The 72,089-nt window shown below is 42.7% G+C and overlaps 1 protein-coding gene, 1 long non-coding RNA gene and 1 pseudogene across 8 annotated transcripts; 1 reads left to right on the top strand and 2 right to left on the bottom strand.

Annotated features, from left to right (window-relative positions):
• Positions 1-1,798: 1,798 nt before the first annotated feature.
• LOC144613217 (18S ribosomal RNA) lies at positions 1,799-2,251 on the bottom strand (annotated as a pseudogene).
• An 11,705-nt stretch (positions 2,252-13,956) lies between these two features.
• MGAT1 (alpha-1,3-mannosyl-glycoprotein 2-beta-N-acetylglucosaminyltransferase) lies at positions 13,957-34,286 on the bottom strand. Of its 6 annotated transcripts, none has more exons than XM_060636502.3 (3): positions 34,167-34,286; positions 32,597-33,028; positions 13,957-16,577 (listed from the first exon to the last, which is right to left on the bottom strand). In XM_060636502.3, the coding sequence occupies exon 3, from the start codon at positions 16,452-16,454 to the stop codon at positions 15,111-15,113; it is 1,344 nt and encodes a 447-aa protein (XP_060492485.1). In that variant the 5' UTR covers positions 16,455-16,577; positions 32,597-33,028; positions 34,167-34,286; the 3' UTR covers positions 13,957-15,110. The 6 variants fall into 6 exon arrangements, with proteins under 6 accessions (XP_060492485.1, XP_060492483.1, XP_060492481.1 ...); XM_060636500.2 differs by having other exon boundaries at positions 34,164-34,280; XM_060636498.2 differs by lacking the exon at positions 34,167-34,286 and adding an exon at positions 33,898-34,009.
• Positions 34,287-34,468: 182 nt separating this feature from the next.
• On the top strand, positions 34,469-60,794 carry LOC132681734 (uncharacterized). 2 transcript variants are annotated; one of them, XR_009611221.2, is made up of 3 exons: positions 34,469-34,691; positions 51,140-51,305; positions 60,630-60,794. It is a non-coding gene; the product is annotated as an uncharacterized LOC132681734 (long non-coding RNA). The 2 variants fall into 2 exon arrangements; XR_009611220.2 differs by having other exon boundaries at positions 34,469-34,726.
• Positions 60,795-72,089: the final 11,295 nt, after the last annotated feature.

Genomic DNA, 72,089 nt, shown 5'->3' with positions numbered 1-72,089 from the left:
AGGCAGCCCTCATAGAATAGCAAGGGTGGCCTGCTTGCCCTGCACTACAGTTATCCTGCACCTTCCACTTGGCTTTCAGCTGGGAGTCAAAACCTCATGTCTTAAAGGCCCCCACACCACACAGACCCTTCTCTCTTTATCTTTGTATTTTTCCAGGTTCAGCCTCTCAAACCTGCTGATGAAAGGCTGGCACCTGCTGGGTCTTTTGTCTATAGAGAGGCAATAACCACTCTTCCAAAAGTACTCTGGGAGGGGGTCTGGTCTCTCCCAGTGCACTACAGAGATCTCTACCCCAAGCTATGCACTCCAGGAAACAACTCCCTCCTCCCCAGAACAGTGTGCCAAGGCTCATCTCCGGAGAAAGTTGCACACTTTCAAACCCTCCAAGTTTCAGGTCCAAAGGATGTTTGCCAAAAAGAACTGGCACTCTCCATACTTCTCATTCCCCAGTCTGTGGTCCAGAGAGGTTTTCCTCTTGTGCTAACTCAGTGCCACATTTTCACAACCCTTCTCTCTTTCACTCCATGTCTTTCCACTCCCCTGTGTCTTTTCCCTCCCCTCTGTGGCTATGATGTTTTATCTCCCCCAATTCACATATATGCACCTTGATCCTGACAGGCTATCTCCCTCCATTTCTGGAGATCCTTCTGCTGCTCTGCAGATCGATTTCCTGGGTATTCCAAGTGATCTGACTGCAATACACCCATGCTTAAGGGAGAAGGAAATTCCAGGTCTCCCTACTTCTCTGCGATCTTAACTCCCTCCAATCTATTTTCTTTCTAGGGACCTGCTCCATCTGTCCTGAAGCTATCTAGAACCCTACTTTAAATCGCCTCATTAACATAAACTCAGGTGTGATTGAAAGGGGCTCATTTTGAATAACAAAAGACATTCCTATCACTCAGGAAATTCCAAGGGTTTTAGGAGATTTGTGCCTGGAGACAAAAAGACCAAATGTATTTTTGTCTTATAACACAGAGAGTTAAGTTTCCCATCCCTCAAGGTATTGGCTCCTATTCTAAGCTTCTGTGAAGCCTCAACTGTTGCCAAATCTTACTTGAGGACTGAGCATGAAAGAATGGAGTAGAAAAGGAGGATTTCTGTACTTTTCTAGAGCATCGGGAGCTCCTTTTCTCATCCATGAGCCAGAACTAAAGCGTTTCTCTTGGAACAGGTCTGTACCCAGTGTCTACTTTCTTAATTGATGGCTGCTTTTAAGGTGACTATGGTTGGTGTTTATGCTTACTCTCTAAAAAAGGTTGTATCCTAGTTCTAAAAAGGTGTACCTTTTTAGATTATATTTTAAATTTACATGAGAATTTTGAGGTTTTTAGGTAAGTTTAAAGTTGAACTAAAATTCTGTTCTGGGTAACCAGCTATCACCAGGCTCATTAGGCTTTTCACCTCTACCTACAAATCTTCTCAATATTTTGCAACATAGATGAGTTCATCCTGTAAAGATTGTTCATAAGTAGCTCATCTGGTTTGGGGCAGGGGGCAGCTAGCTTAAGTTCTCCTTGTTAGGTTGTTCTAGCTAATTCATTACACAAAAGGGACCATGGGTAATCTTTGCTGTGTAGGGCTTTTAATTTTTCTTTCATCTTTCCCTTATGATACTTTATAGAGCCAAGTTAAATTTCTATCTCTTATACTTTTAAGATTTAACTAAATGTTTTGATTTATTATCCTATATTAGTTGAATTTATAGTTGTTTGGGCTAGTTTTGGCTCAAGATGGTCAGTTTGATATGAAATCTTCTGTCAGCTAGATGCTTTATTTAAGCTACATCTTGTTTATCCAAGCACAGTTTCCTGTATGCTTACCTTGTTACGACTTGTCTCCTCTTGTGGTTTTTATAGTTTGAATAGGTTGTCTTTGAGTTTTGTCACTTGAGGAGGGTGATGGGCAGTGTGTGTGTGCTTCATGGCCCAATTCAATTGAGATCTCTATTCTCAATTTACTACTAAATCCTCCTTTAGTTCTTAGTTTCATAAGGACTTTCGTGGAAAATATTCTAATGTAGAATATGTAGCGCATTACTCCCACCTCATAAGTTACACCTTGACCTAACTTTTTTATGTTAAGATACTTGTGCTTACTTTTCTTCCTTTTTAGGGTTTGCTGAAGATGGCGGTATATACACTGGATTAGCAAGAGGTATTGAGGTTTATTGATTATAGAACAGGCTCCTCTAGGGGGATATAAAGCACCGCCAAGTCCTTTGTGTTTTAAGCTGTTGCTAATAGTTCTCTGGTGGATAAATTTGTTTGGCTAATTATCTAAGTTTAGGGCTAAACATAGTGGGGTATCTAATCCCAGTTTGGGTCTTAGCCATCCTGTGGTCGGAGATATTAAAGTTACTTTCGTGTTGTATTTTTATGTTAGCTGTAGCTTTTTACAGCCTAGTTAACATTTAACTTTAGTGTGGGTTTTCTCTATAACATGCTTTACGTGGTAGGTCTATTAGTTCGGGTTAATCGTATGACCGCGGTGGCTGGCACGAAATTTACCAACACTTGTTTAATATGTCTTAGTCAAACTTTCATTCTTGGCTTAATTTTTATCACTGCTGTATCCCGTGGGGGTGTGGCTAAGCAAGGTGTCATGAGCTACAGCAGTCATGTGCTTGATACCTGCTCCTTTAGATCATTAATGATTTAGAGGGCATTTTCACCAGTGTGGGAGGCTTGCATGTGTGATCCTATTAATATGGATCCTATTAATATGGAAAGGCTAGGACCAAACCTTTGTGTTTATGGAGTCTGGCGACTCATCTGGGCATTTTCAGTGCCTTGCTTTGTGTATTTAAGCTACATTAACAGGGGGTGTTGGGTTAGTTAGTTGGTTGATGGGGTTGGTTGTGGGAGAATATTGCTCAATGGGGACAAATTAGAGCCCAAGGTTGCATATCTATAGAGAGCTGTGGATCGAGGTGTTATACTGGTATTTTATACTATGATTTTGGTGCATTTATAAGTTTTCATACTTAGGCCTTATGTTTGGATGCAGGTTTAGTCTTGTTTTTGGGGTTTGGCAGGGGTTGTAGTACATTAAATTTGGAGGATAACAGAAGGGGGAAAATAATGAACTCAAGGTTAGTTCCAAGTACACTGAACTTTGCTCTTCTTCCCTAATCTGCCTATTTACTTTTTAGTGTTTTCAAGTAGCTGGTAAATGCAATTTGTCCAGGCTTTATAATTGTGTTCAGCTCTCTTAACTCTGTCTGAAAGACAGAATAGAGGCAGCTCATTCCATGTTACCCTGAACTGGAACCACCCTTGAATTTTATATGTATATATATGATTTTTTTTCTGATAAAGTTCTTCATTATTACTATTATCCTCCCAATAGGGGCTTTAATGCACTTTAATTACCCAATAACTCCTTCCCAATCTTATTTATTCTTCTTGAATGTTAGCTTAACTCAATAAGATTATTTAAACACATCAATTAGTAATTTTACATTAAATTTACATTACTTAAATTACCTCATTTATTAATATCTATGCTCACCACTTCTTTTCATTCCATGCCTTCTTTCTGTAATTATATTCCTTCTTGCCAGAGTACTATCCAAGATAAAGCCAGATACAAGTTAAAAGTTTTATTCAATAATAGATTTTGAAATAGGAAGGAGGGTCCTGCATGAACTGATTTCAACTTCACCGAAAGAGAAGGCTGGAAACTATTTAAAGTTCAGGGTGTGTTATGGGAAAGGCGGGGAGAGGTAAAAAGAGCAGTTAGTCCATGTGGGTAATCCACCTGGATTTGTCAATTGGCACTTATCCAGAGGAGAAAGAAGTTCTAGCATGTTCTAGCATGCTTGCTGACTGAGCTCATGAACTCAGAGCTCATGGCAAATCCTACCTATTTATTCTCTAACTATTCTATTAAAAAAATGTATCTGGTAAAAAAAAAAAAAAGTACATTCTGAAAAGATCCTTATCATTTTACTAATATCAAGTATATTTGTATATAATAATGTCTATTAGTGTTTTGTTGATTTAACAAAGCACTCATCTTCAATCAAATTAAGAACTTCTGTTTATCAAAATCACCACTGAGAAGGGAAGCCACAGACTAAGAATATATATGTGCAGTAGGTATAAACAACAAAGATGTTGTATCCAGAATATGTTTAAAAATTTTTTTAACGTTTATTTATTATTGAGAGATAGAGAGAGACAGAGCATGAGCAGGGGAGGGGCAGAGACAGAAAGAGGGAGACACAGAATCCGTAGCAGGCTCCAGGCTCCAAGCTATCAGCACAGAGCCCGATGTGGGGCTCGAACCCACAAACCGCGAGATCATGACCTGAGCTGAAGTCAGACACTTAACCGACTGAGCCACCCAGGCACCTCCAGGATATGTTTGTTTAAACATTTATAAATCAAAAGACAAACACCCCATTTTTTAAAACAGGGCAAAGATTTGAACACTTTCCAAAAGAGGATATCCAAATGGCCAGTGTATGAAAAAGCTTGCATGGCCTTATCCATGTCTGAGTTCTAAATGTTGCAAACACAACTCACTTTTCATGGTTTTGACCTGCAAATTTATTTTTCCATCCTAGACCTCTCCTCTGAGATCTTTACCCATAGATTAGACTTACTTGCTGGATGTTCACATAGGCAACTCAAGATAAAAATTGTGGGGCGCCTGGGTGGCGCAGTCGGTTAAGCGTCCGACTTCAGCCAGGTCACGATCTGCGGTCCGTGAGTTCGAGCCCCGCGTCAGGCTCTGGGCTGATGGCTCGGAGCCTGGAGCCTGTTTCCGATTCTGTGTCTCCCTCTCTCTCTGCCCCTCCCCCGTTCATGCTCTGTCTCTCTCTGTCCCAAAAATAAATAAAAAACGTTGAAAAAAATATTTAAAAAAAAATTGTTCAAAGGTGGGGAACCTGGTTGGTTCAGTTGCTGGAGCATGACACTCTGGATCTCAGTGTTGTGGGCTCAAGTCCCATTAAAAAAAAAATTGTTCAAAGGTGGGGAACCTGGTTGGTTCAGTTGCTGGAGCATGACACTCTGGATCTCAGTGTTGTGGGCTCAAGTCCCATGTTGGGTGTAGAGATTACTTAAAAAAATTTTTTTTTAATGTACAAAGGTTAGTTCATTATCCTCACACAATTCATTTCTCAAATTTTCCCCATAACTCTAAACGGTACTTCCTTCTATTTACCTGCTCCTGCAAGAAATCCAAGAGTAACCTGCTGGTTCATGGTTCACCTTTTATATGCATTCTCCTCTTCATCTTTAATAATAGAGTACTACATCATGTTTTATTTGTGTGTGAATTAGTTTATCTATCTATAATATAATGAACACTGACACAAGAACTACATATTTCTAACAATTTACATATGTGTATTGTACCCTGTCCCGAAATTCTGCACTGTCCTGTCCCCACACCAAATACCAATTTTTATCAACGAAATGTCTATAAAAATTACCTTAAAGTGGTTTTGGTTTTCCCTGATTAATAAAGTAATTAGGGATAACTTCATATATTTACAGTCTAAAAACTTTTCCTCTTTTCAGAATTACATGTGTCATGTCTTTTGCCCTTTTTCGACTGGAAAATATGTTTGAATACTTCTGAATCTGTAAAAGTTCTTTATCCTTTGTTTTAATCCCTGTCAGTAATATATATTACAATGGTTATTTTGTAGCTTGTGACTTGTTTTTTTTTCACTTCTTAAAGGCATATTCAGATGACTACATTTAATTTTAATGAGGGATCTGAGACCTGTCTAGACCGGGCTCATTTTTATTTCCACATATTTGGAATTCAAAAAACTCTGTGTGGACTGGGTCAGGGAAGTTGTTTGGGACCCATTGAAAACTGGTATGACATTGTGGGCAGTAGCAGAGGTCAGATACTTAAGAGGGAAGTTATTTAGCAGAGGGAAGATGACAGCAGGTCCTGGTTAGCTTAAATGGAGAGCACTGTTGAGAGACATCTCTTCTAGACATCACATCTTGGTTCTCTGGATGACCAAAAGAGCAGCGAGCTCAGTACTGTTACACATTCCATAGCAAGAGGTTCTGGAGACATTTGGGAAGGAGCTGTCTGAAGTAGAAAAAATGAGGCAATGAGAAGACTTTTGGCCAAAAAATCTGAGAGCGATGTAGTTGTAGTCCTATCTCTTCATTGGACTTCAGCCCGCTCTAGATTGATGCTTCCAGTTTTTGTGATCTTCAAATGCCTCCTTCCCTCTTTCACTCCACTCACCACACTCCTATCAAAGCCAAACTATCCCTTAAATTTCCCCTGCTAGAAAGAGTATGACAGTAAACCTTGAAATTTACTTTATTCATTTACCTGTAAAATCACTTCAGTTCCTGTCTCACATGGGATGGAGGCAGACAAGGTAATTAAATATGAGCTCAGTGTGATGGCTATTTGGAACTTGAAAAGAAACAGGCTAAATACTGAGTTGGGAAAGAGATGGAGAGAAGTGATATTCTTTTTATAAATCTTATAGAGACCTTGTTATATAAATGTGAATACTTGAATATGCTAATATTCAATGAGACATAAGTTGGTAGATAAAAGAACAAAAAAGTGAAATGAATTTATTCCAGAGGACCCAGGAGGTGCAAAGTATAAACAAGACCTGACTGGGGGCACCTGGATGGCTCAGTCAGTTAAGCGTGTGACTTCTGCGCAGATTATGATCTCACAGTTTGTGAGTTCGAGCCCCATGTGGGGCTCTGCGCTGACAGCTCAGAGCCTGGAGCCTGCTTGGGATTCTGTGTCTCCCCCTCTCTCTGCCCTTCCCCCACTTGTTCTCTCTTTCTCTCTCTCTCTCAAAAATAAACATTTTTTAAAAAGCCATGATTAGAGAAAAAGGGATAAAAAGGATGAACCAAAGAAGAAACAGAAAAAGAATCTAAGAAAAAGAATCTAAGAAAATCATTAGTTTGGTCTGGGAAGACAGGTGTTTGGAACCACACATATCTGTCATCCTGGAGTGGAGAACTGCCATGGACTGGACTGGAGCCTGTGTCCATCATTTTGGGCCTCAATTCAAGGGAGTAATATAGTCAAAACAGGCAAGTCAGACTAGGTTTTCGAGGTGAGGCCTCTCCCAAATCTTGATAAAACCCCCAGGTATGGGGCCATGGGGCTCTGTTCTGCAGTTTCAGAAACTCAACTTTCTTCATTCATCCACAAGTAAGGAGTCTGAGGAGTCAACAACTCAAACCCAGAAGAGACTATGTAAATCAAAATCCCAATACCTGACAATTCACCCAGCTGTCAGTAGAGGGCACCCCTGCCCAAGAAAGACCAAATTCAGAGAAGAAACTTGCTCAACAAACCAAGAATCAAATTAGTTGAGTTATGGGTAAACTTCGTTTTCTTTCCTTTTTCTTTTCCTTTCTTTTCTTTTCTTTTCTTTTCTTTTCTTTTCTTTTCTTTTCTTTTCTTTCTTTTTCTTTTCAGATCTAGAAGAGTTTATTTTGGAGGAGTGTATTATTTTCTATTTATTTTTCTATATTTTACAAGACCTATACTATGAGTATATATTACTTATATGAACAGGAAAAAAAGGTTATTTGAAAATAAAATTCATTCATCAACTTTCTGTCAACTGGTACAGAAAATTATATGTATTTGTCATATGACAAATATTAATTGTCCTATCATCTATATGAGACTTCTTGGTACTTTGTCTTTCAACTTCTCTGGGTTTGAGAATTTTCATAATAAAACTTTGGGGAATATATTGAATATAAAATTGAGAAAAGTTTTGGGAGAAAAAAAGATTCACATCGATTAATTCAAAGATCACTTCTATCTAAATAGTAGAACCAGTCTCTTAGATAATGATACTCTCACTCCTAGTATTGATGAATAAATGCTTTAAAAATCTTATTCTCAAAGCATTTGTTTAAAAATTCCCTTCTGATTACATAAACTCTTCTAACATTTCAATGACAGAACATAGTACCTAAGCATACTGGGTAATATTGTCACTTGACAAATTACCGCAAAACTTAGCATCATAAAACAACCATTTGATTTTTGCTCACTATTTGTGGGTCATCAATTCAGGAAGGGTTGACAGGGTAGTTGTCAATTTGGGTGTCCCATGTAGTTACACTCAGATGCTGGCCAGAGCTGCAGACACCTAAAGGCTCCCAGCTGGGTATGAAAGATAGCTCACTCACATGGCTGTGCCTCTCTGGCAAGGCAGTTTCAGGGTCCATTAGACTTCTTACATAGCAGGTCTACATAGCTTGTGGCTCCAAGCTTGAGCAGTCCAGCAAACCAGGTAGCAACTGCGTCCCTTTTCATGATCTGACCTCACTCCTGCTGCATGGCTTTATGGGGGCCCAGCTGACTGATCCAAGTGTGTTGCTCCTAGTATTTTCCTCTGGGAAGGCATTGAGGGCTTGAGTGAGGCCTGATCACCACTCACCTACTCCATTTGGGGCTGAGGGGCTTCTCTTTTTTTCTAAATAGAAACTTTGAAAAATAAGCAAACACTATCTTCAAGAAGGGGTGTTTGACAGGTTTTGCTGTATTGCTTGTGCCCAGAGAAGGCTGACCCATCTTACATGGTAAGAGAAGTTTTAGGGGTGCCTGGGTGGCTCAGTCAGATAAGCGTCTGATTCTTGGTTTTGGCTCAGATCATGATCTCATAGTTCATGGGATCATGCCCTGCATTGGGCTCTGTGTTGACAGCACGGAGCTTGCTTGGGATTCTCTCTCTCTCTCTCTCTCTCTCTCTCTCTCTCTCTCTCTCCCCCCACCCCTCTCCTACTTGCACTCTAAATAAATAAATAAATAAATAAATAAATAAATAAATAAATAAATAAGTTTTAGCTGAACATATAGCTGCCACTCTGTTTCCTTAGTCTCTCCTGAAATTTGGGGAACAAGAGCAAGATCTTGTGAGTGGGAGATGAGGGAAGGTCTTATACACAGATTCTGGGTTTCATTCTAAAAAAAAAAAAGGAGGCTTGTCTTCTCTTTTCCTCCTTCCTGACTGGAGCCAGAGCACCATCTTTGGGAGCTGGGAATCACATGTTGAAGATAGTAGGATGACAAATGAAAGACAGTCTCTGGTGGGTGTGGACATGCTGTAGTAGCCCAGAAACACCACTTGGATTTTTGAGCAGGTAAGAAATAGACCATCTTATTTAGGCCATGATCATGTTGGGTCTTTTTCCAGCTGCCAGACTAATACCCTATCAGATAAAGGTCCTCTACTTTTAATACAGGTGTACAGTGCATCTCTGGAGACACACAGATCCTTGAGTACATGGCTTAGGCAATGGTCACAAGAATGTAAATCCCTTCTCCTTCCCTTAGAAAGAAAGAGCGATAGGAATAATAACAAAGAATGGGGATCAGTCAGAAGGTACCAGGCCCCTTTTCCTGGAGGGTCTCCCACAACAGTGCAACCAGCAGGCAAAGGGGCCAGGAAGGATGTGAGGTATACACTCTCAAAACACTAAAGAAAATATCTGCTCCTTTGTCAATAAGCATTTCTGGGGTGAAGTGGCCTTTAAGAATTTCAGATGTCATGTGTGACCCTGGGAAAGCCTAGTCCCCTTAAGCACATTGGCCATGCTTCTCACAGAATTCGCTAGGATTAGGGCCCTAGGAGTCTTAAACTCTGATCCTCTCTGGGTCAAGGCTCCTAATGCACTCCTCAAAACCTCCCCATCATCCTGCCCTCTCAAATCCTCTCTGTCACTGTCACAAGTTCATTCTTCCAGGCCTAGGGTGTGCCAGAAGCCCTGAAATTTCCCACATTGTCACTGCCTTTATCCTTAGAGGAATTATAATTTGATTCTGCTGAATAGTTACTTTTTCCAGCAGACTGGTATGTCTGTGTGATCCAGTTCTGGCCAGGGAGCTGTAATCAGGCTGTTGCTGACTTCCAGGAACACTGCATCAAGAATCCACCTTTTGCCCTTCTTTTCTCTTTCTTCCTGCCTAAAATGTAAGCATGATGGCCAGAGCTCCTGCAGTCAGAGTAACACCTAGGAGGGAAGCATCATGCTAAGGAGTGAGACAGAGAGACAGAAGACACGGAAACTACCTTGCAGCCTTACACCACCTAGCTCTCACTTACATAAGGTACTGTGGTTAGACTTTACTGCTGTAAGCAGCTAAATCAAGCTCAATATACTGTCTTATCATTTTAGAATAAAGAGCCAGATTTCAAATGAGCTGAAGGGACAGTGGAAGGGAGTAACAGCCTCAGGACCACCAAGGGCCCTTTGTCTCAACAGCTATGCCTGTATCACTCTGCTTCCTCCAGATGCATACAAAGGGGAACAAAAGGTAGGATCAAAGATGAAACTGGGTAAAAGAGAGCACCAGAGATGGAGATTTCTCTAGGACTTGAACTGTTGCTTTCACACATATTAATCTTCACAATCAACCCAAAGGGAGGCACTAGTGTCCTCACAGGAAGAGGCTCTGGCAGGACAGATGGCTGATCCAGAGTCCAATGTACAGGCAGTGAGCCAGAGCTGGGTTCAGCTTACATCCTTCACATGATAGGACCAAACCACCAAGCCACATCTTCCTGCCTCAAAACAAAAGATGTGGCACTCCTCTCCTTGCCTCTGCTCCAAGTATAAATTCTCTGTGACTTGTCCAGGTTGGACAGAGGGTAGATAGGAGGACAGATGGAGGTTCAAGGGCCCCACTGGAAGCAAACCACTGATCCCTACAGAAATCCTGCCAGGAACCCTGAAATCCATCATTTATAAAGATAATTAAGAAAAAGGGGAAATTATTAAAATTATGGTGAAGGTAAATATTTGACATGGCTATGATATAATATATAGGGTATATATGTGTTTAACTCATATAAAGCTAAATAAATATTTCTGTATTTCTATGGGTTTTATTGATCAATAAATGTTTTATTTATTTATTTATTTACTCACTTACTTATGCAAGAAAGAAACCTGGTATGTATAATGTATAAACAGAGGTGAGGGGGAATGTGGAAGTGTGAATGTTTTTATTATCTGCTTTCTGATTTTTCTGAAATGAACATGTATTGTTTTTGTAATTAGAAAAAAAGTAAACTATACCTTTCATTTTAAAAGGGCATTGTATCTGACATTAAATACTGACCCTTCCAACCCAGCCAGGGCCCCAGCCTCAGACCCTGCTCCCTCTCCTAAGTCCTCTACTGTGCCCTGGTCCCCATGTACCACCTCTAGCCTTTGCCCCTTAGCTCTGGCAGGATTCTGAACACACCTGTGTGGGTCAATTGAAAGCTCAGGGAGAGCATGGTCAGAGACCATCCATTTGTCCACACTGAAGGTGACTCACTCCACAAGTGATGACCCAGATGACCCAGGATGACCCAGGATGACCCAGAAAAGAGAGAAGGCTGTTAAAAGTAAACAATAGATCCCAAATGGAGTCAGTTGTGCTAATCCCATGACACCAAAGAGGGCTTAATACCAAACCTAACTGCAGTTTCAATCTTCCCCATGAATGTAATCTTAACCAGTTTGGAATTTCCTGATCAGCACTGATGAGGTAATCTAAATAATAAGATCCTTTTGTTCCCCAAAGTGAGGTGACTTTGCCCCCCCAATTTTTTTTTTTTTTTTTTTTTTTTTGGTTTATGACTTCCTTGTCCTGCCTTTAAAAACCTTCCCTTTCTATAGCCCTTTAAGAACTTTCTACTTGCTAGACAGGATGCTGCCTGATCATGAATCATTCAATAAGGCCAATTAGATCTTTATAATTTTCTTGAATATCTGTTATTTAACAAGAGCAAAGTCCAAGAGACTGATGGAGGGGAGACTCATGGAGAGAAGGCAGAAACAGTGGTTCTTGGTACCAGGAGCAGGAGGATGGCATGAAATGGAGGAAGGACTATGGGTCACAGGCAGAGGCAGAAGTGCCAAGGCTAAGGCCAGTGGTGGCCTGGCCCAAGCAGCTGCTGGGCCCACATGCACACCGCATCCCTGTAAGGCCTTCTGTAGGCAGCTGAGACCCCAGATGCCACTCGGGCAGACCCTCCACCTGCACAGCCTGCATTGGCCATACCAGTAGGTCACTGGCTGTTTCAGAGAGGGCCTACCTGGCAGGGGAGCTGCAGTGAGCTAGATGAACTTTTTGGAATTACCTTTAAATCTCTGAACTCAAGGTTAATCCTGAAACATTTAATACATGGTACTTTTGTATTTGGTAACATCCCCAGGAAGATCATGGTTCTTTTTTTTTTTTTAAGTGTATTTACTTATTTTGAGAAAGAGAAAGTAGGAGTAGGGGAGGAGCAGAGAGAGGGAGAGAGAGAGAATCCCAAGCAGGCTTTTTGAGGTCAGTGCAGAGCTGGATGTGAGGCTCAAACTCATGAACTGTGAGATCATGACCTAAGCCAAACTCAGACGCTTAACAAGCTGAGCCACCCAGGTGCTCCAGAATCATGGTTCTTAATGGATAGCAGCCCTGCACACATGAACCACACCTGAAGCTGACCAGAAGAGGAACAGGACCAGGGATCCCTGAAAGTTCTCCTTGCTTCAGGAGAAACCTGAGAAATCAGTCTGTATCTTTAAGACTGGCATCTCCTCTGCAATCTCTCCCAGAGGGCTGCCACTGCTCATGCTACCAGCCCAGGCAGATTGTGTGCTGCTTGCCAGGACGTCCAGTACCATCCACCACTCTGGGGCCTGAGGGAGGAGGCCAGAGTACAAAGGAACCTGAGAAGACATTCTTGGAGGAAGGCAGTAAAGGATATAAAAGGAACAGTCTAGTATTAGGTGATACTTAACAGCACAGGCCCTAGTCAAATCCACCACTCCATCCTGACCAGGTGGGTGATTTGGGGCAAGGGAATCTCTATGTGCCCATTTCGTCACCTCTAAAACAGGAGCAGTTCTTACCACCCACAATTGCTTTGAGGATTAAATGAGTTGATATTAATCACAGAGTGCTCAGAACAAGCCACCTGGTGAATAACTGTTTAATACATTTAGTGCTAAGAACATGGAGTTTGGCAGCCAATGTGTTGTGTCAGGCAGGATCCGGTGCTGCACTGGTCCTCTTTTCCTATCTGCAAATCATGGATAATGGGATAATGAGCATCTCCCTCCCAAAACAGAGTTAAGTAATCCATCTAGGAGCACATGGGAAGACAAAACTAGTTCTACAAACATCTGAAAGTTTAAAATGAATGTCTGACCCTGGTTCCCATAGCACACTCCACATTCCTAAGCCCAGGAAAAAGGAGGCCAGAGTTGCTCCCTTTGTGCCCAGGTGACCCCATTCACTCCACAGCTCACATGTGTAAAGCTCCAGAATGGTATCTGTCAGCAAAGCCACCTACTCAGGGTTTTAAATCCACTAATGAATCATTAAAAAAAGTAAAAATAGTGAAGAACAGAAACTCTCAATGTATTACACATAAGTTTTAGGAAATGTTTATCAGTTACATGTATATTGTAGGTGGCAATAAAAGGCATTCTCACTGGGATCATGGTCAGGACTCTGAGTGCCACTGCCAGAGCTTACCTGGTATCAGCTCTGCATCCAGAGCTCAGGGCCAGGGCCAGGAGGATGCCCAGGAAATGCATGACCACCAGGGGGCACCCAGCACACAGCACCCACTCTGTCAGGGACTGCCAGGGTTCCCAGGCCAGGCTTTCAGGCTGACAGCAAGCTCAAGCCCACCACAGGTTCACAGCCCAACTCCAGAGATTAGCAGCAAGAGAACTGTAGCCTCAGACCCTCTCCACCTCCATGCCTGGCCTTTCTTTCACACCCAACCCTCCCAGCTGTCATCTTCCGGTCATCTGCTTTCCTTCCTTTAGCCGATCCATTTCCTCTTGCCCAACCAGCCCTTTCCCTCAGTCCCTATTCTCCCTTCTTTTTCCTCCTTCCTTTTTCCCTTCTTTTTCCTCCTTCCTCTAGCCATCACCTCTCCACCCCCTCCTCCTGTGCTAGGACACAAACACATACACACAGTTTTTCGGACAACTTAGCCTTTATTTTTGAAAATAATTCTGTAGCTTCAACTTTCTTCCATGAACCGAGGTCAGGCCAGAAGCAAAAACACACACATTGCTCTCCAACTTGCCATCCTCATCCTAATCTGAGCAGATAAGGATATGCCCCGGAGACAGCGGAGGGAGGCAGGAGCCATCCTGTCTTGGCTGTTCTACCTCACCCTGGGAAGGCCACCAGAAACCACAACCTTTAGGGAGGAGCCTGTGCACCAAACCCCAGGGGAAAAGGGACACAAGGAGCTAATCTCTCTTCCACAAAGCCAGCATGAACCTCCTAGAGCAAAAGGGAAGGGATCAATTTTTAGAAAGGTCAGGATCCAGGAACAGAGTCTGTTTCTTTGAGGCAGGATGAGGGAGGTATGTCCCAGCACACCAAGGCTTTCCCCCTACCACCTTTCCCCCAACTTCTGCAGACAAACTGAGGAGACGTCTTGCTTTCCCCCTTCAACTTCTCATCTTAGAATCACAAATTGTTAAGCTGCAAGGAAAGAAGAGCAGAAAGGAGGTCAGGGATAAGGAGAAGGGTAGAAGAGAAATAAGAGTAGGTGGCAGTAAACCCTGAAAGCCTAACAGCTCCACCCAGACTCTGATGATGAAACCCCTTTGGTTAGTTTCATTTTGGCCACAGATAAGTCCCCTTTTCAAATAACCCAGCAACCCCTCAAATTGGGGGAAGGTAGGGGTGGGGAGCAGGTATAGGAGGTGAGCTCACACCCTGGCTGGAAGAGCCGGGACAGGGGAAAGAGAGCTGGTCAAGAGAACTAAAGTTGCTCACCTCTCTGCAGATGCTCTAGGAGAAAACCTGGAACATGGAAGTCTATGGCTCCAACATGCCCAAGTCTCTCCCCTACCACACGGTGGTTTCTTGCTTAATACTGCTCAACATATCCCAGGAAGTTTCCCCTGATGTGATCCACCCCCCTTGAGAATGGGAGAATAACCCTCACCTTATCCTCTGTGCTTCTGAATGCCACTCAAAAAAAGAAGAAAAAAAGAAAAAAAAAGATAAATGTACCCAGGAGAGACACACAGAGAGGGCGATGCAGCCTAAGGACACGGTCCCATCTCATCCCATGATATGGCAAGGAAGGAGCCCAGGAGGAACAGGCACCGCTAATTCCAGCTAGGATCATAGCCATCCCAGGTCTGTGGGGGAGCCAGGTGGACACGGCGGCCCCGGAATAGGAAGCTGACAATGCCCCGGTAGCCAGCCCTGGGAACACCAGACTTGAGGTCATCCATGACGCCCAGGGCTTTGGCAAAGGCCTTGAAGCTGTCCCTGCCTGTGTACTGCACCCGCACCTCCCCCAGCTCGTTCTGCTCACTGGTCCTCACTTTCTCCACCTGCAGCAGGGGAGCCCCATAGACACGGGCAAGGAAATCTCGGTCATAGGTCTCCTGCCGCAGATATGAGAGATCCAGCTGGGTGAAGGGCACGAAGTGCTGGTTCAGCTTGATGAACTTGAGGTGCTGGTCAAAGAACTGCCCGTGGCTTACACCCTTGCGGCCAAAGGTCATCGTTCTGGAGATTTCAGGTCGCACACAGGCCCGGCCCTGCCGCTGCTCAGGCCTGCGCATCCAATCATCCCAGAAGGCCCTGGGCCACTTGGGCTCCAGCTCGGCCCAGAGCTCAGCCAACAGCAGCCAGCCCAGGCCAGGAAAGAAGTCTGTGCGGTAGAGCAGCTCTGGCTTGCTCGAGTCCACCATCTGCTCCTTGCCATTGTCATTCCAGGCGGACACACACCAAAGGGAGGGGTCAGCCTTCAGCAGCGGGTAGGTGGCCTGGAAGTACTCGAAGAAGTCTGGCGCCACCTCCAGGTCATCCTCCACCACCACAGCTGCTGAGAACTTGAACCTATGGAAGACCTGGCCCAGTGCCCAGCGGTAGTGCCGTGCAATCTTATAGTAGCCCTGGAACTTGCGGTGGTCGGGGGGCACCGCAATGTTGCTCAGGTCTGGCTGCCGGATATGCGTGACAGCACTGCCATAGGAGGCGATGACCTGGGCTGTCTCCTCGTGCCCGCAGTCCTGGCTGACGATTATGGGGAAGTGCTCAGCCGAGGGCCGGTAGTGCAGCAGCTTGTCCAGGCAGCGCCGGACAGTGCTGCGGTCACAGGCAATGACCAAGATGGGGATCACGGCTGGTGGTGAGGACACAGGCACACGCGGTGGGATGGGTGGGGCAGCAGTGGGCACCCTCCACCTCTGGCTCCACCGAGCATGATGCTCCCTGATCTGCTGCAGCAGCCCCCTCTGCCTTTCCAACTCCACCTGCGCATCCTCGGCCAGGCGGATCACCTCGCGGGTGAGGCTGGCGGGATCATCATCCAGAGAACTGTCAGAGGGCAGCCGGCCAGGCGCTGGGCGTGTCCAGAAGAAAAGAAGCAGCAGGGCATTCCAGGCCACAAAGAGGATGGCGCCCCACAGCACAAGCCCTGCAGACTGCTTCTTCAGCATCCTGGCCCCCGAGGGGGTGGCAGGCAAGGGTGGGGCTCAAGGCTGCCCTTGGCTTGCCTAGTTCACTTCCACAGCTCTAGGGATGCTTTCTCTGGACCTCAGGATTAGGAAGCAGCCATGCACCTGAGAAGACAGAGAAAACCAATCTTCATCACAAAAGCATGGGGCTGTCCTAGGGGGAGGAATGCAGGATGGGAGAGGAGGGAGCCCAGGAGGTGGACTCCAGAGCTCTCTTAGAAAAGAACAGCCCATCTCCAAATCTGGGATGAATGGGGAAGGACAACATACTCTCCTCACTCCAAAAGGAGTCCATGTGTCCTCAGAAAAGCAATGTGGTTTGAAGGGAAAGTAGAAAGTGATGTTGTAAAGGAGGAAGCAAGGGAACCCCACTTTCCCTTCCATACCTGACAGATTTCATTTCCATCTTCCATCCAGAGTTTAGGGGCAGGAGTGGAGGGGAGACCATCTGACTCTCATTCCTCAAATCAAACTGCTCAATGATTATTGATTTAAAAACTCTAATATCACACCTCTGGGCTAAAATCAACACCCTACCTAAAAAGGAAGCACTAGAGACATTCCTACAAAGGTCAGGGGCAAACTAAGCTGCCCACCATGTATATGACTAACATTCTGCTATAGGGATCAGCCAATGTGAATGGGCTACAGAAGAAAAAAGCAGAAGTGGAAAAAGAAACATGACTATCTCTATTTATTGCTACTGTAAGAATATGCCTGGAAAACTGTAGAGAATTAATGATAAAACCACCCCAAACAACTGAATAACTGAGCAAAGTAGCAGGATATAAACATTAACATGCAAAAATAGGCTTCAGATAAACAAAAAATAACTCATTAGAAGAAACAATGGATGAGAAAATCCTATTTACCCTAGCCATGAAAATGATAAATTAAGAATAAACTTAAGAAATATTCAAAACCTACATGAACAAGATGATAGGTCCTGAAAGACACAAGAGGACTTAATATCCCTTGTTCTTAGTTATGACACCTCAACATCATCAAAATCTGAATAAAAATCAATTTTCTGGGAGCTAGACAAAATGACACTAAAGTTCATGGGAAAAAAATAAACATACAAGATCTAGAAAAATAATGAAAATGAGGTGTGAAAAAGAGACTAGCCCTACCAGCCATTAAAATACTACATATTACACAGCTTCTATAATTAAAACTATGTGAAAAATAAACTCAAAATGGATAAAGGACCTGAATGTGAGACAGGAAACCATCAAAACCCTAGAGGAGAAAACAGGAAAAGACCTCTCTGACCTCAGCCGTACCACCCCCAAAGGCAAGGGAATTAAAAGCAAAAATGAACTGTTGGGACCTCATGAAGATAAAAACCTTCTGCACAGCAAAGGAAACAATCAACAAAACTAAAAGGCAACCAACGGAATGGGAAAAGATATCTGCAAATGACATATCGGACAAAGGGCTAGTATCCAAAATCTATAAAGAGCTCACCAAACTCCACACCCAAAAAACAAATAATCCAGTGAAGAAATGGGCAGAAAACATGAATAGACACTTCTCTAAAGAAGACATTCAGATGGCCAACAGGCACATGAAAAGATGCTCAACGTCACTCCTCATCAGGGAAATACAAATCAAAACCACACTCAGATATCACCTCACGCCAGTCAGAGTGGCCAAAATGAACAAATCAGGAGACTATAGATGCTGGCAAGGATGTGGAGAAACAGGAACCCTCTTGCCCTGTGGGTGGGAATGCAAACTGGTGCAGCCGCTCTGGAAAACAGTGTGGAGGTTCCTCAGAAAATTAAAAATAGACCTACCCTATGACCCAGCAGTAGCACTGCTAGGAATTTACCCAAGGGATACAGGAGTACTGATGCATAGGGGCACTTGTACCCCAATGTTTATAGCAGCACTCTCAACAATAGCCAAATTATGGAAAGAGCCTAAATGTTCATCAACTGATGAATGGATAAAGAAACTGTGGTTTATATACACAACGGAGTACTATGTGGCAATGAGAAAGAATGAAATATGGCCCTTTGTAGCAACGTGGACGGAACTGGACAGTGTGATGCTAAGTGAAATAAGCCATACAGAGAAAGACAGATACCATATGTTTTCACTCTTATGTAGATCCTGAGAAACTTAACAGGAACCCATGGGGGAGGGGAAGGGAAAAAAAAAAAGAGAGAGAGGTTAGAGTGGGAGAGAGCCAAAGCATAAGAGACTCTTAAAAACTGAGAACAGGGGCGCCTGGGTGGCTCAGTCGGTTAAGCAGCCGACTTCGGCTCAGGTCATGATCTCGCGGACCGTGAGTTCGAGCCCCGCGTCGGGCTCTGTGCTGCCAGCTCAGAGGCTGGAGCCTGTTTCGGATTCTGTGTCTCCCTCTCTCTGACCCTTCCCCATTCATGCTCCGTCTCTGTCTCAAAAATAAATAAACGTTAAAAAAAAAAAAAAAAAAACTGAGGGCTGATGGGGGATGGGAGGAAGGGGGCGGTGGGAGGAAGGGGGGGGTGGGAGGAAGGGGGGGGTGGGAGGAAGGGGGGGGTGGGAGGAAGGGGGGGGTGGGAGGAGGGGGGTGGGAGGAGGGGGGTGGGAGGAAGGGGGGGTGGGTGATGGGTATTGAAAGGGGCATCTTTTGGGATGAGCACTGGGTGTTGTATGGAAACCAATTTGACAATAAATTTCATATATTTAAAAATAAATAAATAAATAAAACTATGTGATAATAGTAGGTAAATAGATTATCCAAAGGAATACAATTTAAATTACAGAAATAGATCCCAAAACATGTAGAAACCTAATATACGATACAGGTGATATTTAAAATTACTAGGGCAAAAAAATGTCTTATTAAGAGTGTTATAACAACTATATAGCTATTTGGAAAAATAAAATTACATCTGTGCAAAAGAATAACTTCCAAGTGGATTAGAGATCTAAATATAAAAAATATAACTATACAAGTGCTAGAAGAAAATACGGGTCAATTCCTCTATAACCTGGGTAGGGAGAAAGGCTTTCTAAGTATGATTCAAAATCTAGATGCAGTAATAAATAAAACATTTTTGCATGATAAAAACACCATTAGCCAAGTCAAAAGACAAACTGGGGAAGAATATCTGCAATATACACACAAATATACAAATAAAAAGCCAATACCCTAAGAGACAAAGAACTTTTACACTGAGGAGGTAAAAAGCCAAAACTCTGTCTTTAGACAAGGGCAACTCACAAAAAGATACTGAAATGGTCCTTACACATATGAAAAGATATTCAAGTTCACTTATAACAGAAAAATGCAAATTAAACTATATTAAGAATTTCTCACCTATCAGACACAAAAATTCAAACCCTTGTCCTTGTATTAAGAGTGTCAATTGAAAGACACAAGTTCTTAATTTTAATGATAATCAGTTATCAGGGGTTTTTATCTTTTATGGATCATGCCATTGGCATTGTATCTAAGAAATCTTTGCCCAAATCACATATATCTTTCCTTGTTTTCTTTTTTAGGTTTTATAGTTTTAGGTTTTACATTTAGGTTCATTTTGAGTTAATTTTTGTATATAGTATGAGGTATGGAACTAATGTCCTTTCAGAGCATTCTGGCAGTTTGTTAAAATGCTAAACAGAAGACAACCATACCACCAAGTCCACGCTTAGATATATAGTCAAGAGAAATAAAAACACATGTCCATACAAAAATTATCTGGAATGTTTATGCAGCTTTATTCATAATCGCCAAAAACTGGGAGAAACCCAAAGGCAATCAACAGAGGAATATGGATAAACAAATTGTGGTTTACCTGCAAAATGGAATAATATATAGTAATAAAAAGGAATAAACTACTGATACACACAACACATGGATTAATCTCAAAATAACTGTGATATGTGAATGGCCAAAAAAAGAGCACATACACTGATTCCACTTAAATAAATCTCCAGAAAATATAAAATAATCTATAATAGCAGAAAGCCAATCGATGGTTGCCTAGGCATGGAGACAATGAGGACAGTGAGGGGAGGTATCACAAAGGAACAAGAGGAAACTTTGCGGGTATGGATGCAATTTATTCTATGTCAATTATACCTCAATAAAACTTTTTCTTTAAAAAAAAAGGCAATATTGGGTTAAATGACAAAATTGGAATATAGACAAAGTATCAGTGTTGATCAACTGAGAGCCATACTGTGGTCATGGAAAATAATATCCCAATTCTTAGGTAAATTAGATTGAAGTAATTAGGAGAGCCAAGAAAGCAACTTCTCAAATGGTTCAGAACACAAATATCATGTATACAGAGAGAGAGAGAGAGAGAGAGAGAGAGAGAGAGAGAGAGAGAGATCAAATGCAACAAAATGCTAATAGGTGAATCTGAGTAAAGGGATTAAAAGTGCCCTTATACCATTTTAATTATTGCACCTTTTTTGTAAGTTTGAATTTATTTCCAAATAAAGTTTCTTAAAATCGATATGGGGACATGGCCCAAAGTTCTGACTAGCTTTGTCCAATATAGCCCAAGTTAGGCACACCAGTAGGGGCAACTAAAACAATCCCTTTGTCCTGAACTCCCTAATCATTCAATGACATGTATCACACACCTGCTGTCTGCCAGGCTTTGGGAAGGGACTGGGACACACATCTTACAAGAAAAAGGCATGGTCCTACCAACCCTCTCACTCTATCAGAACCCACTATTTGGAAGAATCTACCACACCCTCCAATTCCCAGGTAGCTGCCATAACAATCCACACAACTCTGTCCCTGGCCTTCCCACTTCTGGTCTATACCCTTCACATCCTAAAGCTTCAGGTATGTGCCCTCTTGTGCCCTGCTGCTCTGCCAGCTACCCCTTGCCTCACAGCCACCAAAAAATCTGGGCTTCTCTGCTAGTTACCCTTTGCCTCACAGCCACCAAAATCTCAGATTCCAGATCTCATCTCTGTACTTCTGGGCTCTTGAGCAGGCAGATCCAGTGTTAAAGGACCAAAGTATTGATCCTGAAGGGTCTCTAAAGGAACCTAGATTCTGTCTCCCTTCTGGGGGGACTACCCCAGTCCCTGCCAGCACCAGCACCACATGTTGTCCTCTGAGAAACCATCTACCCCACAACTCCATAGCACCAGTCTCCTCAGAAAACTCAGGTCCATTTCCGTTTTACTGTATCATTAAATTCCCATGTTGTCAGTGCTCATATACAAATCAAGGTTTCCTAGAAAAAGAGAGAGACAACAGATTTCCAGTTTCTTCCTTGCTGCCACAATGTGGTCCATGTTGGAACTTTCCCTCCAATCTTACGGCCAGGATTCCCTATCCCCCAAATAGGGAGGTATTTCTCCTGCCTCCTAACTGACTAGGCAGGAAAAGTCTTTAGATAAAGGGATGGAGGAAGGAAAAGAGACTGAATTCTATCATCTGAAATGTTACCTCAAGGCTGGAGGAGCAGAACCATCTCTGACTTATCCATGAGCCACCTCAGACCAGTAAGCTCTCAGACTGGTGTAAAACCCCAAGGGACACCATCCTCACAACCCTGCAGATGACAAGTAAAAGCCTTCACTCTTCTCCAGACATGGGGAATTAGGTGGCCCACATCCACTTCCAGAGGCCTCTGCTCACCTAACCTTCTAAGCCATGCAGATCAAAGCAATTTTCTCAGTCCCTCAGAGGACTGGATTCTTAGCAAATCTGTAAACATTAAGAGTGGCTGGATAGCCCACAGGAAACCGCTGTTCCAGTCCAGTCCAGGCCTCTACTTTAGCCCTCAGGCCTTAGTTTGCCAGACTATGACCATTTTTTCTAAATTGTAAAACAGAACTTGTTCCTCTTTCCATAAGAGAACACAATACCCCTATTCCCAGACTCCACTGCTTCTCTACACAAACTTACCCAGAGTCCCAGAGCAGTTTCCTACTGCTTCTCCACATATCTCCAGGACAGGATCCTCTGCTCTATATGGAAGTTAATGAATGGTGTGTGCATACACAAGCACATGCACTCCCCAGGAGCTGGCTGTGACTGAGGGGTGATAAAGCACCAAGGGCCAGCCCAGCCTGTAGCCAGCAAGCCCACACACTCATCCAGAAAGTGCCGCTCTCAGTCCTACCATCAGGAGTAACAAGGGCAAGCCAAACAGCTCAGGGCAATGTGTGGTACCACCCCATGTTTCTTCACATCTCTAAAACTCAATCTTCTCACCTCTAATATGGAAATAATAATAATAATAAGATAGGAATCAATCACTGGGTTGCCGTAAGGATTGGGTGAGATAATCTGCGTCAAGTATTTAGAACAGTGCCCAGTTGTGATATAAATGCTAACCACTTATTCCTCTGTTCCCTCTCTAGCTGGCTGGCTCTCTTTGCTCCACTCTACTACATCCTTCTGGGCTACAAACACATAAGCCTGCCTCAGGGCCTTTGCACGTACCTGTATGACTGGTCTGATCTTCCCTCTCTCCTTCACTTGGTGTACTCTGACTCATGTCTCTGCCAGGGAAGGTATCAGACAATATGAAGTCTATCTCCCCTTCACAAACACTGACATCAGTGCAATCTCTTGCTCAAGATCTATAAAGTTCCCTCAGCTACAAGCTATTCAGGATGGGACCAGCTCCCCCACTGCAGCCAAGCAGCTGTGCTAGGATCTTGGACCATCAAGAGATTTGCCGATGACCTAAAAAGTGACTATTGTGTGGATGTCACTCACCCACAATTCCTTAACTGCCATTCCCAAGCCCAAAAAGCACCAAAAAATTGAGTTTTCTACACTCATTTGGCAGTAAAACCTTTGGTGAAATCTGATGTGATCTAATGTAAGACTATTTATAGCATTTATTTATCTCATTTAGTGAGACTATTTATACATTTTGCCACAGAAACCAAAATGTTGGATTATGGTGTGCTGTTCCACATTTTATACTACATCATAAACATACTAGATCATCTTTTTAAAATCCAAAAAAATCCTGAATTCTGAAACATATCCAGCCCAAGCATTTTACAATTATGAAAATGTAAGAGACAGCTACTCATTCACTGCCATAGTTCCATTTCAAGCCCACAAACCTTTAAATTGAACCCTCTTTCCTTATGAAATACTGTTTTAAGCCTGAACTCTTGATATAGTTTCTCAGCTAGTTTACCCATCGCTAATCTCACTTCCCTCTAAGCAACCTTCCCAAAAGCAACAGAGCATCCTTCTTAAAGTGCACACCTCGTCACAACACTAACCTGCCTTAAAAACCATCAGAAGCTACCACTGCCCACAGAAAACTCAAATTCATTATGACATGCAAGGCCTTCACAGAAAATTATCTCAAACATCCTTTTTTCAACCTCACCTCCAATCCCTAACCCTATGAACCCCACACTCTGGCTTCAGCAAGCTACTTACTTCCCCCAAAGAGTACACTTGTATGCGCTGCAGTCTTTGCTCCAGCTGTTCTTCATCTTGAGACATTACCTATGGCCCCAGTGCAAGCACTCAACACATCCATAACATCCCAGGCAGAGCCAGCCAGGCCTTCCCACGACTACACTCACACCACACTCTCTCCACACCTCCTGTTTCTCCCCTCCACACTGTAACAAAATCTGTGGTTGTGCTTACGTGCCTCTCACCTTACTCCTTAGGAAAAAGTCTCTGTGACCTCTAAGCCTATTACAACTCTTGGCACATGTATGAGGTTCAAGTGGCTAGATGGGGGACTGCTTGCATTATTAGCTAGATCAGGGAGAAAGAAGACCAAACCAGCAGCACAAGACTGAAGGATTCCATTTTCCAAAGATGATCACCACATAACCCATCCCACATGCTTTTCTTACAAAGATGTAATGCCATTCCTCCCACTAGAGGTGGGGGAGATGGGGTCTATGTTCCCTCTCTTTGATCTGTGACTATGGAGAAAGTAACCATACATGATTTGCAAAACTAGTCCATGAAAGGCAATAGTTTCCACCTGTTGCTCCTGAGATGCCTGCTGTTTGAATGCAGCCATAATGATTAGAGGAAGCCCAAGCCACATGGACAGGACACCTATAGGTATTCCAGCTCACAACCCAAACTAAGGTTCTAGTAGACAGCAAGCATCTGAAAGGTTTGATCCCAGCCCTGGCCACATCTGACTTCAACTGCATAAAAGACCATGACCAAGAACCACATAGCTAAGATAGGAATAAAATGATTCTGTTGTTTTAAGCTTTAATATTTTGATGTGATTTGAGATACAGCAAAAAGTATCTGAAATAATGAGTAAAAGAGAATCTAAGTAGCTTTGATAAGCACAGCCCAGTGTTCTTCCTGTCCTCTGTGCTCACGCCCCAAGTCCAAGTTGAGGCCTGCCTCAACTCATATTCCTTTCCTTATTAGAAGCTATTGTTGAATAAAAACATTTAATGGCTTAAATCAATAGCAATCATTTATTCTCTCTCATAGTTCCAACAGGTCAGGAATTTGGACAGTGAAGCACAGAGGAGATGACCTGTCTCTACTCCATGATGTCTAGGACCTCAGCTGGAAGACTCAAAAAGCTGGGGCCTGGCTTAAAGGCTTATTCTGTCACATGTCTGCAGGTTGATGTTAGCATGGTTAACTGAAGTGCTGGCTGCAACACCTCCACGTGGCCTCTTCACGTGGCCTGGGTTTCCTCTGAACTTGATGGCTGGGTTCCAAAGATGAGTGTTCCAAGAAAGAGTAAACCAGGTGAGACTATATCCTTTTCATGATCTAGTCTTGGATCACTTCTGCCTACTCATAGGTCAGAAGAATCATGACTGCCTCCCCATTTACTCAAAGGGAAAAAACCACAGATCCCACCACTGGTGGGTGAGAACAAAGTCCAACTGTAACAACAAGTGGAATGGGATATTGATGGGGTGACTATTTTGGGACAAAACAATCTGCCACACCTTCCTTTTCTAAAATAGAACAATAGTCTTTTTAACCCTGACCCAAGTTCCTGAGGTTCTGTTATTAATGACATTTGCCTGCAAGGCACAGAAATCAAAATTAGTTTTGATTTGCTAGAATTTTTACACTCTTTTAGCCAAGTGACACATCTGATCCACACTACCAAGTACAAAGACATCTGCACTGTGGTGCAAGATGAGTGAGCATTTTGGGTGTATAAAACCCTCAGCAGGCTATAAGCAGATCCCACCAATCCCTATGGGTCTCAATTTCTTCCTCTGAAGGACTGCCTAGAAGCTGTGAGATCCCTAACACTCTGATTGCATGGTATTACCTCTGTAGCTAGTCCTCCATCTCTGGCAAAAATATCCCTTAAACAGCAGAACACCGGATAGTCAACTTCTCTTTGTGAGCAATAATGGAGAAGTCATACTTAGATTTAAAAAAGTATGCAAGTTGAAGGAATGTTGACAGGCTTTCCCTTCTATCTTTATCTTGCTTAGTATGTTAAAAAGCACTGCCTAAAAAACCCAAAGGATAGAATACACCACAGATAATGGAGACCAAACTGAATTTCATTATGAGCCCTCTGCTAGACTCTTGCATCATGTATAAGGCTCCATAATTTCACAAGAAATGAAAAGAAGTCAGAGAAGATACACTAAGTAATTCAAGAACTTACAGAATAAGACCTAGGAGGAAGGGATGCGAGTTATTCATCCTGAAAAAGAAAACACTAAAAGTATGATGTTGGTGTAGCAAAAAGCATGATGGCCTGGGAAACCAGGTAACCTTGGGCAGGTCACTTGACCCACTTGTTCCTTGGTTCCCATAATTTGAACAGGGATAGAGTTGATTTGGCTCTTCTCCACTTTCCCTGGTTTCTAATGATGAAAAGGACAGCAACAATCTCCTCAATGTCCCAAACAGGAAATTAGTTTAACTTGTCACATAGGCCATTGAGGTTAAGCATAACTACAATACTAACTCTGAGAGAAGGACACAGAAGCAGGAATCCAGGAGAGCGCAATGGTCTCCAATAATGGGGTCAGACAGGGGTGATTCACAATGAGAGGCAGACTCGGGATGTAAGCATCTAAGAGAAAAGGCTCCGTGGTCTGAAAACTATTACAAACGACAGAAAATAAAGCTGCATCTCTCATTTGGGGACGACCTAAAGCAAAGAGTAATTAAACAGGCCACAGGATCAAGGGTTAACCAAGGTGGAGCCTCACCCTGGGGCTCACTGTTCAGTACAAACACAGATCAGCTGGCCACACAGCCCCTCTGCTCCACAGTTTATAAGATTCGGGGGAGAGGGGGGGAAGGCCTGCACGTCTCAGGAGGCCCCAACTCCACACACGTGAGCTAACAGGAGGAAAAAGTTTTCTTTCCAGTTTACGTATTTTCACATTGTGTCAATTCTTCCTGGAGGCTGAGGAGAAAGAACCCTAGTGGAAGGGACGCTGGGTGGGGATTGGGGAAAGGCCACCTCCCATTGCCGCTCCCCAAACCCTCTGCAGCAATCCCACCCCCTCTGGCCATGCACCCACGTACGCCCTAAGGCCGAGTTTCACAACCGCTTCCCTCCCGGTGGAGCCTGCCCGCCCTCCCTCCAACAGCTGGAGGCCCGGATTCCGAGAGCGGAACGCGGAGTTCGACTTCCCGGCTAGAGAGGGGTGCGCGACCGAAACCCGGGGCGGGCCGGGCCAAGTCCTCTCTGAGGCTCCCGGGCACCAGGGCTGTCGGGGAACACGAAGTGCTCGGAGAGGAGCAGCTTCTCAAGCCGGGACCTGAACTCCTGGAGCGCCCTCTCCACTCCCGCGGGGCCTCCTTCAGTTGGACCTCCATGCCCTCCCTGGGACAAGCCTCAGAGCGGACAGACGCCGACGTTTCAGGCCCCTACTCACCAGGTCCTCCCAACTTCCCGGCCCTGAACCTGGACCGCCCCGGGGCGCGGGGAACAATCCCGGTGCCCCGGCGCGTTCCAGGCGCTCGCGCGGGTGCCGGCGCCTTCCTCCCGGCCGGCCCTTCCTACACGAACCGGACCCGCCCGCCGGGCGAGCAACGTGGCCCTTCCCCGGTAAGGGCGGGACGGGGAGGGCCGAGGGGCGGGACCCGCCGCCCTCACTCGCCAGCGGCCCCTTTTTCCCGGGCCCGCCTCCTCCCTCCGCCCGACTCTTAGCAATCACCCTGGATTTCCTCAGAACTTGATGGCTGAGCATCCCAAGTTTTCCGAGGTTCTGAACTTCAGGAGGCCCTGTGTTGGCATCTGTTACCACAGGGACCTTCCCTTCTCCCAATCGCAATCCCACGGGTCCCCACCCACACCTTCGGACCCCTCCAGTGGAGACGTCTGGAGTCTTCCCCTTCGCAGCCCCAGAGCTTGGAGCCTCATGGAATTGAAGGGGAAAGCCCTGGCTAAGGTAAGGCCAGGCAGCCGGAGGGTGCGTTCACCAAATCCAAGGCCAAGCGTCTGGGGCCAGCTCTCAGCAACCTGCTCAACGCTGGCTTCCGGGAAGGAGGAGTTGGGGGCAATAGGTCACAGGGTGGAGGGCTATGAGAACAAAAACCAGGGTGCCAAAAAGGAAGCCAGAGAGGAAACACCTGCTGCCAAAAGCAGAAGAGGGCCAGCTGTTGTTTCTTTTCTTTTTTTCTTTTTTAAATACTTCCATTTTGTTGTTTTTTTCCTTTCGAGGTGGGGAATGAGAGCTGTTAGTTCTAAGTACAAGAGCAGAGACAGACTTGTTCCTGGGGTAAGAACCATCAGACCTAAGGAGTAAAGGACTTAATCACAGGATTTTGTGGTAGCCCTGTGAAAGGGGGTGAGGGAGCACCCTGGAAGAGCCTTGATGTCTGTATCTGACCCTGGGAAGTGAGGGTGGAGAACTTAGAACTACTGGCTACTCAAGCACATGACTTTTCTGAAAAGGACTGAGTCCAGGGCCAGCCCTACCATGTGACCAGGACACACTCTGCAGGCAACAGGCCCTCCCCCCAACCACTTCCCTCCTGTGTTCCAGAGCACATAGCAGGCAGAAACTTAGCAGTGTGTAGTTACTGACTGATTTTGCTAACTTGTTTCTACATGAAACTAGGAATTACCAGGGTTCTCGAGAAACAAAAAGGCAGGGCATGCCCAAAAGGCACCCCATGCCTGGGGCTGAGGAAATAAACCAACTGCACAGAGGCCTCCTCATGAAGGACCCTCCTAGAAGCTCTGAAGAGTGTACATTAATCATTCTATTCTTCAGATCAAGAGTGTGAATATCAAGGGTAAGTGACAACCAGCTGACAGTTGCAAGACCTAGTGAGGAGCATGGCCATGTTTTAAACCCAGGCATCCCTGCCTCCATAGCTGGCACTCATTCCTTCCTATCATGCTCCCTTGCTCTGAGATGGCTGTGTGTCCAACAAGACAAGTGCACAGTGGGGCAGGAGGGAAGTCCTGGTAGAAGCAATTGGAGACTAGCCTGAAGGAGCAAAGTGAGAAAAGAACTGACACCTCAGAGGCTGGACATGCGTGTATATGCACGTGCGCGCGCACGTGTGTGTGTGTGTGTGTGTGTGTCTAAGGATTCCAGCTGAGCTGATTTCATGGACCATGGTAGGAAATGCAAGCCCACGCTCATGTGCCAGCCAGCAGCCATGGTCTCTGCACTTCTGCCCTCTCTTTGTTTTCCTCATGAAGGGAGTTGGGGAATATGGAAGGCCTACACACTCACACTCCATGTCAAAGTAAGAAGGAAAAGGATAATTCCTAAAACTGTAGAAAGTTGGGAAACACTGGTTTGCAGATCCAAGATATCAGGAGCTAAAATCACCCTCCAGGACAAAGGACACAGTGGGATGCTGAAAGGTAGGGCAGACCAACCAGCCCACGAGATGTCACATTCCCACCTCTAACAATAATCCTTCTCTATCTAAGGCAGCTCAATGGGGAAAAGAATGGGGGACTGTTTGTGCACTATAACTCACACCCAGTGACTACTGTCCTTTGTTGAAATTCCAAGGCTCACAGGAAGATCTTAGGGTAGAAATTCCACAACTGCAAAAGAACTGTCCCAAGCAGAAAGAGCCTGGTTAGTAAATTGGGATGGGCTGAATTCTTGGATGAAAACAAGAGAAAACATTTGGTATGGGAGGCAAGAAGCCAGGGTGGTAAGTGCCAAGTTGACCTGGGAAAAAAGGCCCAGGCTTTTGATGGACATTTCATGAGGAGGTACTATGGAGGAGATAAAGGGCAGAAATAAGGAGATAGGTGCCTGGATTCTGGGAATGAAACTGGGATTCGAATATCTGAAAATGGAAGAAATCCAAAGATCTGGTCACAAGATAAGAGAAAATTAGAAGGGAAAATACTGTATCCTGCCCACCCCTACTACCTCCAAAAGAGGACTGGAGAGATAAAGAGAAGGAAGTGAAAATTATTCCAACTTCCCTCCCAGAAACCATGCCTAAGATATCCTGAAACTTTTTACAATTTGGAAAGAATTCATGCTCTGAACTTAAGACCGATCTTTGCTGGAAACCATCAGAAGAAGTAAAATCAAAGTTTTAAATCAGTGTTGTGTCTGTTTTTCCCTCTCCCCTTCTCACAACATTCCCACTCCCCATGGAGACCTAGAAACACAGCTCATCAAGATCAATGACCAGTCAGCAATGTCTGTGAAATGGAACTTTTGGTTAGCTCTATGCAATTCCTTTTGGAAGACAGAATGGTATAAATAAATTCAGTTAAAACACACACACAACTTTTAGTTAAGTCTGTCATTAAGTCTTAAGGTCCTGGCTAAGTGGCCTGAGCATCCTGGTAACCCTATGAGAAGGCCAATGGCTGTCTCATGACAGGATCAGGCAGAGCACAGGACTAGTGCTTTCAGTGGAAATGACGGGAGAGGAATTCTGGCTCAGTCTAGGGAGGAAATATGTCTTACCAGAGAGGCTGTCTGAAAGGGCACTGAATTCCCCTCCCTGAAAGTTTACAGCAGAATCCAGATGGCCCTTGACAGGTCGGATGCTGTAAAAGCAGCACAGAACTGGGCAGGGGATTACAGGGTCTGCCTCTCCACACTTAGGCAAACCCTTTGTGCTCAGGACTTCTGCAGCTTCCCCTTACATACAACTGGGGAAATAATCCCTGCTCTCTCTTCCTCACAACAATGTGGTGATGGAAAACTGACACAATAGCCTGGACATTTCACATAACATCACTACAAACACAGCACAACTCTGTGGTACTTTAAGTGTTTCGAAGCACTCACAGGCCTTCCAGGTAAGAAGAGGGCTGCAGACGCATCCTGGGACCACATATCCCTTGCAAAGACTGGCATCAGGAATTTGCTGGGCCAAGTTGAAGGAGGTGACATGCCACCCTGAAATCCAGACCTTCTAAAGTAGAAGCTCGGCCTGAAAGGGGCTGCCCCAGAGAAGGAACAGCTCACTACTGGGGGAAGGCAGGCAAGAAAGAAAGGACAGGAAAAAAGAAACTAACTTATAAATACAGGATTTTCAGCTTGCAAATGAACCTAGTTATTGCCTCCAGCCCCCAATGAATGTGAGGTTCAGGTGGTTACACAGCCAGTAAGAGGCAAAGAGATGCTAGAAGCCAAGCTTCCTGCCCCACAACCAGGCCATTATACCCCACTATCTATCAAAATTCCCAACACATCTCCTTTCTGTTTGTTGTCGCTGTGAAAAGCAGGTATCTGGCATAGATAAACTGGAGTTCAAGGTAGGAAAGGGAAGGAGATAAGAAGGTAATTATGAACAGGTTTGCTTTAAGTGGAAACGGAGCCTGCAAAAATATAAAGGACTAAGAGATAACAGTCTGAAAAAACTGTCATCTAAAAGAACAGGAGAGGGGCACCTGAGTGGCTCAATCAGTTAAGTGGCCACTCTTGTTCACCACTCAGGTCATGATCTCACAGTTCATGGGATTGAACCCTACATCAGGGTTCCATGCTGACAGTGTAGAGCCTGCTTGGGATTCTCTTTCTCCCTCTCTCTCTGTCCCTCCCCTGCTGATGCTCTCTCTCACACACACAATAAATAAACTTTAAAGAAAATAATAAAGTGGGAAACAACACCTTCTTTAAAAAAAAAAAAGAGCAAGAGAGAATACCAGGATATGGCAAAGGAAGAAAAGGCCAGTACTTACTCCAAGAAATGGAGCTCAGTCTCCTAAATACACACTTGGCCCTTAGATTTATCTTTCCTCCACCCCTCTTTAATCTGCTACCTCAAAGAGGCACACTTATCATAAGTGTGGAGAACCCTGAGGGCTAGAATCCCTCAATCACCTTTGCCACTTGATGATTCAGGTATTGTTTAAGAGCAACAGGATGAGACATTCAGGGTAGGCTTTTAATTGAGGACATCCAAGGCTTTTACCAGTACACTAATTCAATAAAAGAGCAGAATTCCTAATTCAGAGGGTTTTTTTGTATATAACAATTATGCAAGCATTATCAAGCAATGTCAATGGTACTATTTCATAAGTACATGGCCCTGGATACTTTCCAAAATCTATCATTTCGTTTGCTCCCTGTAACAACCTGTGAGGGACCTGTAAAGTTACTTATCTCCATCTTGCAGGTGAACAGAACACTGGCAGAGCTTAAACCAACATATCTAGGGTTGCACACTAAGAAAGCAAGAGCTAGAACAAAAATCCAACTGATCTCAAACCTGTGTTCTGTCCCTGTTATCTGCATGAGATTTCATGGTCTAAACACCTTATAGGGGGAGAAGGAAGAAAGACAACTTAGGAAGTTATCTAGACCATTTTCTACCCTCCCCCTCAAAGGCAGTTCTATTCAATTAGTTCCCCAATACACAGCAGCCTCCTTCTGCCTGGGTAATCCGTTCTAGTCTTATTTAGCCCTAAATGTGTTGACTCAGTGTTCAAAAGACTCTTATAGATAATCTAACCAAGCCTCTCTTCAGAAGCTGAAATTATTTTCATGTTCTCCTGGGCCTGACTTCACAATTGCCATTGCCTACAACCCCTTACAAGATACTCCTTCTGCCTGGGTGAAGAGAGGCTGGGAACAGCCTCTCTAAGAGAGTGAAAGAGAGGTGAAGCTTCCTCTGTACCCATCAGAGTAAGGGTTCTCATCAGGCACTTCATAAATGGCAGCATCCCCAGACTTGCCCTCACTCAACATTTTCTGCACAAAAGCAGTAAGACACCAAGTGGGAAGTGAGACAAGAACCTTACCTTTCTTCTCTTCTCTCAGCTGCTCCCCTGGAGATCATCAAACCCCCTTCCAGTACTCCATTTCAAAAACTTTGAATCCCAAATCAGATACACCAAACAAAGTGCAGCTTCTCTCCTGTTATCCAGGTCCAAAGTCCATGGCTGAGTGGACTCTGAGGGGGAGGAGTCTGGGGGGGAAGGGGTATGTCCAGGCCCCTCCCCCCCCAATGCAGGGTTCAGTGTCCCTCCCAGGGGTCTGTTACATTCCTTCATTCAGCTGGCTTATTAAGCTCAGAGTCTGGTGTTGGGCAGATCCCAGGTTCTATCCCATCTCTTGCTCAGGGAAGGGAAGTCATCCACTGTGAGGACTGGCCTTTCTGTCTTCTGCTGGGGTTCATGAGAAGAAACAGGCCATAGAACCAGCATGGCCAGAAGGCTGATTTCAGTGTTAACCTGTGGAATATTTAAACATTGTGACACTCTCTAATCTATTATATGCCCAAATGGATTCCTAAGACTTCTTAACTATTCTTTTACTCTGCTCTATCATCAAAATACCAAAAGCACTAACAATGCATGTAGATGGTCTTCTAAGAAATATAGAAAAGAACATCCTCCTCCCAGCTCCTGTCTTGTTATTACCATACACTAATCTCCTACATCTCCCAAGCTTCTTAGAGTGTTCAGTGTTTTCATCGTCCAGCTCTCCCTGAATGAACTAAATCCATTCCAGACCTAGATGCTGGCACCTTCCCCATGCATTCTTTGCTCTTTTCCCTTCACCCTCGCCTCCCCCTCTGCATCCAAAACTGTGCCAGGGATGGAATTCCCAATCTCAGTCAAACTCCTTCCCGAGGCCACTGAGAGCACTCTCCTGGAACAGAGGCCTGAGTCCTGCCAGCAATAGCTGCACAGTGTTCTAATTTTGCAGTCCGGAAGCCCACCCGCGTCGCCCCCTCTCTTCTAAGTTTATTCTAAACACACACACGCGCGCTCACACACACACACACACACACACACACACACACACACACACACACACACCGGTCGCCCCCTCCCTTCTAAATTTATTACTAAACACACACACACACACACACACACACACACACACACACACACACACACACCCTTCCTTCCTGTAGGGGCGTGGCGTTCACATGAACCCCCCCGCCCCCAAAATTTAACTCCTCCCACCCTCCTCCTCGGAACCCAGTGCTCCGCATTCAATGAGGAAGGGAGTGACACAGCGACCCTCTCTAGACTCTGACACCCACCTCTCTGCCGCCCGGACGACCCTCGCCCAATCTGCGCTAAGTTGTTACCTGGATCCCTCCCGCCCGGTCTTAGCAGGAAGCCTCGGCCCTCCCGAGAGCAGAGTCCAGGCCCCAGGTTAGGTCCCGAAAGCTGGCCCAGGCCCCACCCCCTCGACCCCCGGCGGCCAGGCCCTCCCCTCGCGCTCCTTTCCCCCCCTCCCACCATCCGCCGCAGCCACTTCCGCCCGTCCTCCGGAAGTGAGCGAGAGGCAACTGCCACCTCCCCACATCCCGCCTTGTTCTTCCACCACACCCCCCTTGCTCCCGCCTATCACCACCGCCACCACGGGAGCGCGGGATGTTGGTCTGCAGGGTTTGAAGCTGTTCTGCAGTCACTGTGAATAGGACCGGAGACGAGGTGTGAGCAGGACCGAGTCTGGAAGAGAACAGAGATGAGGGCCAAAGTAGCTGCCCTGCAAGAAGGGGCGGGGCAGAGAGTCCGGCGAAGGGATGGGGCGCGCGTCACTTCGAGCCTCGTGGTAAGAAGAGCGCATGCGTCACGACGCCTCGGCCTGTCGCGAGAGTAGAAGCCGGTGGGCCTGGCGGGGTAGGACTTGGGCAGGAAGGGGGTGGGGCAGCTTGGCCCTGGTGCCCTCCTGAGGTCGCCTAGCAACAGCCTGCTTGACCTACGTGCTGGCAAAGGCCAAGGCAGCGCCCCTCTCCGGTCGTCCGTCCTCCCGGTGAGAAACAATTGAGGAAGCACTGAAGCCAGTATTAACCGTTCCAGTGCTGACAGCTCTGTGGCAGTACCAAAGTTTTATTTTGTTCATCGCTTACTTATCCTCGCTACTTCTCTCGCCTAGGTAGGACCTTTCATTGCGTCAAGGGAAAGAAAAGGGTAAGAATACTCTAAAATGAGTGCCCCACGCCTTCACTACAGCCTCCACGCACAGTGTGCGAAGCACTTTACATGGTTTGCCACCCCTTGCACAGCAGACAGGTCAGCCTGAGGTTGCACGACTTAGGATGTGGTAGAGACTGGACTCCCAGGCTGTAACACTACCCAGTACTGCCGCTATCACGTTCCACCGGAGACCTCTCCCCGAAGAAACATTTCCACTCCTGCGATGTACTGCCAAGTTCCAAAATTGCCCTGGTAGCTTCTTTTCTAAATATATTGACCTGACTTGCTCTTGAGTTCAACTTTAATCCAAGAGTAGCTACTAATTTTTGGAGTTCATATGTCATCCCCTTAATGACATGTTCTAGAATCTTGCCAGGACTATGAACGAATTGGCAGCCTGTTTTCCCCTCATTTTTGAAAACACTAACCTAAGCTTCCGTCTTCTGGCATATCTTATGAGATACTATGTTTTATAAGAAGGAATATATATATATATATATATATATATATATATATATATATATATATATTGGTCTTTATTTCATTCCTGGCTCAAAGTTCCTAAAACCCTTGGAATTTCCTAAGTGGTAAGAGCACTAGGAGCATCTTTTGTTCTAATATTTGGCCCACTGACCGTGGTCCTGACATAGGGCTTGTGAAACTTGAAATTTCCTAGGTGATGGGAAAGTCCTTTGTTCAAAAGAAGCCGCTCTGCACTCTCAACAATAGCCAAATTATGGAAAGAGCCTAAATGTCCATCAACTGATGAATGGATAAAGAAATTGTGGTTTATATACACAATGGAATACTACGTGGCAATGAGAAAAAATGAAATATGGCCTTTTGTAGCAACATGGATGGAACTGGAGAGTGTGATGCTAAGTGAAATAAGCCATACAGAGAAAGACAGATACCATATGGTTTCACTCTTATGTGGATCCTGAGAAACATAACAGAAACCCATGGGGGAGGGGAAGGAAAAAAAAAAAAAAAAAAAAAAAAAAAAGAGGTTAGAGTGGGAGAGAGCCAAAGCATTTAGAGACTGTTAAAAACTGAGAACAAACTGAGGGTTGACGGGGGGTGGGAGGGAGGGCAGGGTGGGTGATGGGTATTGAGGAGGGCACCTTTTGGGATGAGCACTGGGTGTTGTATGGAAACCAATTTGACAGTAAATTTCATATATTAAAAAAATAAATAAATAAAAAAAAAAAAAAAAAAAAAAAAAAAAAAAGAAGCCGCTCTGGGTGGGCTCCTAGACAGCTCCTAGATGAGGGTTAGTTACTAGAGGGACAAGACATGATTCTGTGGAGATGGAAAAAGGGCTGAAAATGGGGTTACTGATTGATCATGCGTAAGTGATGAAACTTCCATAGAACTCCCGATAGTCAGGTTCCAAGAGCTTCCAGGTTGGTAAACACATCCATGTACTGGGAGACTGATGCACCCCAACTCCACTAGACAGAACTCCTGTAGTTGGCACCCTCCCACACCCCACCCCGTATATCTCTTCATCTGGATGTTCATCTGCATCCTTCATTATATTGGTGAATGTAAATAAGTGTTTTCCTGAGTTCTGTAAGCTGCTCTAGCAAGTAATTGAATCCAAGGGGAAGAGATCCTGGGAACCTCCGATTTGTAGCTAAGACAGAAGTTGTGGGAAACTTGGGGACCTGCTACTTGTGATTAGTATCTACAGTGTGGTCAGTCTCATGGGACTGATCCCTTAACCTGTGGGATCTGATGTCGCCAGCTGGTATCACAGAAGATTGCTTGGTGGGGGCGGGGAGGGGCAAACCCACTCATTCGGTGTCAGAAGTATCAGGAGTGAAGGGTTCTTTATGAGAAGGAAAGAAGACACATGAAAGAAAAGTCTGACTTGTTTGACTCTAAGCTGAATCCAAGAGGAGCTTTAGCTAATTTTTGGAGTTCATACGCCATCCGTTTAGTGACATATTCTAGAATATTGCCAGGACTGTGGATAGATTTGCAGCCCCGGGTTTTTCCCCCTTTTTGAAAACTGGAACCTAGGCTCCAGTCTTCTGGCTTAGCTTCTATTCCTGTGATTTCTGCAGATTCCCAGCTGTAATTAATTTGCATATTTTCAGTACTGGGAATGTAATAATTGCTGGGTCAGGAGTCTTGAAATGATTTATTGGGAAAGCATCATACTATTAGAAACATTCTCTTTTTTTAACAATGTTTTAAATTTTCTTTATTTTGAGAGGTAGAGAGCAAGCAGGGGTGGGGCAGAGAGAGAGAGGGAGAGAGAGAATCCCAAGCAGGCTCCATGCTGTCAGTAGACAGTCTGATGTGGGGCTGGATCCCATGAACTGTGATATCATGACCTGAGTGGAGACCAAGAGCCAGACTCTTAACCAACTGAGTAACCTAGAAATGTTTTGAAAACAAAATTTATATTGCTACTACATGCAAACGTAATAGGTCCACAAATAAGTTCTTTCCCCAATTTCAAACCTACTCCATCCAGCTGTCTTTCTCATCTGAATTAATGGCAACTGCACTTCATTTACTCAGGCCCAAAGCTCAAGAGCCATCCTCATACCTCTGTCACATCCTCTACCCAATCAGATTTTGTTGGCTGTACATTCAAACTATACCTAGTGTCCAACACCTCATCATCCCCACAGCAACCTCCATCCCTCACCTGATCAACCAGGTCTCTCTGCCATACTCCCTGACCCCCAGTAATCTAATCTTCATACAACAGCCAAAGGGATCCTGGCATTTCTCCACTCAAAACCATACAGTGTCTCCCCAGTTCACTTGGAATAAAAAGCCTGAATCCTTGGCCTACAGAGCCAAACACCAACTAACTGCTGATTATCTCTGACCTGCTCTCCCTTTGCTTACTTAATCTGACTCAGGCCCACTGCCTTCATTGCTTTTCCTTGAACCCATTTCAGGTTCTTTGCACTGGCTGTCCCCTTTGCTTATAAAGCTCTTCTAGATATTTCAGATATTTGCTTAATTCACTTCCTTACCTTTTTCAAACTTTTTCTCCAATGTCACCTCAGTGAGGCCTTCTCTGACCAACCCATTTAACCCTCCTCCTCACTCACAGCAGTGCCAGTTTCTCTTACTCTGCTCAAGTTTTTCCATAGCACTCACTTATCAACTAACATATTTATTATGTTTACTACTTCTTGCCTGTCCACACCTGCTAGAATATAAGTTCCATGAGGGGAGCCATATTTGGCTGTTTGATTCCTTGCTGTATCCCAAGTGCCTATCTCTTAGTAGGTACTCAACAAACATTTGTGGAATAAGTGAACAAATAAATGAACTTGAACAACTATTTTCATGATAGAGTTTTCCCATCCCAGCCTTTCTCACCTGTAGATACATGACATAGTTATGGGCATAGTATACATTATTTTGCATTATTAATTTTTTCCATACCATAGATACTGTCCACATTTCTAGATATTTGTAATTAGAACCATTTTTGCTTTTTAAAGATACTCAGATTTTTGCATGCTTGTTATAACAGTCAAACAGTATAGAGTAGTGTCAAGAAAAAGTTAATTATCTCCCTTCCTCCACTAATCACACCCTGCTAAGAGGACTACTTTTAAATTTAGTGGATATCCTTCCAAATATTTTTCTTAATGTTTTATTTATTTTTGAGAGAGAGAGAGTGAGTAAGAGTGGGGGAAGGGCAGAAAGAGAGGGAGACACAGAATCCAGAGAAGGCTCCAGGCTCCAAGCTGGCAGCACAGAGCCCTACGCGGGTCTCAAACTCATGTACCGCATGTACCTGCGCTGAGGTCAGATGCTTAACCGACTGAGCCACCCAGGCACCCCCAAATATTTTCTATACACACATATAAACATGTAATAGGTACAGATTTTACAGTTCAAAGATAGGTTATGCCTGAATTATAACTGTATTTTCTATAACTCAAGTCACTTTTAATTCTAGGCCTTATTACCTCTGATGGCAAAAAACCTAAGTCTAATTAATTCAAGGTAAATGCTGACACTTTATGATTTGTTTATTTATTAATGTTCAGTTACAGTTTAATCCCAGTGAATTCAGAATTTATTAATGCCTTTTCTATCCTTTTACCCTCACATAATTACCTGTTTTTTAAAAATTATTTTAAAAGAGGGGTGCCTGGGTGACTCAGTTGGTTAAGCATCTGACTTCAGCTCAGGTCATGATGTAGCTGTCCGTGGGTTTGAGCCCAGCATCAGGTTCTGTGCTGACAGCTCAAAAATAAATAAACATTAAAATTGTTATAAAGAAATGGACATGCATTACGGAAAAGCAGTAAACCATAAATAAGCAAAATGGAAAAAAAATCCAGAAGTAATCAAGCCTATATATATATTTATATGTATATATATTTGTTCCATATATATATACATAGTTAGAATCATAATTAGCTTTAATTGCTTAATATTTAATATTTAATTGCTTAACATTTTTCCATGTCAAAAAATATACTTCTATGGCATTTTTAATGACTGCTTGGTATTCTATTATACAAATGTACCATAATTACAATCCCTGTTTTTTGTACATTTGGGTTGTTTCCAAATTTTCACTTTTGTAAAATTACTTGTAGCTAAATCTCTGTGGACATCCCTAATTATTTTCTTAGTATAAAATACTGAAACTGTTGTCAAAAGGTGCCCTCATTATTGAAGGTTTTTGATGCTACAGAAGGGTGGCACGGCTTTGACACCAGTGGGCAGGAGGGTCCTTTTCTCTACACCTGCCAACACTGTCTTTTCATTCTTTGTCATCTTTACCAACCTGATAGAAGAGTGGTTTTGTATTGCTTTTAAGTTATGTTCTCATTACTAGTAAAGTGGAACCTGCTTGTATACATCACTTTTGTGAATTGTCTACTTGTATCTTTTGCTCATGGGGACTCATCTTTGTGTCACTCCTTTGCTAGAACTCTTATATAATATAAAATAAAATATTGTTACTTGTGCTGCAAATATTTTCCCAGTTTGTTACTTGCCTTTTAAATCTATCTTTGTGCTCATTTGATATTGTAGAAGTCAACAGCAGTTAGGCCAGAGGTCTGGTCTTGCTGCCTATGCTCTGCGTTCAGAATAAATTAATACTTAGGAGTAAACTAGAGACTTTTGTATCTGTTTTTGTCAATGTGGTATAAGGAGTGAATAATGGGACAGGACCACAATCTCCACACAGAAGGCCACAGAATCCCCAGGTGAAGGAGGAGGCATTGGGGGATAATTTGTGTGTTCTGGAGAGCAGTGATACCCAATGCCTTCCTAGATTTTTGGAAATCTCAATTTTAAATGATCTGTCATCCCTATTTGTTATCCCTATTGATACACACGTAATTATCATACCATGATTCTTCTGTGTCTGGTAGAGATAATCCTTACCATGGGCATGTTCTATCTTTGTCTTCTCTCTCACTTTCTCTTTGGCCTGGTTGGTATTCTTTCTTAAAACATCCTCTTTAATGTCTGATTCATTAGTCACCATGCCATTCTCTAAACTCTACTCCCTTCATTAATTCCAGGAGGTGAAAGTGGACTTTTCTGGAACACTGAAGATGGATATTCCCCACCCCTTTTTTTGTGTTCCTTGTGGCCTAAAAAAAGACCGGGGGGGGGGGGGGGGCGGGGGTCAGGAGGGCCAGAGTCGCACTGCAAATACAGGACTGAAGAGGATGTGACAAGCTCAGACATCACCATAGCTAAGTGTAAAGCTGGACTTTTTACAGACACTAAGGAATCCTAGTAAAACCTAGAATATTAAGCAGAGACTTGAGATGAAGGTTGGATGGCAAGTGGCAGACTCTGGGGATTTCAGTTCAGTCATGGGATGAATGCTATTTAAGTACACTTAAAACCATAGCACTTTCTTCATTTCACAAAGAAGGATGCACTCATCATCTTGTATCTGATTTTTCCATATTAAATTGTATTATTATTTTAATTATTTTAATTTTGAGCATTTCTCCCCAACTGGATTATGATCTTAAGGACAGAGACCTGTTTACCTTAAAACACTCATATATTTCTGTGTTTGTTTAATTCAGTTAACATTTACCTGCCAGCTCAGATCCTGGCTTCTCTGATTTCTGCGGTGGAAGATTTGGTTTCCTTTTCCAAGGTGCAGATAATGAAATCTATCCTTTACCCCTGGCAAAGTATTCATGAGGATCAAATGAAACCAAGGCTGTGGGAACTCATTGCTCATTTACATTGCTGCAAAGAGCAATGTAAATATCTATGGGGTTTAAAAGTTTACAGATAGCAATCAGAAAGTGCTAGGATGCTGGATCACATTGAGTTTTCATGGGAGATCACTTAATGCCCTCTCTATCTGAGAACAGAGAAAGCCCTGAGCACCTACCTTATCCCCCTCCTCCCTTACAAAGCTACTCCTGTTTCTCACCTGGACTGCCCCTTTCTCAGGGCTCTCAAAATGTGATTATGCCATAGTGAAAGCTGGTCTGCTTTTGAGTACCTTTCTTTAACAATTACAAGTTCTGACTACTTGGTTTGTTTAAAAAAAAATTTTTTTTACATTTACTTATTTTTGAGAGACAGAGCACAAGTGGGGGAGGAGCACAAGTCGGGGAGAGAAGGAGACACAGAATCCAAAGCAGGCTCCAGGCTCTGAGCTGTCAGAACAGAGCCTTATGCGGGGCTCAAACTCACAAACCATGAGATCATGACCTGAGCCAAAGTCTGACACTTAACAGACTAAGCCACCCAGGCGTCCCACTTGGTTTGTTTTTAAATCTGTGAATTTGCATTTAAACCATGAGCATTTGCTCAGGTCAATATTTCCTTAGACCAGCTCCATTAGTGAGAATTGTTTGGCTACCTCGTGAGTATAAAAAACCTTGGATCCTGATGCCAGGAGGGTGAGGTTTTCCTGTACTGAGCTGCACAGGTTATAGGGGTAGCTGGGAAGGAAGAAGAGATGTAGAAGGGAGGAGTCAAGGGAACACAGTCCAAAATAGAAGTGCCTTTTGCCTTCAGGATAGATCAGTCATGGGGAAAGAGGAGACTTACTCTCAAGAAAGAACAGAGAAATTTACAGGAAAAAACTGAAGACATTTCAGAAGTACTGAAGTAAAGAGTGTTTACAGGGATGTAAAATTAATCAGGAGTAGTTGCTTTTTAAGGTCATTTAAAGGGGGTAAGTGGGTCACCAGCAAGGTCTTAAAGGGAAGGAGGAGTAGTTCCTGGTTTGGGGTCATAAATGCCTTACTTCAAGCAGAACCAAGCTCAAACAGGAACATTCCTACTCCTTATAATCTAAACTGGTTTTGGTGTCAGGGTGCCTGGATTCTAAAGGCCCTGACTGCAGTGACCAGCTTTCACATACCCCAACCAAATCCTTTAAAGCTTCTCCTCATATAGGAGCAGTTGAAAGTACTTGGAAGAAAACAATTACAACTATTAACCTCAAACTATGCTATAATTATAACCTTATAATTCCTTTATCTTTTTTGAAATGGGTTTTATTATTTTTTTATTTCTATTTTTATTTATTTTTTGAGAGACAGCGTGCAAATGGGGGAGAGGGGCAGAGGGAGAGAGAGAACCTTAAGCAGGCTCAGTGCTCAGAGTCTGATGTGGGGCTGGATCCCACAACCTGACCTGAGTCAAAATCAAGAGTCAGACGCTTAACCAACTGAGCCATCCAGGCACCCCTGAAATGGGTTTTAAATTAGAATAACCATTTCTGATTATTGGAAACATTTTAAATAACTTTTAGTAATAATATTTATTAGTCATAAAAAGGAAAGGACATACATAAATCTTTCAAAAGACCATCTCTGATCTTTTGCTAGATATGTTTGCTTTCTTATATGTCCCCTGGCCCCGCAATAGGCTACTTCAGAATAATGGAAGAATGTAAGTTAAAGGCAACCCAACATCCCAACAAATGCTCAGTAGGAATTGTCTGGAAACTGTTTAGGGAGGTGGGGGGAAGAAGCCACAGGCTTCTGGGAGTTAATCCTTTTCTGTGCCTGCCACCTCCCAGTTTTCTCACTGCTGCATGGCAGTTACCTCTGTGTTGTGTCACACACTGATTCATTCCTAATAGCTATTAAAGGACTGACTTTTTTAGGTGATTGACCCTCCTAAATAATCAGATCCATTTGAGGTCATGTCTGTGGAAATAATAGCAAGCTTGCATGCTTGCATTCTAACATGCCTTCTTGAGTGGGCAAAAAACAATTGGAATTTCAGCAGAGAATTGGGTGTGATATCTGAAATGGATCAGATATACTCATCTACAATTTAGAGTGAGAAGAATATTCCAAGAAAAAAAATTAATTTACTTTTTTCTGGGCTTTGACAATACCTGGAATATCACAGGCATTTCATTCCAGGGAACAGACCCGGGATCTTAGGTCTGAGGTACATGGAGACTCCAGATTCATCTCCTCTCCCTCAGCCTGGGCTGTACTTCTTCCTTCTCTTCCTCCCCCAAAGTCTTCAGAAGTCTGTTATCATCAGCTCAAATGCCACATCCTCTTTGAAACCTCAGTAGTTGTCAGTACTGATTCTTCTTTACCTTGTATTGGAATTCATTATGGTATAACTGTCTTACTCCTTTCCATATTCTTCAGTTACACCCAACCCCCAGCAGTATCTGGAGAGACTCCAGGGGAGTGTGAGTGGCTATAGGCTAGTCGTGAGCAGCCAGAGAGGAAACCCAAGTTTTAGTGAAGCACTATATGAAAATGCCGCCTGGGAAGGTGTGGTATCAAACTTAAGAAAGGTTAGAAGAGAGATACAAAATGTAGAAGATTTAACCTGATAAACATGACATAGTAAATGAGGCAGGACTTCTGAGCTAAAATCTGAGTGAAATTTACAGATTTCAGTAAACCAAACCCCTAAAAAGATACACAGCCAAGAAAATGTTAGAAACTAGGTTACAAATTGTACAAGTTTCAACCTAGAGGGCTAAGTTTGTTGAGTAATGGAGAATAGTATGGGCATTCTAAGAACAGTGCGGTGTTTCCCTATTAAAAATGTAAGGAAGTGCAACCTGAAAAGTAAGTACTGGAAAGCATGAGTTTAGGCCTGCGGAGAGACACTATGGCACAGCTGTGTCATGTACACTCAAGAGCCTGTTGCCTTGGGTTCATATGCCAGCTCTACCACAGAGCTCTGTGCTGTGGGCAAATTCTTAACCTCAATGCCTAAATTTCCATACCTGCCAAGTGGGAAATGAATAATGGCCACCTCATGGTATTCTTGTAAAGACTGGAGCAGCTGTCAGCAATAGTGCCTGGCACTTAGTGAATACAATATCTTGTTATTTTATTATATAAAATTTAAATAATCTAGTTGGTAATTTATTTGGAACAAGTAAGGAAACTTTAGGGATAATCTGATCATAGTTTCTGTGATTCCACAAATGATGAAACACAGTGTCATTATGTGACCTTTACAAGTCACTTCAAATGCATTTTATTATCTACTAGTCTCTTAGGGTCATCCCTAAATGGCTTTTTTATGTATTCAGATCTTGACTTCCAGTATGGTTCTTGAATGCAGGAACTTGTGTCTTAACCTTATGTGTTAAGGCACACATAGCAGAACTTAATAAATATCTGTGAGGTTTTATTTTTTTAATATGGGATTTCAAATTTATCCCAGGGTCAACCATTTAGACATTAACAATGATTAGTTTTGTTGTACTGCGTTTTTTAAACCCACTTGAAAAGACCCAGACGGCCCTGGCAGAAAGGTCTGGATAAGAAAGTGTTAACAAAGGGAAGGAAGACCCCAGAAGAAATTGTGGCATGGGCAGCATGTCTTGAAGCATCTTGGCAATCAGAGGGAGGAAGATGTGTTTATTAAAAAGGTGTAATGAAAGCAAAAGGAAGGGACAACAAGGATCATGGCCCATACTTTTCAACTCTCTCTGTCCACCTGCAGCCGACTCCACTTCATGTACTGATTCCACAAATGTGGAGCCCTGACCTCAGGCTGGTTACAGCCCAATGAAGAAACACAGCAAGCCTTATAACACAACACAAGCCATGGAGAGAGGCCCTGTAAGGCCCCCAAGCTCAAAACTCAGAGCCCAAGCTTTGACCAAGAGGTGAAATTTATTCTTGCCATTAACCAAATGTTATGGGAACAGCCAGAACAACTTGAATAGCAGGAGGTGAAGATCCTAGCACTTCCCTAAACCATCCATTTGTGAGCAATTTCAAATAATGACCAATTTTTCTGGGGAGAGGAGTAAATGAGAAGAAAAACCAAGTCCAAAGGTCTTAATTCTGAGGGGATGAAGAGGCTTGGCCTGTGTGGACAGATAGTGTTCTTTCATGGAAAGGCAAGACTTTTCTTTGAGATATACAGGATTGGAAGCAGGGAAGAGGCTAAAGATGTAGGCTGGGGAGGAGTGGAGTGGGAAGCAATTCTCTGTCCTCCCTATAGGCCCTCCTTTGTGGAAAAGATCACTTGTAGAGATTGGAGTGGCTACAGGAAATAGAGACTGGGATTCTGTTGAAAAACTGGATAGGGATGGCGACTGTCCCTTTGTCTCTGAGCTAGAGGTGGCAGTGGAACAGCCTGTATCCCTGAGACTTGGATGCCAAGGTTCCAGGGTGACCTGAAGGTCAAGTGGACACAGCAGGAGCAGCATTTGTGCCACATTGTCTCCCCAGTGCCATGTCTAAGCAGGTGCCCACCAGATGAGAGAACCCTGCAGGGGGCTATAGGGTGAGTATCCAACAGTTAAAACTGAGGAGAGCAGAAGGAGACTGAGCCAAAATGTGCCTCCTCCCAAGAGCAGGGCCCACATGCAGTCCAGCCTAGATCTATTCTTAAGATTTAGGACATTCAAGGTAAAGGGAAACAAGGTGTGCAGCCAGCTGGATTGTCAGATACAATATAAAACACCCAGTTGCATTTGAACTTCAGATGAACAAGGACTTACTGTTATTGCATGGAACATACACTAAGAATATTCATTGTTTATCTGAAATTCAAATGTAACTGGGCATCTTGGTTTGTTTGTTTGCTTTGCTTGGCTAAATCTGGCAATCCTAGTGACATGTCAACATGCTAAGTGAACCTGAACAGTTTTGAAGATGGAATTAAAGCAGTAGGGGCAACTTCTATAAATAGCACTGAGTCCTCCAAGCTCCAGGGTTTGGTTACTGATTCTGAGGTGATAGTACCCTATCCAAGCACTGAGGCCCTCTTCCTTCTGGGAGCTATGGGACAAAAAGAGAAAATAAATATTCTACACAGGCTAATTTGATTGATCAGCCAAAGCAACAGGCAATAATAGCATAGGGATTTCACACAGCCAGTCTTACAGATTGTGAGTGCAGGCATGCCAGCATTTGGGGAAAGATAGGGTATAGAGTAGAGTAGGTTAAGGGGAGAGGATCAGAGTGTTTTGCCTATATTATGTCTCATGAAACTTTGCATCCGTAAGTGAATGTGTGTATACATGGCTAACAATATTTCTTACTATAGTCGGGGTCCAAAATGTTTGAAAACCACTGCTAACTAAGATGTTGTTACTTTCAGGATCGTATTATGAAAACTGTGTTGGATCCAACTGTGTTGGATCAACAGCCAGGATGAGTTTGCTTCACACTCACAGGTGAAGGTGAGCTTTGTCCTGTTCTGGAAAAGTCACCTTCTGGAACTACCTTACCTTTTCATGGAATCTGCAGTCTCTTGCATATATGGATCACTAGTGCTTCATTTAAAGTGGAGTTCTTTCATTTTGCTGCAGTCACTTGCTAAAAACACACACTGGAATCCAGTATTGTACCCAATCTTGGGCAATAAACATAATAATGTAAATATATTATATAAATGCAATAAATAATATGGGACTAAAGGCACTGTCCAAATGCCCTTTAAAATTTATTTTATTTCCTCCTCTAAAAGGAAGGTTTTTGAACTTTAAAATCCTTGGATATGATGGGTCACCTGGGTGGCTCAGTTGCCCCAGCATAGGACTTCCACTCAAGTCATAATTTCATGGTTTGTGGGATCGAGCCTCACATAAAGCTTTTTGCACTGACAATGCAGAGCCTGCTTCAGATTCTCTGTCTCCCTCTCTCTGCCTCTCCCCTGCTCACACTCCCTCTCTCAAAAATAAATAAACATTAAAAAAAAATCCTTGGAGATTACCTGGTGTAATTCCTCAGAGCTATCCCAAATGGTTTTGAAAGAGTCATTATTTCTCTCATGCAGTGAACATATTATGCTTTTACTTAGGAAGAGGAAGAAAAAATGTTTACACTCTCACTTTGAACTTAAAAAATTCCTGTAACAATTAGCTCTTGATTCAGAAATTATAAATAAAACTGTTTTATCATCCAATGTTACTGAAACATTGTGTCCTGTGAGTTTTAGTCTGTATTGTTCCAGGAATTTAATTTTTATTTTGCACTCTTTTGTAAAAAAAAAAAAAAGCTTATAAATCCAAAGCCTAAATATTTATTGTCCTACACCAATTGCTCTGATCTCCAATGTCCCTCCAAATTTTTCATTTATCAATAGATGAGATGGATTTGCTGTGCTTTTTTAGTGGACAATACCAAATACACCTGGATCTGAAACTGATCCTGACTGTAATTTTGAAAGGCATATAAAGGCTTGAAGCTTCAATGTCTTTAGCTGTAAGATGGACATAATAAAAGTACCTAACTTGTAGAGCTGTTATGGGATTTATATGAGAGAATGAATGTAAAGTCTGGTGTGGCAGAGAATACTATATAATTCACCATTTCTGTTTCCTCTTCATGAACGTGAGACATATTTTCAACCTTCCTTGTATTGGTTTGGGGCTATGTGACTGGGCTCTGGCATGGGCTGTTTCCAGCCCTGGCTACCCAGCCTGGCTACCATAGAGGACCTATGTCCCAAGTCATGTATTAAACACAGGATAGTGCCCTAAACCACATAGGACTTTATGTAAGCAAGAAACCAACCTTTATTTATAAAGATTTAGGGTTTCTTTGTTACTGCAACATTGCCTGGCCTACCCTAAAACACTTGATATATATATATATATATGACAGTAAATGAATTTCAGCATTTAAGGTATCTGTGAACCAGTATGGAACAATTCCTTGGATATATGTTATTAAGAAAAAAATCTAGACAAAGAACAAGAATATATAGTATTCTTCATTTTGTGTAAGAAAGAAGGGGCAATTAAAATATATATTTGACTCTTGAATAACACAGTTTGAACTGCATGGGTCCACTTATACATGGATTTGTTTTCTATAAATACAGTACAGTATAGTAAATCTATTTTCTCTTCCTTATGATTTTCTTAATAACCTTTTCTCTAGCTTACTTTTTTATAGGAATATAGTATATAATACTTATTATAGTAAGGTATTAATAGTTAAGTTTTGGAGGAGTCAAAAGTTGTATATGGATTTTCAACTACACGGGGGGGTCAGTGCCCCTAACCCTCGTGTTGTTCAAGGATCAACTATATCTATGTATTTGCTGATTTTGGCAAAAAGAAATACCAGAAAGGAGAAACCAGAAATTAATGAAAATGAAACAGAGTGGAGAGGATAATGCATGGGAGTGAGGCTTCTGTGACTAAATGTGTTGATGCAGTGTTGATTTTTGAAGCATGTATTTTATATACTCTGAAACAAAAGTACATCAAAAGGGAAATGCCTTAAGCCTGGACCTTAAAAGAAACTAATGACCTAATTCTATATAAAATTAGTTACTGAACCAACAATGAACGAAAAAGTTATTTTAGGTAATTTGAACACACCACTCTGACTATAAATACATTAATATTATTGGGAACCAAGAATTTTCAATATGAAAGAGAAAAGATAAAATATAAAAAGCATTTTAAGAAAAATGCTATTTAATAATGCCAATAACAATATGAACACACACACACACACACACACACACACACACACACACTCCTAGTTGTGTTCCTGAAGAGCCCAGAGGCAATGGGTAGCAGTGGGCACAGCTAGGCCCCATATCTTGCAACTTCTGATGTAATAATTGGTTCAGGCAAGAATAATCAATGAGTACTAAAACCATCACATAAAAAGTAGTTAGGGGCGCCTGGGTGGCTCAGTTGTTAAGCATCTGACTTCAGCTCAGGTCATGAGCTCACAGTTCATGACTTTGAGTCCCACATCAGGTGAGCACGAGCTCTTCTGGGTAAAACATGAGCCCAGGTGAGCCCTGCTTCTCTCTCTCTCTCTCTCTCTCTCTCTCTCTGTCTCTCTCTGTCCCTCTCTCCCCCTCTCTCTGCCTCTCATGGGATTCTCCCCCCAGCCCCGCCTCTTGCTCACTTGCACTGTCTCTCTCTCTCTCTCTCTCTCTCTCTCTCTCTCTCTCTCAAAAAAAAAAAAAATCAATTACAAAAAATAACTTAAAAAAAAAAGTGGTTGGGCAATAGGATATTCCTATAAGGGCAAAGTACCACTCCACATATCATTACTAATTTCAAAGAAAAAGATGTTCCTTTGGTATTGGATACAATGTATGCCCATCCCCACAGATGCATTTGGCCCTGCCTGCCTTTCAGGACCCACTTGCCCTCCTGGGTAAAGAGGTCCCAATGATGGTTGTAAAGCTTCAGCCTCCATCTTGTCAGCTCACCTCCTACAATGATGGACATCTTTGCCTTTGGCAAGATTGTCATTACACCTGCCAGGTGCATAGAAGCTCCTATATCCAAGTCCAACACAGTGGAACCCACAGAAGCCCTGGCTTTCCCAGTGGCTGCCTGGAGGCATTGGCAACACAATCCAGAAGTACTATTAGTACACTGTGGGCTTTGTGCCAGAGAAGGACTCCACTCAGATGCAGTGGTGCCACAGAGCACCTCCAAAGATGTCCCACACGACCAAGTGAGGCTGCTTATGAAATCATGGCCAGCTTGGCAACAAACTACATTGTATTCATTTTCCCTCCCTTTCTGCCCCCGCCTTTTTTTTTTTTTTTTTTTTTTTGCATTCATATGATTGTACCTCTCATAAAGCATTAGCCTGTGAACTTTGCCTCTGTCTCTGTTTCCAGGCAGATACTTTTCCATGGAGGTTAGGCAGTCACTTTCTCAGCCAAGTAAGTCATCATTCTTAGCATCACCAGTAGTGGGAAAACCCAATGTACGACCATCCTCATGAGATGCCTCTGAAGTATTCCCAAAAAAAAAAAAAAAAAATTTAACCTAAACCTGATCAAGCCTTCAGACCTAACTTCCATTTTAAGGACAATACAGTCTTAAAAGTAAAAGTTAAAGAACCCCATCTGGAAGCAATCAGACAAATGAAGAATGTGTGACTTTATTTTTTTTAATGTTTGTTTATTTTGAGACGTGAAGGAGTTGGGAGGGGTGGTGGGGGGCAAGCGGGAGAGGTCCGTGCTGTCAGGACAGAGCCCTACAGGGGGTTTGATCTCAAGAACCACAAGATCACGACCTGAGCCAAGATCAAGAATCAGACACTTAACTGACTGAGCCATCCAGGTGCCCCAGGAATGTGTGACTTTATATAAGTTACCTGGCCTGGACTCTTGAAAAGTCAACATCATAAGTCAAAACCAAACAGAAGTTAAGGTGGGGGGAGTTTCCAGATTAACCTCCAGATGGAATCCACAAATCTTGATTAGATCATGGGGGAATTGCATAGAAATCTTTAGGAGACAATTGGGAAAATTTAAATATGGCTTTGATATTAGTTATGATTATAGAATGATTATTAATTTTCTTAGGTGTGATAGTGGCATTGTGGTTATATAAGAGATTACCCTTGTTTTTAGGAGATTCATGCTGAAGTATTTAGAGATCATGATGTCATATTAATAACTTATTTTCAAAACTGGTGTGTTTTGGTATATGGGGAGAGGGGAGAGAAGGAGAAAAAGCAAATATGGTAAGACATTAACAACAGCTGAATCTAGATGAAAGGCATTTGTGGTTCTAGCCTTTCAATATTTTTAAGTGTTTTTAAATTTTCATAATAAAAAGTAGTAAGATAAGTACAAAAACCAAAAACAACAAACAAACAAAAACAACCTAAGTAAAATTTAGGATATATTTGTATTTGAAGAATTTTTTTTTAAGTTTATTTATTCTGAGAGAGAACACAAACCAGGGAAAGGCAGAGAGAGAAGGAGAGAGAGAATCCCAAGTAGGCTCTACGCTGTCAGCACGGAGCCTAACAGAGGGCTGGATCTCATGACCTGAGCCAAAATCAAGAGTCAAAATGCTTAACCAACTGAGCTACCCAGGCACCTCATTTGAAGAAATGTTTTATTTTCCTCAGTTCAAGTAAGCAGCCACTACTTTATCAGGGACTAATTCATCTACCTCAAAATGGATATTTACACCTAAATTGCTGTGCTTTTGAAAGCTTTTTAACTCTTGAATATTTCCAGCAGTTTCCTGGGTAGAAGAAATTTGATGCCAATTCTGCACACCCAAATTCCTGGCAGATTAATCAGCAAGTAGTACAGAGAGCTGCTTTCTTTAAAAAGCTTCATTTATCACTCAAACTGTGAATGCTGAGATGCCAAGGCACTGTGAAGAAATGATCCTTTAGAGGTAAAGTTTGATTGATCTGGTATATGTATCAGTACTCTTTCCATGCATTCCAAATCTTGTATATAATGCAGATTAGAATGGCAGCTTTTTCTACAGTTATATTGGCAACAAACACTGATTAGCTATTAAGTATGGCAAAACATTTATTTCAGGCTTCTATTATTAGCACCACCCCTTGACTCACAGAGAAAATTCTTCCCAAAGTTTTGGTTAATGTGACAGTTTTATTTGTTAAGACACAGTTTTCCTTTATCATCATTCTCCCACACAGAACCGACCCTCCATTTCCAAGATGCCTCCAGACCAAGGAGTTCCCAGTCTGTTCTCACCATTCCAGTTGGCCCCAGGTCAGCCTGTCTCTAGGGCTTCCGTCCACAATACAGTCCCAGGAAAATGCTTCCCATTACATTATGTTCATGCTAACTAAACTGGCTAGGCAATGCCCTGGACTTCTAAAGGAGTTCCCCACAGGATTGAGTTGTCTTTGCCCTGTCCAGGGAGGAACCCCTCTCATATGCACAGAATTCTCGCAGTACACTAACGTGTGTTCTTCCCTTTAACAGTAGAACTCCTCAGTTAAGGCTGAACTCATGACCACTGCATTAAGATTCTGCTGCATTTATGCTGCATAACAAGCACCCCCAAAATCTCAGTGGCCTCCCCCCAAAAAAGCCATTTATTTTTCTTGCAGTTCAGCAGAGACAGCTCTGCATCAGTCCATGGACAGATTTAGGGTTGGCTTCACTTGTCTCATCCTCTGAACCAATAGCTTCCTGGGGCAGGCTCTTCTCATGCAGGGCGACAGCCATGCTAGTGGGGTAAAGAGAAACACAAGAGGCCACTTATGGCCTTGGCTCAGAACTGACACACTGTTACTTCTGCCCACATTCCCCTGGGCATCATTAGGGTATGGAAGTACTCTATACCATGAGGAACCTTGCCAAGCGCTGGGAGGGGAAGATCAATGGCAAGCAGATAGTACAATCAACCTCAGCCTCCCTTATAACTTGGTGTGTCCTTGCAACTAAATTCTGGCCAAAGGGATGTGAGGGAAAGCAATGTGTGCAACTTCCAGGCCTTGTACTTGTAAGGACTGGACACACCCTAACTTTCCCCTGCCCATCAGCTGAGGACATGGTGGGGCTGCAGCAATCACCTGGCCCAGAGGTAGACAGCACAGCTGTCCCTCCAATCCTAGCTCTGGACTGTTATATGTATGTCATTTACATTGGTGGATTTTTGCATTGCTGTTATGGCTTCTGAGCACCCTGGCTAGTACAGCATCCATTCATTCTCTCAGTGAGTATCTACTGAGTGTCTTCTTTGTGACAGGCATTGCTCTAGGCCTGAGAGGAAGTATTAGCAGTCTGCATCTTGACTGTGGTGGTGTTCACACAAATCTTCACCTGTGATAAAATTGCATAGAACTAAATAACACACACACGAGTACAAGTAAAACTGAGGAAATCTGTACAAGATCTTTGGCTTGCACCAATATTGACATACTAGTTGTGATATTATATTACAGTTTTGCAAAGAAACTAGGTAAAGGATCTCTGTATTCTTTTATTTTTATGTTTATTTATTTTGAGAGAGAGAGAGAGAGAGAGGGAGGGGGGAGGGGGGGGCAGAGAGAGAGAGGGAGAGAGAATCCCAAGAAGGCTCCACACTGCCAATGCAGAGCCCAATATGGGGCTTGAACCCAGGAACCATGAGATCATGACCTGAGCCAAAGTCAAGAACCAGTCTTAACCAGCTGAGTCACCCCAGAATCTCATGGATCTCTGTATTCTTAACAACTGCTTGTGAATCTAATGATCTCAAAATAAGAAGTTAGAAAAAAAAAAAAAAAGACTAGGACTTTGGTCTCTTTGTGCTTACAGTCTAGAATGGTATCAAAAGAAAATCCAGAGAGACTTACTTGGTATGAATATTTTATTGAGCCAGAAACAAACTATTTGCAAACAGGGAGACTTCAAACCAAAAGTGGGTATAGCTCAATTTATAGAGCATGAAGAAACACATTTGTTTTCTACTGTGATTGGTTACTAGAAACTGATATTCTTTTTAGGGTAGAAGCACAGCATAAACGTACTCATATGTAGTTGACTAGGAAGCTATAGGTTATGCTGACATGAAGAAGGCTTAAGTTTTGTTTAAGGTCAGAGTCAGCATTTTGGAAAAATCAGGACAGTTTTATGTTTTGATTACGTGACTAAGAGTGTTGGGCTAGAGGTATATTCAAACTGTGGGCTCCACTTTGGTCTTTCTTTAACCATGGGAATCAAAAGATTCAAAAATCAAAAAGTCACTGATGACAATCTCTGCATGGCAGCAGCCGCACTTCAACCATCCAGATGACAACAGTGTCCTGAAGTCTGCAGAGCACAATTAAATAAAAGGAACTCAGGGCAGAGCTGCCAGGCAGGAGTGCTCACTTTGGACTGTGAAGTGAGAGAGATATAAAGTTCTTTGTTCTTTAAGTAGGGTGTCCATGTAAGTTATCATCAAACTGAGACACCTGTGAGAATAATCACGCTGGCACAGCTTGTGTAAACAGATCGTTTGGTTAGTCTATTTAAAAAAATTTTAATGTTTATTTATTTTTGACAGAAAGACAGAGCATGAGTGGGGGAGGGGCAGAGAGAGAGGCAGACACAGAATCCGAAAGGGTTCCAGGCTTGGAGCTGTCAGCTCTGACCTGAGCCAAAGTCGGACACTTAACCAAGTCACCCAGGTGCCCATGGTATATTTTAAAAACATTGTATCATTGACTCTCTTAGTTATAGCAGCCTCTCTTTTTCTAACTAATACAGAGACTAATGGATGCTGCCTTTGTCAGCACCAAATAGCGTAAGAGGAGGGAACCAATAAACCCCAAATCTCAGTGAGTTAATTGTGCTTAAAAGGCTTTTTCTTGGGGCACCTAGGTGGCTCAGTCAGTTACGTATCTGACTTTGGCTCATGTCATAATATCACAGTTCGAGGGTTTGAGCCCTGTGTCAGACTCTGTGCTGACAGCTCAGCCTGCTTCTGTGTCCCTCTCCCTTTGCCCCTCCCCTCCTCATGCTCTCTCTCTCTCTCTCAAAAGTAAATAAAAATTTTTTTAAAAGGGTATTTCTTGCTCATACAAAATTTAATATGGTGCTGGTGACCCTCCTCTATCTTCCAGTCAACTCATTTTGAATATGGACTTCCCAGATTGCTGGAACAGTAGACAAGAGAGTTGGAGGATTACAGAAATTTTTGTGGGCCAAGCCAGGAAGTAGTTTACATCACACCACCCACATTTCATTGACTGGAGCTCAGTCACATCATCACCCCTAACTGTAAAGGAGACTGGGAAAAGTAGTCCTCCTATAAGTCCAGGAAGAGAAATTCTGCCACAGATGCATCATTACAAGCTGGGAGAGGGCACTAGTGTGGCCTCAGCATCTTTAGATTGACTCCCTTACCCCTTGGTATACGTGGCTATGCCATTCCCAGAGAAACCAATGAAGCTGCAAGAAAGCAGTTCAGAATAGCCTATAACAGTGAATTGACTTCACTTTCTCTGGTTATTTTGGTTTGTAATATACCACCATTCATCTCTGGGAACACTGTTTTCTTCCCTCTATTTTATAATCCTCTCTCCCTCTGTATTAGATGTTTTTTTTTTAATTAAAAAATGTTTATTTATTTTTGACAGAAAGAGAGCATGCATGTGAGCAGAGGAAGAGCAGAGAGAGGAGACAGAGAATCCAAAGTGCGCTCCATGCGGAAAGCAGAAAACCCCATGTGGGGCTCAAACTGTCAGAACTGTGAGATCATGACCTGAGCGAAAGTTAGACACTTAACCGACTGAGTCAGCCAGTCACCCCATTAGATGGGGTTCTTAAGAGACACAGACAGATATAGATAGATATATAGATAAATATAGACATAGATGATATAGATATAGATAGAAAGATATATATGAGGGGCGCCTGGGTGGCGCAGTCGGTTAAGCGTCCGACTTCAGCCAGGTCACGATCTCACGGTCCATGAGTTCGAGCCCCGCGTCAGGCTCTGGGCTGATGGCTCAGAGCCTGGAGCCTGTTTCTGATTCTGTGTCTCCCTCTCTCTCTGCCCCTCCCCCGTTCATGCTATGTCTCTCTCTGTCCCAAAAATAAATAAAAAACGTTGAAAAAAAAAAAAATTTAAAAAAAAAAAAAAAAAAAAAAAAAAGAAAGATATATATGATATATATATGATATATATATATGAGAGAGAATGATTTATTTTAAGAAAGTGACTTATGCAATTATAGAGGCTGGCATGTCCAAGATCTGCAGGGTGGGCCTGTAGGCTAGAGACCCAGGGAACAGTACTGTTGCTACAGTTCAAGTCTGAATGTCCAATGCTGGCAGAATTCCTCTTGGCTCAGGGGAGGTCAATCTGCCTGGTCTATGCATGCCTTCAATTGATTGGATGAGGCCCACCCACATTATGGAGGGCAATCTGCTTTAGTCCATCAATTTAAATGTTAACCTTTCCTCTGAAAACACCCTCAAAGAAACATCCAGAATGATTTTTGACCACATATCTAGGCACCATGGTCAGCTAAATTAATGCATAAAACTAATCACATGCTCCAAGGCCAGTTTTTAATACTTTATATTTCTTGTCAAAAGTGGAAGGCAGGGTGATATGGGGGTAAGGGTCAAAGCTGGGTTCAAATACCTAATTTTACTCTGAATTCCAGTTTCATTTATAAAATGTGAATAAGAATGTTTACCTTGAATAAATCTGTAAAGATTAGATATCATGTATGTGAGACACCTAGACCTATTGCTAATTCATAAATGAAGGCAATTAAGATTTCAGTTTGAACAAAAAGTCTACTAAACACTTTACATTTCTTCTTACAGTTGCTTTTTTATTTGTAGGTGACCCTTGACCTTTTTCATTTTCCCTGTGAGGTTTAGCAGTATCTCAACAGGAAGCTCCTTGCCACAGTGTAACACAGTGTATAGTTCTCATGTGGTTTCACCATCTCCTGGTACTCAAGTTGCCAACAGTCAGCTGTGTCCTACTTTTCCATGACCCATCACTGACAACCCATGTAATGTCACATGTTTGAACAACTTATTTAGGCATGTCAGAGAAAATCCAAGGGGAAAGAGGATTCAGGAAGAATTGTAAAAATAAATAAAAGGTAGGAGTTGGCAGGAAATGATTTAAGGAGAAAAGGAAATAGAAATCAGATTTGCTTCTAATTTCCTTTGTGTTCTTACACCATTTTAGAATTTAACATCTACATTTATGACTGATTGGATGAACCAACTCTTCTAATCCTCTCATTCAACAAACCTACAGATTTCTTTGTTGGGGTGGAGTTGAGGAAGTTTTCAAAGTGGGCCAAAGCCACATGGGAACATGTGTCAAAAGTGAAATGGTCTTCCATAAGTTGAGCTTCAAGTAGGTAATGCAGAAGTTATCAAACAGCTCCTTTGAGCTCCTTGGTCTCCTGGTTAAGCAACTGGCTGAGCCACTTTCAAAAAAGACCCAAACACACTGGCTTTACAAGACTGGCCTCTGTTTCTCTTTCAGATGATAGCACAGTGGTGGGTAGGTGGGTGGTCCAGGGCAATAGTTGCTCTGCTCCACAAGGTCATACTGGGTAATGAATGAGGCTGAGATGGTGGCTTTACATCACCATTGCATGATATCTACCTGTGGGTTCATGATGTCACTCCAGCTGTCCCCGTTCCCAGCCAGGTGGAAGAGGCAAAGTAAGCAGAGGACTAAGAGCTTCCTTTTTAGGGAATCACCTGACAGCTGCCCTTTTACTTCTGCTCACATCCCATTGGCCAGAAACTTGAAGAGAAGCTGGACATATGCCCTGACAAAACTCTGCTGGGTGGGGTCTGATTACTAAATGGAACAAGGAGACACTGGGTGCCTTGGAGTACTTAGTAGTCTTTGCTGTACCTGGTTCTTTGGAGGTGATTCAACTCTCTCAGAAGAATCTGTTAGACCCAGTGGGCAAACCCCCAATTCCCCACTCTACTAGAAAACCTCTACTTCCATCTATTTGGGAGTACTATCTAAATTTCTATCTGAAAAATGGATTTCTACCCACAAAAACGTTTGAAGACCAGTTTACAGATTAGTGTGCCACGGTAGAAAGAGAAGCTCACATCAGTGAAATAACTTTAGCCAGAGGACCTTGTTACACCTTGGAGCTGTTCTTCCACTCCCCGGCCGCCACCATTCTGACAAGCAGACCCTGAGGCAAGGGAGGTGGGGAACTATAAAGAGCCAGGCTGCACCTCCTCACACAGGAGGCCCATTTGCTTTCCCACCTGATCCCTCTTCCACACTCAGCACTAAACAGTTCTCAATCTCAGGAGAAAATAAGAATCCCAAGATTGAAAATCCCATCTTGCTTTGAGTGCAGTCACTGGGGGACATGTGGTGGGGGTGGTGCTCAGAATCAGGGAAATGGAGATATACACAAGCAGGATTAGGCCATCTGGATTTGCTAACTGGTGTTTATGGAAGCAAGGCTCCTACCCTCCTACAGAGACTGGGAGACAGGGACCTTATCTGCAAGTGTTGGCTGGAAGAAACTAAATTCTTCTGGCAGCTTTAAGCTTTCCCATGCAAGAACTGCAGGGGGCTAGAGTGGACATCCCAAGCACATGGCCTTGAACTATTAGAAACTATGCTAGTGTTTGTTCCAGTCTCTTAATGCAGGGCTTGGACGGAGTGGTTAGTGCCAAAGCTCTTCTGCAGCGCTGACAGCCCACGCCTCGTCCATAGAGGGGATCTTTGTGGGATCGGGTCCAGAACAGCATGGCCCTTAGAATAGGGAGAGTGAATCAGATTCAGGGCTTCCCTGCTCACAGCGCCACACATCCCTGCCTTCTCCAAAGCACCCCCGCTGGGGTGGAAATCTTTCTGGGCATAAGCTGGGATAAGAGGAGCCTTGGTTGCCATTACCCATCTTCTTGGTTGTCCTTACGGCTTTTGTATTTTGGTTGTCCTCACGTTTTTACAAATTAGAATGGGCCTGTAGTCACAACCTGGGTCCCCGAGCTTCCTAGAGCGGCTGAGCAGGGAGCAGGCTCCAGGTCACACTTCTGACAGCGCCAATAGCTTTGGCTGCGCTGCGGGTTTGAGCTGGGACCGCTGGGCGTGGCCCCGAGGGCGGGGCCTGGCACCCCAAGGAGCTTTACGGAAGCGACCACTCAGGCTGTCTTTGGAGCTCTAGCCCCCTCCCTAGTACACCTCACTCCTCAACTCTTCTCCATACCCCACCTCCAATCCTTACCTTGTCCCCAGAGCACTTTCCTTCTCTTTCACACACGACCTTGACCCACCCCACTCACCACTTGTATTTGCTGGTGCCTTTTAAGTTCAGCTTCTTTCTAGCAGTGTGTCTGCTTGTAACTTTCTTCTTCCTCCTTTGCTGGGTAATGCCTACTCAGCCTCAGCCCTCAGCTCTCAGCCCTCAGTTACAACACTGCCTTTTCATTTTTGTCTTTCCCTGAGCCCCCAGACCAGGTCAGTCCCTGCTCCCTCCCACCTCTGGACTTCTCCCAAAGTGAGGCCTCAGTTGTTTATCTACTCTCATGAAGTCTCACAGTGAAAAGAAGCAAAGGAAGAGAGAAGTAGTTTGTTTGATGGCACAGCAGAGTGAAGGCAAGGCTGACTCAACACTGGGGGTCAAGGCCAGCATGTTTGAAAGCAGAAGCTAAGATGCCATTGGAGAGGAGAAAGGTGGTGAGGGCAGTACAATTGAAGAAGGAGACCTGGTTTAGAAAAAGCAACAAGAAAGAAAGGAAAGTATGCCCACAGAGACAAAAGAAGCAGGCATCACAGGTATTAGTAGTGTACCTGCCCTGTACCTGTTGTTCAATAAATGCTTGAATGGGAGAGATAAAAACTGTGGTTGTCTATTTCAGATGATCTCAGTCTTCTTAGGAAAGTATAGTTAAGTCTTATGCAATATGGACATTGAGTGTCAAGGGACTATGAAGAAATATTCTCATTTGTTGGTGTATTAGTTAGGCTTGACTAATAAACCAGATCAAGTACTATAACAAGTAGACCCAAAATGCAATGGCTCTATGATGTAGTTTCTATAATTTAATAGTTTAAATTTAATTGAATTTAACAGTCCAGAATGGGTTTTCAGGTCAGTGATTATCCAGGCTCCACACATCCTCTAAAGTCCTGAGAATGAAGAAAGAACAGGAGGAGCATGCATAGGAGGTTCTTGCAAGCCTGGTGTGGAAGGAACACACAATACTGCTCGCATTCCTTTGGAAAGACCTTAGTCATGTGGCCTCACCCATCTGCCAAAAAGAACAGAAAATGTAGTCTAGCTGTGTGTCCATAGAAGGGAAAACAGAGTTTGGTAGACAGCTACTGGTCTTCACTATGGTAGGCAGAGTACTGGACTCTGAAGATGACCTAATCCTCAGAACCTGTGAATATATTGCCTTACATGGCAAAAGGGACTTTGCAGATGTCTGAAATGAGGATGTTACATGTTGTTATACCTTGAGTTTAAAATGGTTTGTGTCCTGACAAGAAAAAAGTGTTCCAGATATGGTCAGATTTTACCCCATTAGGGCCCCTGGGCACTAAGGTGAGCATCACTGTGATGTGCTTCTTCTCTGCCCAGATGCCATCTTGCTTCTTTTTTTCTTTTTGATGCTGTCTTGCTTCTGACAAAATTTTGAAGCTAGATAACTAAATGAGGAACTTATTCTAACCCTATAATGGGTGTGTGTTTATGGCACCTTTCCACAAGTCTGCAGCCCACCTGAAATACTGCAGTTTGGAACTGGCTAAAATAAAGAGTGTCAGGAAGGTGGGAGAGGTGAGCTGCGATCCCCAGGCGGAGGCCCTACAGCAAGTGGCATGGGCCCATTGAGTCATCAAGGCTGTGTTCTATGCAGAAGTTTTAGTATGGTGTTTGTCCACCATCCCTTGCTCCTGACTGATTAGGCACTGAGGCACAGTTAGTCATAGAGAGTCTTAGAGAGTGCATAGGCCATGACAAATCAGTTAACCTCAGAGACAGCTAAGGAGCTGGTGGATGAGGAAGGCCCTCACTGGTCAACATATCCAGACAAGAGAAACACAAGCTAACATCTAAAGTTCTAGATGTGGGGGATAGTGAGAGAAGAACTGGGAAGTGATGTAACTCTTCCCATAAAAGTGGCTAAAAAACTTTTTTTTTTTTTTTTATGGGGAGGAGGTGATAAGATCATAGGAAGAAGAAAATGTTAGTTGTAGTATTGCTATTATAGTATTTCTATTGTAACATGATTTTATCTTTATTTTTAGAGGAAAAAACCCTCCTGAAAAAGAAGCTGGGACCTAGGAGCTCCAAGGATTGTGCTCATTGCAGTGCTCATTGTTTTGTTTAAATTGTATCTTCAGAGGACAAGGTCTAAGAAATAACTTTTTTTGGCATAAGTGACTTCAGAATGAAAAATTTTAAATATGTAATTGGAATGGTTTCAAGATGACTTAACTATTAGTAAATAGCTAACATCTGTATCTCAGATATTGTTTTGTGGAAGGAGAAGATGAACTTGCTTGCTAACAGGCCAACTAAAATAAAATTGGGAGGATGGCAGTGTGCACCCCAAAAATATGTTATCAAAAAATTATTTACTGGGGTTCCTGGGTTGCTCAGTCAGTTAAGTGTCCAACTTAGGCTCAGGTTATGACCTCACAGTTTGTGAATTCGAGCCCCGCATTGGGCTCTGTGCTGACAGCTCGGAGCCTGGAGCCTGCTTCGGATTCTGTGTCTCCCTCTCTCTCTGCCCCTCCTCTGCTTGTGCTCTGTCTGTCTTTCTCTCTCTCTCAAAAATAAATAAACATTAAAAAAACAAAAAAAAATTATTTACTAAGGCTAGAAGTCTTGGAGAAGGGATTCTTTTTTTCCAATTTTTATTCACTTTAGAATCCCGGCTCCTGAACCAAGTTCCCTTTTGCTGAAAGTTAATACAATATAAAGGAGAGCTGTAGGCTGTGAAAAACAATTGTGTAGGAAGTTGTAAGGCCCAGGGTTGAGAGACTGGCAGACAGCAGTGTATCAGTCAGGCTCCAAGTAGGAAAACAGAAACCACTCTAAGTATTTGGACAGTGGGAATCCAACACAGGGAATCTGTGACACACTCAGAGATCAGCATCAGAGAAAGCCACTGCCAAATGTCATCAGATACAGCTTTTAAAATAATGTTCAAGGAGGGGTGCCTAGGTGGCCCAGTCAGCTAAGCATCTGTCTTCAGCTTGGGTCATGATCTCATGGTTCGTGGATTTGAACCCCACCTTGGGTTCACTGCTGTCAGTGCAGTGCCTCCTTTGGATCCTCTGTCTCCTTCTCTCTCTGCCCCTCCCTCACACACTCTTTCTCTCTCCCTCCCTCTCTCTCTCTCTATCCGTCCCTCCCTCCCTCTCTCAAAGATAAATAAATATTTAAAAATTAATAAATAAAATAATGTTCAAGGAAAGTAAAGACAAATTTGAGAACTTGGCATACTATAAAAAAGAAAACAAATGGAAAGTCTCAAACTGAAAAACAGACTATCTATTTAATGGCAGATTACACAGCAAATGAGAGACTTAGTGAACTAAAATAGAAGTTATATCCAGAATGAAGCTTGGGCAGGGAGTGGGGGACAGAGGGATGGAAATGGCAGGTTAATAGACATAGGAGATATGGTGATAAGGTCTAACATGCCTTTATTGGAGTCACAGAAAGAAACAGAAAGAGAAGGGATTAGAGATAACATTTGGGCACACAAACAGCTGAGAATTTACCAAAACTGAAGATACAAATCCACAAATTTAAAAGCCCAAAGAATCTGAAGCAGCATTACTAGGGGAAAAATCCACACCCAAACATAACATAGTAAAACTGGAATAAATCAAAGACACAGAAAAAAACTTAACAGAATGCATTAAACAGGAGGATGAGCAGCTGACTGCTCACCAGCCAGTGTAGCAGTCAGAAATTGGTGGCTTGATGCCTCCACTGTGACAAAAGGATATGACACTCAACTTAGAATTATATTCCCAGAAAAAAATAACTTTTAAGAATGAAAGTGGAATAAAGCTATGTTTAGGCAAACAAAAATTGGAAGGTGTTAGTTACCATTAACAGGACAGAATGTCATACAGTATGTTTTTTGAGACAGCAGGAAAATAACTCCACATGGGAAGTTGAAGAGGCAGAGAAAAAAATAGTAAATATGTGGATAAATCTCAATAACTATTTGGTATAGAGAACAATAATAATGTATTTCGACACATATCTGTATACTTTATATATACATAATTAAATTCACAAAAACAATAGCATATAAAATGAGACATAAATGAGGTTACAGTATTCTAAGATCCTTTCATTGTCTAGTATGATGATAAAATTCCAATTAGAATTAGGTTTTTATAAATCAAGAATGGATCTTCTAATTCCTTGGCCATTAAAAGAAGAGAAAAAGTGTGTAACTTCCAAACCAATAGAAGGAAAGCCTGAATAATAGGCTAATTGTAGTAGAATCCTAACAGAATTCTAACCCGATCTTTAAGCAAAAGGCATTACTACAGATAGAGGCTTACTTCATAAAATTTCAATTCACCAGGAAGATATGACAATTCTATATGTTTTTAAATTGTTTTAATGTTTGGTTTTTTTTTTTTTTTAATTTTTGAGAGAGAGAGACCTAGACAGAGAGGGAGACCTAGACTCTGAAGCAGGCTCCAGGCTCTGATCTGTCAGTGCAGAGACGGACCTGGGGCTTGAACCCACAAACTGTGAGATCATGACCTGAGCTGAAGTCAGACAGTTAACCAACTGAACCACCTAGGTGCCCCGACAATTCCATATTTGCATGCATCTGGTAACATGGCCTCAAATATATAAAGTAAAATTCATAGAACTATAAGTAGAAATGGATAACTCAACAATTGCTTCATTAATTGATAGAACAAGCAGATAAAAATCCATTAAGAGCTGAGAAGATCTGAACAATACATTACAAACTTGATCAAACGGCTTTATCTAGATCAGTGCACCCAGCATCTCCAGAACACATTCTTTTCGAGTGCCAGTGGAAACCTCACTGAGATCAAACATGTGCTGGGCCATAAGCAAATCTCAACAAATTTCAAAGGACAACAATCATACAGTCTGTTTTCTGACCATAATGCAATCATAAACTATAACTAGGAAGTCCTTGTACATTTAAAGTTTTTAAAGTACGTTTCTAAATAATCTATGCCATCTGTTGTGACTATTTGTGCTTTCTGTTCTTTCTTCTTTATTACATCAGAGATTTGTCAATTTTAGCATTCTTTCCAAAATACTAACCTTGACTTTTGATCCTTTCTATTGTGTTGTTCTCAGTTTCATTAATTTTTGCTCTTGTTTTTGTTATCTCCTTCATTTAACTTAAAAAAAAAGACAGAATTTAAAAAACAGATCATTAGTCAATTTAACAATAATGTTTCTATAGAGATTTGCAAAATGCAAAATGCTCTTTCATGAATCCTTAAAGCAACCTTATGAGTTGGGTCTTTCTCCTCATTTTACAGATGGGAAAATTATAGACAGGAAAAGAAATAAATTATAATTGTTGCATTCACTGGAATACTGGCCCTAAGGTTTGTATCCAAGACCAGAGGAATTTCTCCTGCTCTCCTCCAGGGCTTTGCCCTGTCAACTCCAGGACCTCCTCTTAGCCTTTGAGATCTTAAGGGACACTCACCCCCAAACATCCATGGTTACGATGGTAGAGGCTTGGCTCCCACCAACCCTTTCTGCATTAATCTCTAGTCCATCTATTTCTAGGAAAACACAGGGAGGTGGGGGGGGGGAGCAAAATGCATATAGATGAGTGGGCAGGCTGCCTAAGCTGGAGAAGCAAGTGTGAAGCAGCCTTTGTCCTACCCAACACTCTTAGTCACTGGAGTAGAGCTGGAGGCTTCTTCTGCTGACCCCTTTTCCAGCTTGAAAAAGCAAAGCATGCTTGCTTAGAAACAATGGATTGCTTGCTTAGAAGCAAGATACTGCTGACTAACCAAATCCAATCATTTTTCTGGAATCTCATCTTAGGTTGCATCTGTGTGTGGGCTGGTCCTAGGGAGATTTTCTTGGCTTTCAGATGGGCTGCCTTCCACTACCTGAGCATCCTGTTGCTGGAGTCCTGGGACAGGGGCCACCACATGGCGAGACTTTCTTCACACACCTTTATGCTAAAGCTTCTCATTCCAGGCACACTTCTGAGGGCTCTAATAACACTAACTTCTCCAGGCCTCATTACAATCTAGGAGGTTGCTGCTATTATTATTCCAATAAGAGATAGCTGAGGACACATGACATAAAACAGAAGACTTAATTACTTGCCTAAAGTCATCTGGGAGTAAGTGAAAGAATCCTTATTTGCATCTGGGCTTCATGGTTGAAAGATCATGTTTTGGTCACTACACTTTGTAGTCTCTCTACAAGGGATTCACACAAACTCCTTCCTGAGCATAACTGATACTATCCACAACCTGAGAAGAACTCCCAGGGCTAAATGGAAACACTCAGTAGAAAGAAGAATTGAGTTAAAATTTGTGATTTCCTTCTCCATGTCTCCATCCTGAGGCACTCAGCTGAGGCTGGAGAAAAAGCATGAGAAACCTCCCAGCCCAAGTAATCCCCTGGAAGCAATTGTACCCAATTTCTCAAGGTCCTGATGCAGACTTCAGGTCCCCACTGTCTGTCCTCATCTAACTGGTCCTCAGTTGACCCTCTCTCCTTTTTGAATCCCATGAACGAAAAGTTCCCTTGCATTGCATGACTGTGGTACTCAGTACCATTTCACCCCTAGAGTCTCTATACATAAATACATACATACATACATACATACATACATAAATAAATAAATAAATGAAATTATTTTTTCAAGCTTTCACTTTCAAATTCACTAATAGAAACAGAGAGTACATGTCTATGGAAGGCTTTTCCATACTCACTGTTCAACGTTTTTTGTTTTTTTTTTTTAATTTATTTTTGGGACAGAGAGAGACAGAGCATGAACGGGGGAGGGGCAGAGAGAGAGGGAGACACAGAATCGGAAACAGGCTCCAGGCTCCGAGCCATCAGCCCAGAGCCTGACGCGGGGCCCGAACTCACGGACCGCGAGATCGTGACCTGGCTGAAGTCAGACGCCCAACCGACTGCGCCACCCAGGCGCCCCTCCATACTCACTGTTAATTAAGGTTTCTCCTTCCTGCTTCCCCCCAGCTTCTCTCTCCTCTATCTTCTTGCTTCTCATCCTTCGAGTTCCCTAAAGACTGAACTCACTCCATAGTCTTTCCCAAACTTCCCACATATATAAGTTGTGAGACCTTTAGTAAGTTTTGGTAAGTTACATTTTTTTTTTGCAATTTTTTCATTTCACGTTAATATTTATAACTTATTGTAATGAAATTGTAATATCTTACTGTTTTAATACTGGTAGCATTTATAACATCAAACTTTAGAAATTCTGAGACCTCATGGGGCGCCTGGGTGGTTCAGTCAGTTAGGTGGCTGGCTTTGGCCCAGGTCATGATCTCACAGCTCAAATGAAGGCTCCTGAGTTCAGGCATGCATCAGGCTCTGTGCTGACGGCTCAGAGCCTGGAACCTGCTTTATTCTGTGTCTCCCTCTCTCTCTGCCCCTCCCCTGCTTTCTCTCTCTCTCCTAAAAATAAACATTAAGAAAAAAAATAAAAAAAAAAAGTAATTCTCTGAGACTTCAAGCTACAAAGGAAATGGGTGCTTTATTCAAATGGTTGCAACAGGGAAAGTTCTTACAGGAACTGTTTCTCCAAACATGGGAATGAGAGGGGTTTTATAGGGGAAATAAACAAAAGCAAATGTCCACAGCAGTTTTGGTGGGCTTTGGTCATGTAGGTATCACAATCTTTCAGAAGTGAGTTGTGTTTCTTTGTGATTTGGCTCATCTTATGTTAACATTCTGTTCTCATAATTGTTGACTCAAGGAATTTAGAGGGAGTGGGTTATTCTCTCAGTATCAGGGAGTCACGGGGTCAGTGCAGATTCAGAGAAGAAAAATTTTGTAGTTCTCCTTATTCCCCCCTTTTTATTCCTGACTTTGGTTATTTTTCTTTTTTCCTTAATCAGTCTCACCAGAAGTTTGTCAGTTTTATTATTAGTCTTTTCTGAAATACAGAAACACACACATTTGATTTTGTTGATCCTCTATATATTGTATATTTGTTTTTCTCTTTCATAAATGTCTACCTTTTATTACTTTCCTATTTTAACACTTTTGGGATTTATACTTATTGTTCTGTTTGAGATGGTGCTTATGTGATTAATTACTAGGTTTTCTGATTTTCTTAAAGATCTTTTTAGGCTCCAAGTGTTTCTCTAAGCCCTGCTTAAGCAACATCCCACTGGTCTTGATATGCAGTATTCAGTTCAAAGTATTTTCTTCCTTGGAACCATGATTAACAAAAGTATTTATAGGGGCACCTGGTTGGCTCAGTCAGTTGAGCATCTGACTTCAGCTCAGGTTATGATCTCACATCTCGTTGAGTTCAACCCCCATACTGGGATCACTGCTCTCAGTGCAGTGCCTGCTTGGATCTTCTGTCCTCCTCTGTCTCTGTCCCTCCCCTGCTCATACTCTCTCTCTCAAAAATAAATAAAACATTAAAAAATTATTTATAAATTTCTGAATATAATGGGGACGTCCTAAGTATCTTTTTATTATTAATTTCTAATTTATACTCAAGGGAACAAATTCTGTATGTTTTCAGTTCTTTAAAATTTGTTGAGGTTTACTTTATGGTCCAGCATATGGTCAGGTTTTTTTGCCCCAGCTTCACTGAGATAAAATTTATATGTAGCTCATGTAGATCAATTTTTGAAAGTTTAATGTGTGCTTGGAAAAAAACATGTATCCTTAATACATCGGTGCAGTGTTCCATGTATATATCCATTAGATTGCTTGTTAAATCATAGTGTTAAAATCTGTAACTTTACTAATGTTTAACATTCTTGTCCTATTAATTACTGAGAGAGAGGTATCAAAAATCTCTCATCGTGATTATGGATTTTATATTTCTCCTTTCAGTTCTGCATATATTTGCTAACTCTTGAGCTATGGTATTAGGTAGATGCTAACTTACAACTGTATGTCTTCCCAGCATTTTCTCTTCCCTGGACTTTTGTCTTTTAAAAAAAAAATTTTTTTTAACATTTATTCATTTTTGAAAACAGACAGAGACAGAGTGCGAGCAGGGGAGGGGCAGAGAGAGAGGGAGACACAGAATCTGAAGCAGGCTCCAGGTTCTGAGCTGTCAGCACAGAGACTGACACGGGGCTCAAGCTCACAAATTGTGAGACCATGACCTAAGCCAAAGTCGAACGCTCAACCGACTGAGCCACCCAGGCACCCCACCTTTTGTCTTAATGTAATGATTCCCTTTATCTTCAGGAATATTTTGTGCCTTAAAGTATGTATTTCATCTAATATTAGCAGAGCTACAGCAGTTTCTATTGGTTACTATTTCAAATAACTTCCTCCCATTCTTTTACTTTCAAATGTTGTATGTCCTCATATTTAAGGTGAATCTCTTGTATGCAGCATAGCATGGGGTTTTATGTTTTTGTCCTGTCTACTATAGGGTGAATGTTTGTACTCCCCCAAGATTCACATTTGGAATCCTAATGCTCAGTGTCTGAGTGTTAGGAGGTTGGGTATTTGTGAAGTGATTAAGTCATGAGAGTGGTGCCCTGATGCATTAGTGCTATTATACTAGACACTCCCCCGCCACTTCCCAATGAACTTCCCACAATGTGAGGGTACAATTAGAAATCTGAAATTTGCAAAAGAGCCCTCACCCAACCATGCTGATCTCCAACCACTCTGATCTTGGACTTCCAGCTTCTAGAACAGTGAGTTCTAGAACAACATTTCTGTTGTTGATAAGCTACCCAGTCTGTAGCATTTTGTTACAGTGGCCTGAGCAGACCAAGACATTGTCTGAAAATCTTTGTTATTTAAATTAAATGGAAATATTAACATTTTGGCTTAAGATCTACTTTTTTCCCTTCTCCTACCCATTTTTTTACTTTCCTTTTAATTTTTAAAATTTCATTTTTGCTTTACTAGTATAAAAATATACATTCTATTTTATGATTCCCTAGATTTTACAATATGTATGAAATTAACCAAAACCTTACCTCATACAATAAATTCTTTTTACTCTCCCTTCACAGATATTATTGTTGTCTGGTGTTGTAAGTCTATCTTAACAACTGTAAATCTTTATTGTTTTGTATAAAATGTTTATTTACATTTGCCTACATATCTCTTATTACTCTCTTTGCTCTTCATTTCTTTTTGCATCTCAGAACTTCATCTGGGATCTCTTTCTGTATTAAAATGCGTTCTTTAGAATTGCCTTTAGTGATGGTCAGCAGGGGAAAATGAAACAAGTTTTGTCTTAAAATGTGTTTATTTTGTCCTCACTCTTTTTAAAAAAAAATTTAAATTTATTTTTGAGAGACAGAGCACGAGTGGAGGAGGGGGCATGCAGAGAGAAGACACAGGAAGCAGACTCCAGGCTCTGAGCTGTCAGCACAGAGCCTGATGTGGGGCTCGAATTCACAAGCTGTGAGATCATGACCTGAGCTGAAGTAGGACACTTAACTGACCGAGCCACCCAGGAGCCCTGAAATGTGTTTATTTTGTCCTCACTCTTAAAAGATATTTTCAGTGGGTATAAAAGCCTGGGCTGACAGCTATTTTCTGTCTTTATACTCATGTTTTCATTCCACTCTGTCTTCCATTGTTTCTGGGAAGTCTGTTGTTTAAAGGGAATATTTTTTCTTTAGCTGAAAAAAAATTTTTTTTTCTTTTTCTGCAGTTACACTATGATGTATGTAGGTATGACTTCTGTAAATGCATTCTTTGGGCTTTTAAATCTGTAGAGTTGTATTTTTCATCAGCTCTGGAGAATACTCAGCTTCAGTCCCTTTCTTTGCCCCTTCTGTCCTTGCCTTCTGAGACTACTATTAAATATATATATAAAACTTCCCAATGAAACCTTCCCTTCTCTGTGTTTTTACATATTTTTTCTAACCCCATGCTGGATTTTGGATAATTTCTTCACCTTTATCTTTCAGTTCACTAATTCTATTTTTAACTTTGTCACAATCTGTAGCCAAAGGCATCTTTAAATATTTTAAAGGTTTTTTTTCCACATATATACTTGATAATATGTGAAGTCTATGTGGATCTTTTTGCTGGTTTTGTCATGTTGCCTTTTTTCCTTGTTCCTGACTGGGGGAAAAGCTTAGGAATTTCCTGAGCTTGCACCAATGGGTTAATAAGGCATAAAGAAATAGGAAGCCACAGGATGAAAGCATCCAAGATTAGGTAAGTAAGATTAGGTAAACAAGGCAAAGCACCCCCAGTATAGAACAAAGGTATAGGGATAGGAAACCTCAGGATGAAAGCATCCAAGATTAGGTAAACAAGATTAGGTAAACAAGGTAAAGCACCCCCTGTATAGAACAAAGGTATAGGAATAGGAAACCTCAGGATGAAAGCATCCAAGATTAGCAAAAGGAGATTAGGTATTCAGGGTGGAAATTTAGTACAAGCCCCCAATTTAGTACAATAGCAAAAGGCTGCTTTCACAGTTAAGGACCAAAATAGGTAAACAGGTAAACAGGGCTATAAACCACAGCAGGGTGAGGTTGCTTGGAGCAGAGCTAATTAGCAAAAGAAAGGTGCCTTCTTGACCCTGAGGTAACAGGCTGTCTTGTCTCCAGAACTAGCTAAGATAAACAGATGTGGCTTCTTGCCTCTGGTAAACAACCTTCTGCCCAGCACCAGGATTTTGTTTTGTATTGACCCAAACCCCTAACACCATATATCTTCAGACCCCCCTTTCCCTCACACCCATGAGCTAATGTTCACGGTTTCATTGTCTCTTTGCGCACGTCCATTACGCTTGTAAACCTTCTGATCCTAATAAAAACAGAGCAAGGCCCCTTACTCCGAGCTCTTGTCTCCTCCTGGACATTAGCCCCTCTCGCATTTTCATCTTGTGTCTGTTTTCTTGCTGGACAAGAGAGAACTCCAGACCCAGAGTCTAGGACACCCGATTATCCCTGCTTGCTTATTAATGGCTCCCCAAAAATTAAAAGTTTCCCTGAGGTCTAGATTGAGCAATTCCTCTTCCAAAGATGCCTTGTATTTGCTTTTGCTGGCAAAAGGGCTGGTCATTGACCACAAGGTGTTAGGGATATATTCTTTCCCTTTCTTTGCTATTGCTCTGCTCAGTTACAAGGCCACTTTCTCTATAGTCTCCTGGGACTGAGAGATGGGTTTATCTTGAGGATGTAGCACATTGGGAACCCAGGTTACCTTCAGAAAGTTCTAAGATTCACCACCACGGGTAGGTCTGGGCCTGACCTTGTCTCACTCACTCCGTGTGACCAGGTAAGCGGGATCCAGCTGTGCTGCGTCAGCAAACAGTTTAGCACATAAGTTGCTTTGGTGTTCCCTTCACTGATGACAAGATCTCATTTTTAAATCACCATCTGTTGAAACTACACTTTTTATCCTCAATGCTTTCTTCAGGGGAAGGGGAGAGCATGCCACCTACATTTTAAAAAATGCATTTTTGGGGGGCACCTGGGTGGCTCAGCCAGTCAAGTGTCTGACTCTTGATTTCAGCGCAGGTCATGATCTCACGGTTAGCGAGACTGAGCCCCGTGTGGGTTGCCATACTGGGTGCAAAGCCACCTTGTGATTCTCTCTCTACACCTCCCCCACTTACACCTGCATGTACACTCTAAGTAAACTTTAAAAAATGCACTTTTTCATTGTTTTTGGTATGAAATTGACCCAGACAACGTAGCCTACCTTTGCCAGAAGGTACTACCCTGCCTTTTCAGTGTTAGTTTTTCTCTTACAGACTTTGAGGTTTTCCAGTCCAGATCTTTAGATTTATAAACTTTATTTCTATCCTTCTAGTGTTTGCCCATGACATTTTACCACACATAGTTAACTTAAAATCCAGAGTTAAAAAGAATCTTGACCTCCTCAGAAATAATATAAGCACTTTAGGCCACTTTTAGGCATATCTTCCAGCTTTACCTACTATTGTCCAACATTTCAATTCTATCTTTAGCCCTTTGAATTAGACACTGACTTAAAAATTAGTCTTTCGATATCCTCTATGTTGGCAAGTTTAATTTCCTTCTTGCACATCAGGTATTTTCTTTGGAAAGAGGTGGGAGATGGTGTTCCCTGAATGAGCTCAAGTCCTGAAGTGAGAATGAACTGGCACAGTTGCAACACAAAGTCCACCTGGGACAACTGGAAACTCAAAAGACCCCTCCTCATCTGAGATGAGCTTGAGCAGCATGTTATCTGGCCGTAGATGGAATGAAGGCCTAGGCCAGGAGGCCCTGAAGCCCATTTCCTGTGGGTCAGTCAGTGCAGGCCTCAGTAGGAGCGTATCCCGGTGCTTAGTGGGCTGGGGCACTCAGAATCCCCATTTGAATGGTAACCATCCTCTCCCTTATTTCACTTCTCTCCCAATAGTAGGTGGTACATTAGGTCCAAGTGGAACTCAAATAGGTGGGTGTCTGTGGGGGACAGGGGCTCAAGCCACTGGTGGTCTCAGGGGAGTGAAAGATGGATACCTGGTGACTCCTTGGAATTGATATTCTATGGCCTCCCTTTCCTCCCACTATGTACCAACCCTGGAGCCA

The sequence above is a fragment of the Panthera onca genome, chromosome A1 (genome assembly GCF_046562875.1).
Source record: "Panthera onca isolate mPanOnc1 chromosome A1, mPanOnc1 haplotype 2, whole genome shotgun sequence".
Classification (NCBI taxonomy): Eukaryota; Metazoa; Chordata; class Mammalia; order Carnivora; family Felidae; genus Panthera; species Panthera onca.
The sequence above is the reverse complement of the archived record's forward strand: the minus strand, read 5'-3'. Positions and strand labels throughout refer to the sequence as shown.

Coding starts and splice junctions, on each gene's coding strand:
- MGAT1 (XM_060636502.3), bottom strand. CDS start 16,454: ATGCTGAAGAAGCAGTCTGCAGGGCTTGTGCTGTGGGGCGCCATCCTC.